Below are 72,089 nucleotides of genomic sequence, written 5' to 3' on the forward strand. Positions count from 1 at the left end.
TCTAGCCGCGTGGGTTCAAACACCGTGAGTGACAAGCCGTTGATTCCTTTAAAAAGGAACCACACTCAATGTGTTTTGATTCCAATAACGAATTTGAGAGTGTTTCAATCAGCTTATAACTTCCGACACAATCAAACTAAAATAAATTCTGTATTTAAACTATAATTTAATTCGTCCAAGTCACATTGAACACTTTGACTTTAACAATTTTTGAAAAAAAATTACAAGGACTGTTCTGTCTCCAACTGTTTTTTTAGGTTTTTAAGCAAGAAAATATTAAAATCCACATATCTTAAATGATATTGAGTTGTTCTCCCGACACCACGTTTAGTAGTTTTTAAATTTTCAAAACCCGACAACAAATAAAAAAGTTATGCAATACTAAATCTTTACATGTTTTTTTTATCAAAAAAAAAAAACAAAACAAAACAAAACAACAACAACAAAACAACAAAATGACACATAGAACAAAACGTTTTTCAAGCATCGTAATGTATTTTTATGTGTGACATCCAATAATTGAATACTTCACGACCAATTAGATATGAAGGCAAATTAAGTCTATCTATTAGTGCCCGTCTACACCTATCCAAGTCTTGAATGCAAGTATCATATTCTCTTGTATTGGATAGTGTAGACACCCTACTTGAATGAGTTTTAAAGAGAAATTATATGACATCCAAGAAGATAATTCCTTGCAAGAAAGTTAGAACACGTTCTATTTTTCTACAAGTTTTTGGCTGTCAAGACACTGATAACACCGGTTTGACACAAAACATGTGCCCCGAAGGTGTGATAGTGTTGTTTTTTTTTTTATTATTTTCTGACTTTTTGTTGTGATTCAGTGTACATGTCCTTTGAATTTCAGTTAATGATTACAATGTCTTGGTCAAAGGAACAAATCAATACGCTGATACACAGAAGAGCAAAAAAAAAAAAAAAATAAATAAATAAAAATAAATACATTGTAAAAAAATAAACAGGAACTCTTTTTCAAGTAGAGTCAAAATGGATTTAAAATGATCTTGTTCATTTAGTGAATAAGTTTCATCATACAAAATATTTTTTGTCACATTTTTTCAATTTTAAAAAAAGAATGATCGCATTTACTCCATTCTGTTTTAGCTAATTGCATCATTTTCCCGCTTCTTTTCACATATTTTACAGAAACATGATAGTCTTGCAAAGACAAAGGTATAAATCCTGGGCTATCTTAATGAGACATTTCAGTAAAAATTGTGCCTGAAAAAATGTTGAAAGGGCCGTTTATTTAGCTTATCTAAATGTGACATGTAAGAAACTTGAATAGGTGTAGACACGGCCTAAAGTCCTGTTTACATTCCATCTATTTTAATCGTAAGATTAATTGATTTACCGTTTACATAAGCGCAATTAATTATTTCGGAATTGCACCCCAAAAGATGAGAATTTAATGATGTGTGTGGCATAGCATTCTTCGATATTTTTGAAGAAACAATCACGTTCTTTTAAATCGGATCATTTTAGAAACTTTGTTTACCTTTTTCAGATGGCTTTACAGCGGAAGTGCCGAGGGCTTTCATTAAATGTGGAAGAGCCGCTGTTTTGTAGGGGTGTATATTCAGTTATGTTAATGCATAATGGGTAATAACTTTATTATATCTTACTATATTATACTATATTATTATATCTTACTATATTATACTATATACTCATGTACAGCTTCCTCTCTAATGTTCAAAAGTGAATTTTATGTGTTTAAAATCATGCTCGGACTTTTAAGAGTCTTTTGTTGACAATTAAGGACATAACAAGTCAAGACGAGGTTTCCCGTATTGAACTCACGCCGAATCTCAGCCATAATTAGAAGACAATTTTACTTATACTTAAGACTTCCTGATAAAAGCAAAGCGATGCATCTGTTTTTAAATTATCTTTACACGTATATATGTGTACAAACTATTACACATATAATATTTTAAAGGAGATTTGTACCTTAACACCGCATTAATAACCCGCGGTGATAGAAAATACATATTTACAGAAGATGCTGTAACCAATGGTTTTAAACCTCCACGTGAGTCACATATATATCGTTTTATCAATCGAACAGTTGCATGATTATTTCATTTCTAGACGTGTCAAATAGAGGATTTAAAATATGTGAGTAGTTTTCTTATATAATGTTTCTATCTTCAAATTTGTAATAAAACCGCATTTGAAATGAATATCTATTGAATGTAGATAATAAAGATGTATATATGTTTCCTGTAACGAGACGTACCTGCATAAAACAAATATGCGTACATGCATGAAATTGTTCAAGGTTAGATAAATTTAGATATTAAGATAAACGCCTTGCTGATTAAGTTAAAACTGGTTTTTAAATCGGATACTTGTGTAGATTCTTCTATACATATTCTTGATTTCCAGACAAATTTGTAAATTTCTGTTTCATGTTTCAGTTTATTATATTAAATTGAAGTCTCAAACAATTGTCAGATCCCGTGAGATGAAAATTGAACTGAATTCTGTTTGTGATTTTTCAGATATCGACATTTTCTTTAATATCATGCAGTTTTTCCAAACATTCGAAATTACAGCAGCTTTTCAACTCCTCAAATTAGCAATAGTAGCGATACTTTTTCTCTATCAAATTAAATTACCTATAGATGCGGTATATTCTTGACCTAGTATATTGTATAAAACACCATGTTAGAGAAAGTTTTACTTTTTACTTTGTATAAAAATTTTTTTACCATTCAAAGAATTTGCCTCATGTCTTTCCAGTTTGAAAATGGAAGGTAAAAAGGCCGTAATCAAGAATGCTGACATGTCGGAGGACATGCAACAGGACGCCGTAGATTGTGCTACACAGGCTCTTGAAAAATACAACATTGAAAAGGACATTGCTGCCTTCATCAAGAAGGAATTTGACAAAAAGTACAACCCAACCTGGCATTGCATCGTTGGCCGAAACTTCGGTAGCTACGTCACCCATGAGACGAAGCATTTTATTTACTTCTACCTTGGACAAGTTGCTATTCTTTTATTCAAGTCTGGATGATTTTCAAATGGTTATATATTTGATGAATGAAGTTGTAAATGTTGAGGATATATGGAACAGCCGCTCTGTAATTCTTCACGCCTTAAATCTACGACAAAGATTCGTGGTGTCTCAAGCTTGTTTAAATGTCGGACGTTCATTTTTTTATGTAAAACAAATAATGGACAACAGTGTTCTGCAGTAAATATTTGAAAGTGTCACATATTTTGAGGTAAAACATTCGTATTTCACACAATTAAATCATTGTATTATAATAAACATAACATATTCGTTGTAATCATTAGGAATGACACGGACGTTTGGATAAAATGATTAATTAATCACATTAAGAAAATGCAAATTATGAACAGATAAAAACGAAGTTCTGATAACATGAATATTAACAAACAAAAATCATACAATTATGTACTTGTCAAAACGCCCGTTAATATCATCAACTAATAGTTTGTTCATAACAAGTTTATCTTGATAAGTGTACAATATTTTGTGAATGATATTGTTTGCCCAATTCTATTTGTATGAATGATAACTTCATTTGATGACTGAGTTTTATTTGTTTTGCAATTTTATATCAAAGATCTCAAGAACATGTTAATGGATTTAGATATTTTAAGTCCTTATCAAATACTTCAAGTTAAAATACTGTATCTAGGAGAAGCCAGTGTCTGACACAGGTTTTTGTTATTTTTATTGCTATTGAAATGTATGTTTGTTACTTCTTATTAAAATGATAAAATAAAAAAAAAACATTTGAAATGATAATGTACAAACTTAGTATTGATTTATTTTCCTACCCATATGTACTCTTGCTCTCTTTTTCATAAAAAATACGACGTTATCCTTTTTTTACCATGGGTACAGATTAGTATACAGAAGTTATTTCAAGTCAATTACGTAGGAAGCTATACCCTTGGATCTGTTCCTAGAACCAACTTTGAACCAACCAGTACTGACGGGGTTTGGACCCATGCGACTAGCGATAAGTAGATTACTAGTCCGATGTATTTACCACTCAGCCATGTTCCCTCACAATAATTATTAAGGATTTGACGAGTTTTAACATTGGAATGAATTATTGTTGTTTGTTTTATGCAAGAATAATATGATTCAACAGTTTATTTAAAAGACATATGTGACTTAAGGTGTCAATCAATATTGATCTGGTTTTATACTGATTTTAGAATCCCGCTATTTTTAGCAACAAAAACCCCAACAATTTATGTAGTTAACAGATACGTAAAATTTCTAAGTAAAGATTATTATTTACAAAATGTACAACCGTTGCCAAAAACCGGCTAAATAGAAGAAAAAAAAAACAGACTGTTTGAATTTGTTCATGGAAAACATTAATAGGAGCCGACTATCGCTCACCCCACCCACTATAGCACCGGCTTAGTAGAGATTTCAACAGGTTGAAACAACATCTGCAGATGTTCAAAAGCCAATGATCGTTGATACAGTAAAACTATGTATCTAACAATGATTTATTCTATTTTATCGATATGTATTTGTCTCCGCCGTATGTTTTTTTTTTCAAATTCGTTGATATTCATTGAGAAATGCACGTAAGTGATGTGTAAGCGAACTTTCAAATTATTTTATGGAAAATTGTGTACATCAGTTTGAAAACCAACTGAAAATACCTTTGCAATTTAATATTATGATAATATCTTCACTATTTAGTGTACGCATATTATTACGGATATTATTGATTGGGCCTTTGATATATTAACACCGATCAAATAATCCACGTTTTTAGAAAATACGAACAAAGGGTTGAAGGGGCTGCTAATCGTATTGGGAAAAGAGTAAGTTTATGAAATATGACAATTTATGTGTCTATTACAAGTTTTTAATACTTAACAGAAATTTATGTAGAAATCTTCTCCCGTAAAGAAGACAATTCTAATTGAAAAGCGACCGTGCTAAGCTGTTAATTAAATGTAACAATGTAACGCAAAGATCATCAAAACACCAACATATTGGCGATAAAAATGACAATTCTTCAATATCAAACCGAAGTGCCTTACAAACACACAGCTTGCGTATTATGTAGATTCTATTTTTGCTGTTAAAGGTGTTGACCTGTCAATTGCAATTCCATTAATATTATAGTGACATGTTGTACATGTGTAATCAGTACTTTTCGCCACTATAAATCATAACAGAAATATTTCATGTGCATGATCTCATTTAGTTTTAGTTAATATTTATCTATTAACCTTAAATGCAGTTTTTTATTTGCATGTTTGTTTAATCCTGAAACAATTTCGAGTAATAACATAGGTCCTGATTCATCTATAAAATAAATAAAACAAGTTGCCAGATTGCTTTTCAAGAGTTATTAGTTTTTAGCAAGTTATTTTGATATGATATCTTTAAAAAATATTGAGATTAACTTGAACATAAAATTATGTTACTGTCTTGTAACATCGTTGCCCCTTGCGGCTTAGGGATTGCTTCCAATATTATAGTTGAGGCATCAGAATTGCAGAAACGTTTGTCTCTGCGTGATCGTAAGAGGCGAGCAATTGGTCCGAATAACTTGAGTCTTTGCATCTCTTATTTTCAGCATAGGCGACGATTTTGTCCTCTGGTGTTGCTTTTATAGTTCTAACACCCGAGGTAAGCCAAAAGCATCTTTCTTGTTTCGGCGCCGTATGACCAAACACATTGTATTCATCACAAATGTTTTATGTGATAGCTTGCTCAGTGACCATACATGTAGATTAAAATATAAATTCAAAATTTATTTTATTTATGATAATTATTATCCATTATGGATAGATACATTTTTAATGCATGATGCATTTAGAAAACTATGCCAATAGAGGATGTGGTTCTGTACATAAGAAGTTAAAAATGGCCATACAAAGAACGTATAAGTATACAATTTTTGAACTATAAATTAAAGTTACAAGAATTACAAGAATACATGCCATTGTATACACCATTTTATGATACAATCAGTAGATAAAATAGACAATGTATTTATATACCATACATGATTTATGAAAACAGGGAAATTAAAAAAATACTATGGTGGCTAAATTGCGCTATGTCGTATTTTTGCCTTTTTTTGCCACAAACTACGGAGTGGGTCAATATGCAATGCGAAATGAACTTAATGCAGTATATTTTGAAATTAAGCTCGTGATTCTCGTGTTTCTTATACTATGCATCAAAGCATCTGCTTTTAAAAGATACCAAAACTATGTGAGTAGTTAACCGATCAAATATTTTATTCACATTTCAAAATACCTTACACGAATATAACGTCATGAAGAATATGGCTGATAACGCTCAGTTAAAAGTGCTAAAGCACGGGCTTACATAAAAACTCGAGTAAAACTAGGAAAGTCTGCTATAAATATTTATGATTTTATAATTTGTTCAATTCATTGATCATATTGCATTACAAATGAACACTCTCTCTTATACGATACAATTAACCTTGTCGTAAACTTTGTGTTTTCTTTAGCATTTTCGAAGTGAAAGAACGACACATGTGGCGTAAATCAGCAACCATGGTTATAATTAAAGCCACGTTATTAAAAAAAACGGACTTTATACGATTATAAAACAATTGTGTTTCTAAAAATAATAAAGAAATCCGCTGTTGAGAATATATATGAGTCATTTTTTTTTTAAATATTATGACTTTATATATCTTGTCACGACTTGTGCCACAATGTATATTGGTTAAGATTTTTTTTCTTCCTCGCCATTTTCCGTTTTTATCAACGTTTCTAGGCGTTGACATGGCGTTGGCACATTGCACACTTACTGCAACCGTTACAAATTTTGCTTTCCTTGTGGGCTTGTTATTTCAACACTTTTGCATTATCGTGTATTTATTACAAAGTGATCCATACTTTATATATTTTTTAAGGTTTTAAATGTTTAATGGGTCTCCATTCTCAATTATAATTATAGTTATATACCATGATACAACTCATCTCAACTCAAATATTTTATAAACGTCTCATTACACATACACACATACATATACATTTGAAAAATAAATAAAAAGTTTTTACACAACACAAAACCAGTCCCACATAAGCATTTATAAGAGACTGCAATTCTATTAAAAATAATGTCTAAAATATCTACATTTTAATTGCAAATCAATACAATTATCGTATGGCTATTGTTTTACTGTTATAATTAATAGTACTGATGTTGTTAAAGTAAAAATTCTGCTGGAATTCCAGTGGATTTTTATCAAGATCGGAGGCAGGTGCGAAGTACAATTCGGCCTGTACAAGGTCAATGTCTATGTCGCCTCAGTCAAAGCAAACTGGACGATCACCATATGCCAACCTCAATGAATAGATAAATGAACAGTAACAATTCAGTTTTAATATACGTCTATTTTTATTTTAACACACTTTAATGCAATGTTGTTAAAGCAAGATTATCCGAATTTGACGGTATGCACAGGTCAATTTGCTCAATAAATAAATGTCTCTTACGCAATATAATCTCAACTACATGTACTAGTTATCTCATTTTAAGTATATCCTACCTGTCTCACCACTGTTGGTTCGAATCCTTGCAGGGACTTTGGACTCCATCATGTTATCATGTTTTAGTTAGCTTTCAGAAGGCCGGTGGATAATAATAAATGGAAGGACACATCAAGTTTTCGTCCATTAGGAAAGCTCAGAAGTCGCATTCTTACCATAGATTGACCCTCTTAAAAAAAGAAGAAAAAAGGAAGGAAAAAGAAGGAAAGAAAGAAAGAACAGATCGTCTTAATTGAATTGAATGTAGTGTCTGGTCTCCTTACAATTGAAATTTCTCATTTTCCACCACTGGAAAATAGTGTTGCTATGCCATTATTGGTAATCATTTTGCTGTTATTATATGTTATTTGGAACCTTGACTTTTTAGAATAAACAGTAGAATCTTTACATGCATAAAATAACTTTTATACATATATGTATTTACCGTTTTCTGGTTGTTATTCTTCAATTAACATCAAGTCACAGACAGGCCCCGATAAAAGAATAATTCCAGATAGATAATTAGTGAAAAGACTTAGATGCAACACAAGCTAATTACGATAATTAGGTAATTTAATTACAAAATCTACATTTCGAAATTACTAATCTAGCTCAGAAGATATCAGAAGTTAATCAATAAGACTTGCGACAAAACCAGGAAAATCTCAGCACCAGTAAAGGGAAAAATCACGGTACTTTGTTAAGAGGTTTAAACTTAACGTCAACAAAAGTGAGTAATAATTCATTTTTATCTAACTTAAATATTAATTAAGCGAAATATATTTTTATCTTATCTTGTTAATTTCTATATATTTTCATGATTTTAGTTAACTTTTTCAGTTTTGATACGTTTGTAATTTTGAACGTCTTTGTAATGTTACAATCAGAAAAATATTTCATAATGCTTTAGAAGATGACGCATTTCAAAGTTTCGAAAGAATTATAGCTTTTAATTACGGAAACGGTCTTGTTTAAATACAAACGTATCTCTTTTTTTCACTTATTAATATGTTCTTACAGAATTTACAAATAAAAAATAATTTAACAATCGAGCATATTTTTATCGGATTTTAATCAAAATTGTGTACTGGAATGTAATTGTGATCACTTTCAAGAAGAAAGATAATTTATAATTTTTTATAAGAAACGGCGGCGGTGTGCTTAAATTCTATATGGCACTCGCACAATAGGTATAATAACTAAATGAATATCCTTTTTTATATATAATTTATTAATGTTTCATTGCCAAATCAATACTTTGTCACAGTAAAATGATGATAAATATAGGATATTTAGTGAGTGTTTGTTCAATATTGAACTTCATTGAACGAGTCATTTGCCAGCCTCTGGCGAGCATACTGTTACTTTATTTAAGTCTTCCAATAAATTCATTTCAGTTATCATATACCTAAATGAGGAAAAGTTTACAGTCAAACATGTTTTATTGTCACTTAACATTTGGCGCATATGATTGTCACTTAACATTTGGCGCATATTTCTTAACATTTGGCACATATGATTGTCACTTAACATTTGGCGCATATGATTATCACTTAACATTTGGCGCATATGATTGTCACTTAGCATTTGGCGCATATCTCTTAACATTTGGCACATATGATTGTCACTTAACATTTGGCGCATATCTCTTAACATTTGGCGCATATAAATTAACATCTGCGGATGTTTCTAAATATAAAATTTTACTATTTCATGTTTAAATGTTGAATTCTGCTTAAGCCGGTGCTAGGGGGCGTGGACGGTAACTTGCACTTTTCAGTACCACCCATGAACAGGCTCAATCGCAGCGAGCCTGCGACATTTTCAAGTTGGCCGTTTTGGGCTTTATTTAGGGATTCTTTATTTGTCTATTTCATGTTTTCATTACGCGCATGACGTCATATAAAATGCGCAATTTACATTGACTTTATCAATACGCATATATGCTGGAAGTGCACTTTAGGGCGATTTAAAATTGGTAAATATATTAACAGAAAAAACCTGTTTTTTTTTTGTTTCTGAAACATGCAAGAAATTCAGAATATACTGAAACAAATTTTATTGAAATATTCATTGCACTAGTGTGACTGAGCTATTTTCTAAATATCATCAGAGAATCGATTTCTCTTCTTGGACGACACAAATTGTGACTAATTGCACTCGCTGATTAATGAATTTAATAGCAACTGAAAAACACGTTGCGTGTAAGTTCATATTTAATTAATTAACCCGCGGGAATTTGTGAAATGGATTTGCCAAGCTTCGAAAGGAAGTTTGATACCAGTGTGATACCAGTATACAAACATTGAGCTACCAACGGTATGTAACAAGTATCGTAAAATCTCGGAGGTCACATGACGAGACTTCCATACGCTATATTATAGCTCTATACTGGTGGCAAAGGCTATTCACTTCCGGTTTCTTTAGGTTATACGGTTATGTCTCGTAAAGTATGTGATAGAGGAAATTTATTTATTTGTTTTTTCTAGGGTTTGCAATGGAAGACAAAAGGGTGTTCATAAAAAGCGTTGAGATGCCAGAGGAAATGCAACAAATTGCCATAGAAATTTCTATACGAGCGATCGAGAAATTTAGAATAGAGAAAGATATTGCCGCCTACATCAAAAATGAGTTTGACCGGAAGTTTGAACCAACGTGGCACTGCATCGTAGGCAAAAAGTTCGGAAGTCTTGTGTCGCATGAACCCAACAAGTTCATCTACTTCAACGTTGGACCTACAGCTGTCCTTTTATTCAGAGTTGGATAAATAGATTTAAAGCCCAGTTTCTGTGTTTTTATTCATTTGAATTCTAGCATAAATGACACTCAAATTCATTAAACATTAACAACATCAACATTTGAATTATAATACACGTTGATATATAAAGTATGATAATTATATGAGTATTTTTAAGTATTCTATGAAGGATGTGAATATTCCAGACGAAAAAAGGGGAAATACAATGTGTATACGTCTTTTAAGTAAAAGCTCTACTTCACATTTTGCATAATATCTACTTTTTGGCATGAAAAAAAAAACGTTGTTCAGAACAAGATGACCTATAGATTTTTGCATGAAATTAATTTATATAGTAATTTATGTAAGATGTAAAAATATGCGTATTTCACACATATTTTTCAATCAAATAAAACATTTTTGTATGAATTAATTCACATACATGTATATTGCCTTTATACAAAAAAAACAACAACAAAAAAACAACAACAAAAAACATAACTTTATTATTGACCATTTAGAGCCATTCCCTTTTTCGTGATCATGTCCTTAATTTTGGAACCTTTTGAATTGTGATCAAATATGAAATAAACGAATAACGGCGGAAAGGTTGGCAATACTGGATTCGGTGTTCGGGAAGCAGTTTATTTATAGCTGTCAAGGAAACAATTCATTTGTCTTTATTGCTCCGGGTACAAATGCATAGAGGTCACATGCACTTATCTCGTTCCCACGCAATACGTACTCGAGCAAGTCGTGATAACGAAATAGTCGTGGCAACAATGCATTTCATTTGAAAAAGTAGAAAGTAGCGCGAACACCTTATATTATTCACTTCCGTGGTCGAGAGGTTAGAGTCGATGACTTTTGGCGTGGGTTCGATCCCCGGGAGATGCTTCGGTAGTTTAGCACGGAGGAAGGTAGTCTAGTACTGGTGTAACTCTCCAAGAACGATAGTCAGGAAACTACCCGCCAATATGACTGAAATACTGTTGGGAAAAGGCGTAAAATGAAACAAACAAACAAACACTTTATAAGAAAATACCGAATTTGAAATTGCGCGTGTGTGTGTGATGGGGGGGGGGGGAGTTTGGGGTAGCGTGCTTAATGGTTGAAGGTTGAAGTGTCCACCTCTCAACCAGTGGATCACAGGATTTGAGGTCTCCTCAGATCAGGGTCGTCTTCTGTCATGCATCGCCAGGGTAACGACTTACTTAACCCTGCAGTGATTGTATGATCAAACTGAAATCAATAATTATGTTTAAATTGAACTAAATGTAGAAATAAAACGATATATATAAAATTATTTAATAATTCATTTTAAACTTATTTATGCTCAAATTACATAACGTCTGTGAATCAATGAATTTTATACACTACATATACTGAAAACGTTTTTGCCCGTGACTTTTTAATGTTAACACCGTTGATATAGTCCGCGATGTTAGAAAATACATATCGGTATACAAAATGAAACACCAATGGATGCTGGGTACATTCTATAAATAAAAAGGTGTTTATTTTTTTAAAATAACTTTCTCTCTTTCCGTTGCCTTTTTGGGGATCACTTGTGTCGTTTGATAGAATAAATAAGGTAAGACTTTTTCTCAATTAAACCTCTTAACTTTCAAAGTTAGTACAACGATGTAAAATAAACATATAATGAAAATATTGTAATGAGCAAAAGTTCGGAATACATCATAAACATTTTTTATATTATAAACCAAGTTTAGATATTATTACAAAAATGAATACGGTTAAAGGCACAGTTTGCTTCAGAAATTCATATTTTTGTAATTCTTTAGAAATGAAACATGTGTTCAAAAATGTTTAATAATGGGTTTAATGAGCATTTTAGATGTTTAACAGCTAAAGAAAGTTCCGCTGAATGTGCATTAATGTGTCGTAAATGTAGTAAAATGTAAACAAACTGAAAATGCTATTTTGACTTCCATACAAAATACTAATTCACTAGAATTATACCCATTGCAAACAAAGCCAAAGAAGTAAAAGATAGTTCATCTATACGTGACAAATGAGTGTTTTTGGAGACTAACAAGATACCAAAAATAAAAAGTTTTTGAGAAATAAAATGATAGAATTTCTGAGGCATAATGGGCCTTTAAATTAACAATGTTTCCAATTTTTCTTACCAATTTTCTTACTGCATGTGTTTTCAAAATTGTAAGAATAATTTCATATTCAATGTTTTTTTTAAAATAATTATACTTTTACAATCATTTTTTTTTCCAATATAAATTATGTATTGTAACTTTTAAGTTTCTCAAGAAAATTGAATGATAGACGTTTTTAAAATAGCGGTTCAAAAACTATTTATGATTAAACAAAATGTACTAATAACTGTGTACTTCCCCTTGATACATTTGAAAATACCTCACATTTTATTAAGCATAATCCATTTAAAAAGAAAAACTATTTGATAATACCGTGTCCCTTTAATCCATTTACAAAATACTGTTAAAACAGAAAAAACAAAAACAAAAAAAAAAACCCATGTAAGTGTATAATTGAACATCCCTTTGGAAATATATATGGGACTTATATGTTTCTTCTTCTTATTTTTGTATTTTAATATACATTTTGTTTATCTTCTGGCTAATGAATATATAGAATATGTTAATTAAGATATAAACGTAATTACGAGTATTTGATATTTTCTCCTCATTCTGCATCTTATGACTAATATATTCATCATGATTGACAAGGTAATAAAACTCATCATACATACTCTTACATGTATATATTTACAATATTGGCGTTTAATTTCGTTTTACGAACGTAAAATTCAGTGATATTATATAAGGAAAGTTTGCATTTTTTTTTCTAAAATGTAATAATAAAGTTAGGATGACATTTTACGACAGCCAATAAATTTTCCGCATGAATGAAATGTGTTACAAGTATCATTTTTACGGTATATATCAGAATTTTGAAATAAATATATATACTTATATTCGCAATAAATTTTGAACGACCAAAGTAAAAGAAAAATACTAAAGTTTTATCGTGTTGTGTAAAAAAGTATTTGCAATAAATGTTGAAGAAAAACACACTTAATTCCTCTTCGGTTGCATTCGATATTACTACATGAAAAAATGTACATGTGTGTAACATATGTCTATATGTTATTGAAAACGTTTCAGCTTTAAAAGTTAGCAGAATGTCACACGACAGAAAAGCAGTGATCAAAAATGCCGACATGACCGAAGATATGCAACAAGACGCTGTAGAATGTACGATACAAGCCCTGGAAAAATACAACATAGAAAAGGACATTGCCGCCTATATCAAAAAGGAATTCGACAAAAAACATAACCCAACCTGGCATTGCATCGTTGGTCGAAACTTCGGTAGCTACGTTACCCATGAGACGAAGCATTTTATTTACTTCTACCTTGGACAAGTTGCTATTCTTCTCTTCAAATCTGGTTAATGAAAAGTATGAAAAGGAAAAAATATATATCAATTTTAAATTCTTATTATTATATATACATGTATATAACTCTTACGCCGTCCCGGAAATTATCTCCAAGAACGTTCCGGATGTTTCAATCATGTTTTGCAGTACTGTAAATAAGAACAATACAGAAAAATCATGATTTTATATGTCAGATTCGTATTTGTATAAATATACCACTTGAAAAACGAGTTTAAAACTGCGTGCATTTGTTGTTACATTAGAACGAAGACAATGCTATTTTTATATATTGTTTAATTTTTCAAATATTTATTGATAAAATATTGTTATATATCCGAGCGTTGTTGTTGATTTTGTATCAACACTTATATTGATTGTTATGGTTTATTAAACAAAAAGTTATAAATAACATATTTTCAGATCAAACAAATATTTAAATACATGTACATGATGACGATAACGTTTTATAATGTTTATCACATAAGTATCTAGCTATGTTTACTTTGTTCTTCCTTTAAAGAACAAATAAAAAAACAAAAACAAAGAAATGCCCTCGGGTAAGCCACGTGATCGAAATACATTTGTATACTCACAAACGCAACGCTCAATGTGAATCACGTGACCAAACACCCTTAAGTGAACCACGTGACCGAAATTTACGTGCGGACGTAACGCCCTGTGATTAATCACGTATTTAAAGTTTTACGTACATTTAAGACGCCCAAAGGTTAATCACTTCACCGAAATACACACATAATGTGTAAAGTTTTGTTCACTTTAGGCAAATAAAAAGTACGACAGTATAAGTGAGAAAAAAAATAATGAATTGTGATTGTTATTTATATGGCTTAAATTTGGTACAGAAAATTTGTTAAAGCCAGACCATTACAACGTAACTTATGAAATAAAACTACCACAATCCCCGTAATCTGTTGAATGTTGTGTTGAAGATTTGCCCTGCTTTGCATTTGAACCATCAAAGAGTCCCGGGATTGAATACCAAAAATTGAGCCGTCAACAGCATATATAGTCTTCTTATACTGCAAGGACTTGCAGACAGGCCTGGCTTTAAGTCGACCATAAAAAATTGAAAATATATAACTTTATATGAAATAAAAAACCAATATAGCTCTACATACCAAACCATGCATTGTTACACTAAATACACTATATTACACTATATACCAAAACAGCAATGTATAAGGCGATTCTGACATTACGTGTTGCCAATTCTTCAATATAATGGTCCAAGGTATCTATGTATTGAACCAGATGTCCTTGTATGAAACCAAATTATCAATATATTAGTTCATTTTTACATTATATGAAACCATGCCATTATTGTATTAAACCAAAACAAGCAGTATATAAGTACATGTTGACATAATATGATACCGATTCTTCTATTTATAGTACCGAAATAGTATCTAACGTTAATGAGGGCCCGTCCGCTCTTTCTAACGTTGAGAGTACCGACCCCGAACATGTCACTACCATTCATGCCCTTAAAAGTTATAGTAACAGAGCTCCAGATAATTTTTTTGGCCAAGGGGTTTTTACCCCTCAAAATTTAGAGTGAGGGGTAAAATGCAAATTCTGAAAAACTTAAGGGGTAAAAATATGTCAAAAAAGCATTTTGCATTTTTTATAAACAAATTAAACTTATTGTTGTGTTTGTTTGTTTGTTTATTTTCTTTTTTTAGAAAAAACCTTTACAATTACAAACATAAACAAGATTTTTTTTATCTTTCCTTAAAAAAAATTATTTGTCTGAGAGAAAATTGTCCGTAACTGTAGACTGGGTACGAAAATATTGAGTACAAAACTGCAGGTGAATAACATGTTATTTTGTTCCAACAACTAAAGTTAAAGAAATTAAAATATATTTTTGGTTATATTGAGTATGTCAATAGATGCCTAAACTAACTTAATAATGTGTTAACTCCTATGATGATTATCTGGCACAAATTCATCAATAATTTCACAGGTTGATAGATCTACGGGAGTTACCTCCCTTCTGTATTTCCTGCTACTTTCGTTTTTAACATGCGTTGTTGACAACAGAATTTTTAGTTTTCAATGCAATTAAATGGAAATATATTGTATTTTATGCTCAAAACATTTTCTTTCTACATATCAAATGTTTACACTTCTATTCTTTTACGCATTTTGACATACGAGCGTATTTTCATTTTGTTGTGCGTAACTGTGACGCACGAATTTTGAAAGTGATGCGTATTTTAGATTTTCTATGCGTATTTTACGCTTATACGCACGCTATCTGGAGCTCTGTAGTAAGAAAAAAGTGACATTGCAATTTTGATTTTCTTTTGAAGAGGCGTACAAAATGTCGTGTTATTAATGTCCCTGCAATCATTTGGCTCAGACAAGATGATATTTTTAGCCAATGGCAAGGGCGGAAGAAATTTACTGTCACGGTATGTTGTCGGCCTGGGATTTACTCAGTTAGTTTGCTTTCTTATATAGTGTAAAATCGACTAAATTGAACATTAAGCCTAAATATGAATATGAATACTTTTTGTATTCTTTAGAAAGGGCAAACAGGTGCTTAATATTGTTCTAACAATGGATTATAAAAGCATGTCAAATGATTGTTAAAAGTATTTAGTGCTCGCTAATTTTTTAAGCCAATCACCGACGAGGATTTTTCAAATTTTCAGGTTTCAAATCTTAATAGAACAGATTTGATATAAACTGGACGTTTTATATTATAAAGCGCAAGTGGGTGGAGCACTAAGCCGGTTAGAGTGCATATTGGATGTTCTTCGTAAATAAGAAAGCTACGGTCGCTTCGCAAGCTCCGCTCCTTTTTAGCTTTCTTATTTACGAAGAACACCCAATATGCACTCTAACCTATACTAAGAAGTCAGCGCTGATTGTGTCACCTTGAACTTGTATATTCTTTAATGCAGAAATGTGCAAAAACTGGATATGTACAATGCTGTAAAATATAATGTCTCAGCAACCGTATGCGCTAAGTCATTTCCTTCAATTTGATTAACAATAAAATATACTGGTTTATTTACTTTCCGTGGTGCTCGTTTAGGTCATATAAATACACAATTCCTGTGCTCGTTTGCATATTGCTGCGTTGCTAGATACACACGGTGTGTTGTACATGTATAAAAAATCTTCTCCGCCATTTTTGAGGTAGATTGGCACCAATAGCCCTTTTTAAGGGCTACCTCCTCTTTCATTATTGTCTCAGGTTACTGTACATTTAGGTTATCATTGGCCGCCGTACAGTGGTGACATATTCTGGCTCAAAATTCATATCTCTGGCTAATACTCCGTGGAAATTACATATAGGTAAATTATCATTAATTTGTGCTTCAAAATTCACCCTTTAAATGCATGATTGGTGACATGCCCGGGAGACGTACTCGACAGTGAAAGCTGCTTGTTGTGCCTTACCGGGCAGATGCCCCCTCATTAAACATAGACTACACACATACATATGAGGGATTGTCACCATATATGTGTGTGACTGACTACATGAGTGATAAATAAGTATATTAAAATATATCTAAAACACTGAAAAGTTCAAAACGCTTTTTATAACTAGTTGACTATATACAGCTAAGCTTATATTTCTTAATTCTAGCTAGAATTTCAAAGTTCTGTGGTTGTAAACGAAAGAAATAGAATGTTAGCAAAATATTTTTATATGCAATAATACAAATATACGAGCTTTATATATTTACTTACATGAACTGAACATAAATAATGATATATTTGTAGATAGCCTTATTTAAATATGATTTGAAAACATTTTGTTTTTAACGTCACTTACATATAAATTATATACACGAATGTTGTAGTTTTCATTTTTTAATTTAAGAAGAAAAAGAAAAGAAACAGGAAAAAAAACAACAGAAAGTTCGTTTGATTATGAATCTAATTTGAAGATTTTAACTGGTTATGTTTGTTTCATTTGGGTTTTACGTCACACCGACACAGTATCTATGTCATTTGGCGACGTTCCAGCTTTCCTGGTGGGAAAAGACCTCCGGTGTCCCTCCGTGCATTTTTTCAGACACGAACGGGCACCTGAGTTGAAGCACCGACGTTCCGTAAGCTAGCTGGATAGCAACTGATTATGTTGCCCTACTGCCATGTAAATCGACTACAGCCGTAAACAAACGTCATGATAATCCAATGAAAAAATGACGTTACCAACGTAAATTTAAGGGCCATATTACCTGTGAAAAATCTTCATAACTAATAAATATACACTTCTGCACCAAGATAATTTTCTATATGTGCACCGTGTAAATAATGCGCGTTGTTAGAAAGTACTGATTTACAAAGGATGCTGTATCCAATGGTTGTTACATAAAATGTTGCAACATGACTCAACATAATCATGTTCAGTAATCATAGATTCTTTAATAAATTAAGAATTCTTCAAGACAAAGCTTGTGTAAAAATAATAACGTAGGACTTATAAAATGTAAGTATTATATTCATTTTTCTATATTTACCAATATTTTTTTCTTCAATTTTCCCAATACATTAGATCTAATGTACACGTCTTAATTAAAAAAATCTGTTCCGTTTAATTGATTAAGACATTTCGGAAATAAATTTGGTACATCCAAGGGTGCGAGTGCAATATTAGGTGGTTATTCTAGTATTTTCCTGGATCTAATTCAAGGTAGATAATTTGTGTATTCAGTGTCTGTATAGTATAAAGCGAGCCTAGGCTCTGAACTCGCCTGAAATCCGAAGCAATTTTTTTAATGGTTCCAAATTTACACACTGCATGCAGGCCAAATGCACGCAAGTACACTGTATGTTGTTTGAAAAGGGGTAAAGGCAACGCAGCGCATCTTCACATTCACATGTTTAACATACAATTAGAAAAGTGTCTGCAGAATTGAATTTTATTTTTTAAATGTAGAAAATGCGGTCATAATTTCATAAAAATATAATAAGGAACCTCGGCTAATTGCAAGAGCATATGTCCTGACAGTCATTTTAATGGATATTTTGGCAAATCCGCTATTAAATAAATGATTGCGCTGGTCAGTCTATAGTACATGCACATGTAGGCCTATGTAAGTAATGATTTAACTGCAATTCAAATAGTGAACATAATGTACATTGAATATAAGATTAAGCCATGGTTTTACTTTACCAACACATGTCTTTAAAATAAGAAACATAAGCTTAGAAAGTACAAGAAGGCTGGGGAAAATAGCAAAACTTGTAAAATAATTGCATTTTTTCCAGGTGAATATTTTTATTGAAAAAATTGTATTTTATTTAACAAAAAAGTCATATCTACATAGAGAGCGGAAAATCACAACACTGCGATTTTTATAACTTCTATGATTTAAAAATCAATAAATAAGATTAAATAATAAACTGATAAATATATAAATGAATAAATATATAAACGAATAAATGAATAAATAAATATTTTATCAGTTTGTTTTGGTTCAGTGCTTATATCCAAGAGATTTCAAGTAGACACATAAAACAGTTTTCACCTGCTACAGCATTGATGCCTATCTGAAGACAGTATCGCCCACGCATGGCGTGAAGTAAATATTTCTGAAATTTTATCTTGATGAAGATTTGTCTTAGCGCAAATTTGATAAAAAAAATCCCAGACTTACTACTGATAATGATAATACATCAAAGTAATGTATTTGGCATATTTTTATTATTGGCTGCACCTGATTCTGCCCATGCAGGCAAACTTTACCATGGGCAGCACTGCTCGCTGTTCAGTCAGTTTTTAATATCAAAATTCTCCGATGTGATGAATGGCAGGTTTTTTTTTCAAGGATTTTGGGAACATGACCCATTCGATACCCATCGAATTTGGGAATTTCAGCGATGTTTTGTTAAAAATTGGGAAAAATGTATGACTGAAATTTTGCAGTGATTAAATGAATGCAAACAATGACTGTCTAGGATGACATCTTCAAACATTTAAACACTTATTACAGTAAAGAAGCCCTTATTTTCAAAGATTTTAGAACTCTTTATTCAATATTTTTATTTAAAGTTATATTCCTGGTCAAATTCATCAAAACAGATTGTCAAATTAACGCCTTATTGTTATCAAATGCATTATTTAACTAGTATTGACAAAGTTTTCCAACTTAGAAACGCTCTCCGTAACATTTCTGACCATTCTAAAAAATGCATTTTCTTATTTGACTGGGTTAGTCAAATAAGATTTATATTTTGGCGGGAAGCCCTTCGATTATTTCCGTAAATGTTCGGATCTGAGTCACGTGATATGATTTACCAAACCAAAATAATGGCGGACAATACGAAAGGTGTGTCACCTATACGAGAAATAAATTTTGAGATTGGAAAAGGAAAAAGCGAAAAGTGGGAAGAAACTGTGATTTAATTCAATCAAGGATATACTCCGGTAGTGATTCAAAGCGATGAAAAGTTCTAAAAAGGGTAATTAAAACCAAAAGCGACCGTGAAGTTGTTATCTGATTGACAGGTGAGGTGATCATCGTTTTTGTTTGCATTTAATTTTTTCTTTGTCTTAGATCTACTTATAGAAAAATTTCACCTACGAATATATAAACACAGATATTGTGTTATAGTTTTTACGATGGTTTTGACTTATGATAAAGAAATTAAGCTTGCCGATCCACGTCTGTGTATCAAGTTTTCGTTCACTGTAATTTTCGTACCAATAAATTGTTAACAATAACAGGTTAAATAAAAGATCGGCTGAGCCTAATTCTTTACAATTTTATGGCGTATGTTCATTGTAACCATTGTAATATCGTTTAAGATGACCAATCACTATCTTTTAAGAATCATTTAAGACACAACAAAATTATATTTAGAATAAATTTTATTTTCCAATCACATTATTGTTTTTTACTGTAAGCTGTAGTAACTACAATGCTGTGAAATAGATTAGCCACATGTGTCTCAAAAAGGGTTAGAACTATTGACTAGCAGAACAGGCATTTCTTCAAAGCATGTTCAACTATCAAGGGTAGTCCTATAAATGTGACGTCCTTTGATTTTGAGATATTTTTGCTTTTGGGCAACCTTGACCGACATTTAAGCAATAACAAGCCCGTAAGTCTGATATATTGATCTACTATCCAGGGTTGTTGAATCTTCAAAGAAATAAAGTAGAAAAAATAAAATGTTGTCTGGAAAATCGCACAAAAATCAATATTTTTGTCTCATTTGAATCATTTTTGCAGTAAAATTTCAGCATTTCACAATTTGAAAAATAATCATGGACAATAACCATAATTGTGCTGGAAACGTTAGATAATTCTTATTGACAACCCTTCTTCCTTATAAGCAGTGCAGCAATTCATGTATTGTAATTGGTTTGAATAGTCAAGATTTTAGGCCATGGTACTAGTATGCTATATTTTCAATTACAGAAATAAGTCAATTTCATCATCATCATGTGTTGCAATACCACTACCAGGGACATCAAAGATGACCTGGACTTCAGTGCATATGCAGAGGAGAGTAAGTACACCATTTTTGTCGAAAGTGACAGGTTATAATAATACCTTTCAAAACTGCTATATAACTATATACTTGCATAACTAATTTACTTATATAATTCATATAAAAACTGATTAATCTTATATTTTGTTTGTTTTGGGTTTTACGTCACATCGACACAGTATAGGTCATATCGCGACGTTCCAGCTTTACTGGTGGAGGAATACCTCAGATGCCCTTCCGTGCATTATTTCAGGCACGAACGGGCACCTGAGTAGAACCACCGACGTTCCGTAAGCTAGCTGGATAGCTTCCTCACATGAAAGAATCCAAAGTCCCTGTTGGGATTCGAACCCACAGCGGTGAGGGGCAAGTGGTTTGAAGTCAACGACCTTAACCACTCGGCCACGGAATCTTATATACTGCTGAATTCATGTTTTTTTATTAGTTTATTGAACCAATTAATGGATATATACATGTCAACATGTGATCCATATATATCATGATCAGATATTCATATGATTTAAATATTAAACAATTATGACATTTTTTAAGTGGCATATAATACTGTATTAGAAGAAGAAAAAAAACATGCATTACATGGTTAATTTTGGTCCAATTGAAAGATTTTGGTGTCATCTTAAATGATGAGTTTGATATTTGTATGACTCCATAATATTATTATAGGTAATTGTTCACTGAGGTGAAAAAATAATAGAGGGTCATTATACTGTAGGTCTTAAATCCACTTGTGAAAAAATATATATGAGCCGCGTCATGACAAAACCAACATAATGGTTTTGCGACCAGCATGGATCCAGACCAGCCTGCGCATCTGCGCAGTCTGATCAGGATCCATGTTGTTCGCTTACAAACCCTATAACAAGTAGAGAAACTGATAGCGAACAGCATGGATCCTGATCAGACTGCGCGGATGCGCAGGCTGGTCTGGATCCATGCTGGTCGCAAACGCACTATGTTGGTTTTGTCGTGACGCGGCTCATAAATGGTTTTTGGAAAGGATTCTGTTATATAGTCAATTCTCAGACCATACAACAAAATAGTTACAGATTCCTCAAAAGTGGAGTATACTTTCTTAGTTACAATCAAACATCATAAATTACTAATTTCTAGCTTTTTTTTTCAAAGCTATTACATTCTATGTCAGATTGCTATGATGGCATACAATTGCATTATTTAAATATTTTGAAATGTATCAACATGAAACTTGAAAGACTTGCTTATCAGGACAAAGTGTAATTGTTAAACAGGGGAGCATACATGTTCTTATGAAAGCAGTCATTGAATATAGCACTGGCCTGGTGGCCCATGGCCAGTGAAAATTAGTTTGGGCCAGTGTAAATTTTAAGAAAATGTAGTTAAATATATAGTAGAATAAATTCAAAACGGGAATTGGGGCCAGTGAACTCAAAATCTTAAATTCAATGACTGTGAAAGCAATATTTTTTTAAGTTATATCCCTTTTAAACTAAGAATTTTTAATAGACTGGTGTTATCACTGCATGCAATACTGCTGTATTTGTTGTTAATAACAAGGGCAGATTCATGTCCTATAGTAAATGTTGGTGAAGACTGAATATATACAATTCTTATGTAGAATATTTTTCGCTAAAATGAAAAGGAATTCCACAATTGATTTTTTTTCTTCTAAATCTTAAGCAAGTTATGGTTTAATCTTCAGGTAGCACTAAAGAAAGCCAATAAAATCCTTTTGGAGTTGAATTGAGACACAACCATTCATTTCTGGTTTAGTTATAAAACTGCTACAGACTATAAACTATTCATGGTAAGTAAACAATTATTATATATTTGATTTTGTTTGAATGTTTGATATTTTTATATGATTATTCTGTTGCTCAAGAAATATTTAGATAAAATTCTAGATAGCAATACATAATTGTCATTTGTTGCAAGAAAATTAATGCATGCAAGATGTTTTGATGCATAATGTGGAATACTTCATAAGTTTATGGTAAGCATTTTATATGTAAAATAAATGTGAAATGCTTAGTAATGTTTCATGAAACTTGTTGAAGGCTGACTTCTTTGCCATTTTTTAATGCATGCTTATTTTTCTTGATATTTTATTTCAGGGAATAATATATTTTAGTGTCTGCATCAATCTTATAGTTATTGAGCATGAATGGATTCTGTTTTCAGATGATGGAATACACCAATGCCTAGTACAATCATGGCCCATTAGAAACCAGAACAAACCATGGCTGCAAAGGAAATAAGATGCACATAGTCTGAAAGATCTGGCTGGTGTTCTGAATAAGATGACATAATATCTCAACTGCAGGTTTGTTCTCATCAGGTACAATAAAAGAAATTTATATTGACAGGGTTCCCCCTGGAGCAATTTTAGTTTGCACCACCAGATTGGCCAATCAAAAAAGTTGAAGCCAATGGCTCCAATGTTGGAACCATTAATTCTGCAAAGGAGATATGTCTATCTTTGTTAAGATATGCTAGCAGTTTGGAGTGAAATTTTTAAAAGGATTTATTTTCCTAACTGGAAAGGAGTATTATGTCCTGATTAATACAAAGCTCATATGTCTATTGATTATAGAATGTTCAATGTTTACAGCATCTTTATATGTTAACGCAAATGGACCTACAACCACTATGTATAAATTAATTGGCACCTTTATTGCACTTATCAATTGAAGGATAGAGCTGTGTAAAATCTTTTCAAAGATGATTATTTACATACATATATATCTAGCATATGAATATGTTAATGTTAAAGGAAATCATTTAAATGAAAATATCTTTCCATTATTTGTATTCATTTTTAGAAGTACAGCTGGCATGGAGGGGTTTCACCAGCACATCTTGATGTATTGTACCAAAAGATTTGCTTACACACCACCTGTTTATAGGATGCACAATCTTCTAGCAGCCATAGATTATAATATACATGCAAATAGACCATACATCACCAACAAGGGGGATCTGTTAGGTATGCTACTTACAAAACCCCAACATGTAATGTTTTACAATTTTACAGAATGAAAGAAAACAGTGTCCAGTTTGTGTTAATAAAGTGAATTGTTTGGAACTATAATAATGTTCAATATAGATGTACTCTGTACTGAGTCTAATATGGATGTACCATGTTTCTTTGTTTATTTCAATAGAAAGATTTCAGTTCTTCAAACATATAAAGAGGCAAAACCTAAATAAAATGTTGTGCTTTATCTTCTTTGGGCATATAGATTCTCAACATTTGTTTTTTCATTTTTGCATATGAATATAAATGCTGCATATCTTAGTATTAAATGTTCCTGCCTCTATGAATTATAAGATATTTTTATTGAAAGTGTGATCACTATGCATTTATATTGCCTATATAATATTAATTTCAATCAAAAGAGATTTTGCAGTCTCTGAATAACCTGACTAATAAATTTTGAGGACATAATTACATGTAATGCATTTTGAGAATTGTATACACTTATGATTTTTGTTATAACAGGCTTGTTAATTTCTCATTTCAGACTTCAGCGAGTCTGGATGAATTAAAGAAGAAGAAAAAGTATCATTATACCATTTTTCATGATGCTATAACTCTGAGAATTAGTGACATGGAGGGGATATATAAAATAGAAAGTTAGAGGAAGATGACCCCCACAGACTTTCAAAATATTTGGCCCAAGTTAGCCCGAAGCCTACCCGAGCCATTCATGAGGAACATAAATCAAGATATGATTGACTTTTTATGGAAAAGAATGACAAATAGTGTGTTACACTGATTGCCCAACTATTCAAACATATTTAAGCTGACATTGAACACCTGGTATTCATGATAGTTTTATGAAATATCTTTTTAGATATGGCACTGTATCTATCTTGTTTCGAAAAAAATTCTCTTGATTCATTTGTCATGACTCAAGGTCTGTTTTTAATATTTTGTCAGAAAAATGACTACTTTTTATACAAGTGCAAAATATTATCCAATCTATTAAACTATAAGTGCTGCTATGAGCTTTAATGTAGTAACAAAGTTTAAAGTATTATTCAATTTTATCTTTTGATATACATGTACTATGTCATTCACTTTAGCTCAGCTTTTCTTCTTTTTTTTTTTTTTTTTTGAAAAAAGAAATAGAGGTTGCTGCCCTTGCCTTCTGCAAACTTGAACCTTGTTCATAACTTTTAAAGTTCTTGGTGTATTGTCTAACCTTGGCCTTCATTCATAATTGACCTTGACCTTCAAGGTTAAATGTCTAAATTTTGGCTTTGCTTGTTATTTGCTATTAGTGGCTTTAACTTTATTGCCCTGTGTTAATTTTCATATTTTATTTTTGTCTTGGCCATTTCTCCTAAACTATAATGTTCACAAGGCAACACATCCGACTCGCGGAGATCAATTGTTATTAGTCCATGAATTGTTTGTAGTCCAATCTAGTTAATTAGACCAATGTCATAGGGGCATTTTATATAAAATCCTTGTTCAATTAAACAAGGCAAGCCTTAAAATTATCTTTGTATTTACTCCCTCATCCCATTCCAGTTTAGATAGGTTAGGTGGGCTGATAAAATATTTATTTTTGTGCCCCCACTTTATTGGCGGGCATTTAAATTTACCCTTGTCCGTCTGTCCGTATTTCACCTAGAGTCATGAAACTTTACTGTAATGTTGATCAGCAAGTGTAGTTGTTCACCTTGGTATTTTCATCTGGATATTTTTAGTATTTTCAGAGTTACTGCCATTGAATTTTTGCAATTTTCAACTTGTGTCGCATGCTTCTCAGGAAGTATTTGACCTAGAGCAATGAAACTTTACAGGAATGTTGAACATTATGTGTAGTTGTGCACCTGGGTATTTTCGTCTGGATTTAGTATTTTGAGAGCTATGGCCCTTGACTTAGTAAAATTTTGCAATTTTCAACTTGTGTCGCATGTAACTCAAAAAGTATTTGACTTAGAGTCATGAAACTTTACAGGAATGTTGATCAGCATGTGTAGTTTGCACCTGGGGTTTGGCTTGTGGATTTATCCAGTATTTGTAGAGTTATTTCCCTTGACTTAGTAAAAAACGTTTAATTATGTTGTTATTTGTTCCTTGAGTGCTTGAGTGAGAATCAACCAACTTTACAGGAATAATGATCAACATCACTTAATTACAGGAATAATGATTTACATCACTGTGAAGCTATGAACCTGGGACTTTTATGTGGATTTTTTTCAGTTTTGTTAGAGTTATTGCCCTTGACTTACAGTAGTATAAATTTACAATTTTTAACTTGTTCATGCATAGCTAAAAAAATATTTATGTTTTCTTTCATTTCATTCAGCCAAACATAAATAATTTATCATTTAACTCCATAATTAATATCCTACAGGGATAAAATATAAATAAGAAAGACAATATAGGAGTGGCTACTACAGGTTCACTTTAATTTATCGAATAATTTACAATTTTCAACTTGTTCATGCATAGCTCAAAAAGTATATCACTTGTAGGCCTGAATGTTTAAAAGAATGTTGGTCAGCATGTGTACTTATGCACCTTGGGGTTTACTTGTGAATTTATTCAGTATTTGTAAAGTTCTTGCCCTTTACTTAGTAAAAGATTTTTAGTTTTCAAAAAATATTTGACCTAGAGTCATAAGATTGACAGAACAGTGGCGCGTAGGGGGGGACCCGTGTCCTATGGACACATTCCTAGTTATTCAAAATGTTTGTCTTGTTTTATTTTTCATTAAAATTATATGTAGTTCAAACAAATTGTGAATGCATGAAAGCATCTGTTTTACTTGAAAATTTAGAACCATATTTTCAGTTTCAATCAACAAATATCCCAACATTTGTATATTTACAATTAAAAAATCACGAGACAGTTAAAGAGATGTCATTCTCATTGACACTCTGATTTCATTTTAGTAAACAAATCCTGGGCAATGAGATATTTTAGGTAGCTGTGCTATTTGTGGGTAGGTCGCGGGAGTGGGGAACAAACAATATTTTACATTCAGGGGTAAGCCTAAGTTTTTAGGCTTGGTAGGAACATTGCCCTTCCCCAGATAATGGCACCAACTGATTTTGAGGTAATTAGATTTAAAGCTCAAGATGGCATAAAGTTTAACTTCCTTTAAATATGTGTAACATTGTAAGGTATAGTTTATGTAACTCAGAAGGAAAAATTCTGATTGCCATTAGTTTTAAGATTTGTCCATTTGATTATACGTTCAAGGTCTCAGTGACATGTAAACTCATTGTCCCAAGGTTTTGAACATTTCCAGGGACATTGCTTAGATTAGTAATTAAGCATTAGTTTGGAGTTAATAAGGTCTAAGGTCACAATGGCTTAAGCATAATATCCTTCATCACCAGAAACCCATAAGGGGTTAGCTCAAGTTCATACAATTTGGTTGGAATTAAGATATTATTTATTTCCTTCTACAATATTGGCCATCTTCACACTTTCTCTTCCTGTTAAGACAGCATGGATTGAATAAAAAATAAAACTATAACTGTAAAGAAGTCACTGGTGTACAATTTTAAGAGTAAGAAAAAGAAGATATGCTGTTCATTTGAAAATATTTTATTGTTGTTTTACTGCCAATGTTCAAATACATGTTTCAATTTATCTGTGTTTTTGTTATTTTAACAACATTCCAAAATGTGTCCTGAAACGTGCTAAAAGAAGTGTAGTGTAAATTAACATTGAAAGGTATTTGTAAAACATTGTTACAATCTGTGATCTTATTTGAATTTTAAAAAAGTACATTTGACATCAGAAAATAGAGAAATAAAGAAAGCCCAAAATGACAAAATTGAAACTGTTGCAGGCTCTATTTGGTGAGCCTGTTGGAAAGTGCAAGTTACCTTCCATGCCCCCCTAGCACCAGCTTTAGCAGAATTCAACATTTGAACATAAAGTGGTGAAATTTATGGTTTTATGCCATACCGGTGTACATAATCCAGAGATTAGGATTTAATTCTTGGCAATCTTATTTTCAGTGGAATGCAACTGTTCATTGTTAACAGAATAATATTTACACAGGTTGCACTGTGTTTGTATTGGAATAAAATTCTCATTAGTACATTATTTTCCATAATGTGCACTTTTACAAAAGGCTAACATAAAAATCAGGTCTTGAGTGATCATTTTCAAAATTATAGGCATCAGAACTTTAACTTGGTCCTTTTTCCATTCTTGTTTGCTTATAAATTGAAGTATAATTATACATTATCATATATCAAACGGTTGAGTCTGTAGATGTTAAATATGTATTGGCTTTTGCATGCAGTTGACTGGTTATTTAATCTGGTAACACCCTATACAGGTTATTACACCAGATTGCCAAATTATATTTCTTTTCATTATAATTTCCTAACACAGACACTTTGGTTTGGAGCTCAAAACGCCTTTAAAATCCACAAAAAAAAACAACTTAATATAAGCCGTTTTGAAAAAAAATCATATTTCAACATCTATAATATAATACAGATTGAGCACCAAAGCCCAAGTGTCTGTGTTTCATAATATTTACATAACGCACACTACTGTATGCCATATTACTACGATGGAAGCTTGGCAATAGGTACGTATTATTTCTGGTACGAACAGATCATAAAGAACGGCTAATTTACCGATTTCAAATAACCACAGCAACCGTACGACATAGACATGACCAACGCTCCATCTTCTTGTTTACTGTAGATCTAGTGAGAGTCTCAGACTTTGTTCTTTTTCCGATTGTTTTGTAACGCGTTACGAGGATATAAGCTACATTCCTTAGCTAATAAATAGCTTTTCATATCGTTTATTAATTACAAAACATAAAATAAAATTGCATCCGTCATTTATATTATATCTCCTAATATCGGGGTCGCAAGTTTGTTGACGTTTCTAATTATAGCGTTTCCGAACTTGTTTCTAATTATAGCATTTCCGAACTTTTCCGTATGCAAATGAGTTAATTCCGAATGAAACCGATCGGGCCCGAGAGCTTTTACAAATGGCGGGGATTTCAAAAACTGGCGATATTATATCCAGTTGCATCCGAGTGTTTCGGCGAAATAAGATTAAAATTGTATAGCAGTTCATCATTAATGAGGATATACTTATGATTTAGGTGATAATTTCTGAAAACTAAGTTGTAGGGTAAAATATCATCGTTGAACGGTATTATAACTTTAACTATTCGGCACCCAAATTCAGTCCTACGGATCTACTGCAGATCTCCAGTTTTTACCAAATTTCCTATCTGTTGCAGGTGATGGGCATTTAATTAAAACAATGATTAAAATATGACTATTGTAATGTCTATTTTTACAAAATTTACTTTAACCTTGACGTAATAAAAGAATATTGTATTGTACTGCATTCTAATAATAATAATAATTATTATTATTTTTATAAATACTATTATTATTACAAAACAATAATGATTATGACTTAATGATGATGCAATAGTGATAATAATATAAATACTAATTCTGTAGCCACTATTCATCAACTTATTTTAGACATTTTGCATTTCATCAAAAACAAAGATATTCCTGGTTTGTGTCATAAAAAAGCTGAATTTTTGCTTACATCACGAAAAAATTCCAAACATCTTAATACCAAACTTGATATTATTTCTGAAAATTTTGGAATTGTGCCAACCATTATATGCGGATAGAAATTTCTAAAAGAAAAAAAAAAACAACTTTCAAATACCTTATACCTAACAATAATGCACCCATTTTTATGTCGTCTGCCACAATGTATAGGGATCACTTCGTCGTCTATTTGTTCGTCTGTTCATCTGTCCGTCCGTCATAAAAGTTGTCCGGACTACTCATAAAAAAAACTACTGGTGCAAGTTCATTCAAACTTTACAGGAATGAACAGTACCAAGTCTACTTGTGCAAATGATGAAATCGTCGGCATTTTCCAGTTCCATGATGATTTTTTGTCAGTTTTGGCTCTTTTTGTGATTTTTTTTAAAGTTACCAACCTGAAGCACTTTCGTATGATAAACGAATTTTCAGTTGAATGGTTTTTAGTTGAGTTATGACTCCGGAATAAATCAGCGTTTTGATCTGTTCATATTTTTTGTGTCTCCTGCTACACAGTAGCTGCAACATGTTACAAAGTAGCCGCGACATACAGGGAACTAACTGGTCAATGGCTGCTTAACTGGCTATCATGGTCACTGATCGCTTTAGTGAACATATTATGTTTCCTTTTTCAGATTGACAAAATGACTGACAGGAAAGCCGTTATAAAAAATGCTGATATGTCAGAAGACATGCAAAATGATGCAGTCGAATGTGCCACCCAGGCTCTTGAAAAATACAACATTGAAAAGGACATTGCTGCCTACATCAAGAAAGAATTCGACAAAAAGTACAACCCAACCTGGCATTGCATCGTTGGCCGAAACTTTGGAAGCTATGTCACTCACGAGACCAAACATTTCATTTATTTCTACCTTGGACAAGTTGCCATTCTTTTATTCAAGTCTGGATAAAATGTGACCAAACTGTTTTGCAAAATACATTTTTACAATTCCAAGTGCAATATATAACATGTTTAAACATTTTACGGAAACAAAAATGTGACAATCATTTTTAGATTTACAAGAATATAAATGTTTGTTTATAAAATGAAAAGAAACTGGTACAAATTATCAATTATATATACTTCGAATATGCGCTTATTATGTTATATCAGCTCCGCAGTAAATATGCATGTATATTTCCAAGAACACCGGAAGTGTTGCAAATCTTGCCAATCTTTGTAGATTTGACTTGATACGTCACCAAACCGTGCCATGATCTCATTACAGATATTTTATATTTCTTATTTTATTTGTCTGCACAAAACCTGTTGCTGGTATACGTTTTAGAAGATAGATAGACATTTTTACCTATACTCGCTCTCAGATCTTTCAATAACGGTGCTATGTAAGTTATTAGCTGTGATTTTCACAATGCAAATTTTATTGGCGATTCTCCAGTTTCTTTTATGTTTCTGTTAACTTATTCGTTCACTTTTTTTAAAGATCATTGAATTTCCTATTATGTATTCTATTCATTTTTCTTTTATATGAAATAGATAAAAAATATTTTAGAAAACATTACACCGAGTTGCTTTTATTTGTTTGTTTGTTTTATCATTTTTGCTCTATATTGTGCACGCGCTTGCTGTGTGCGCGTTTGACAAGCACCGATTACTAGAGAAATGCGTCAAGACTTTTACCTGCGTAGTTCTTGAATTATTTAAATCATGTTAACAGTGAAAGGAAGTGCAGTATTCAATGATCGTCGTTCATCTTGCTTAATTTTTTAATTATGTGTGGTCTTGTAAATTTGGTTGCTGTAAGTGAACACTTAGGTGCTACAAATAGATGTTTTCTATACTTTTGTTTATATACTGTATTCAATGGCCGGTGTCTTTCATAACTTGATGATGTGATATTGGATTTCGCTGGCATGCGATTTTGGGCAAACAACATTATAAGTAAGTTCGCGCAGTCTTGATTTCGCGCATTTCCGACTTCAAAATAAAAACTTGCTTCATTAAGTATTGTACAGTCTCGCGTGTACATGTATATGTCAATCAGCAAGGTCCACATTGAGTAAACAAGCCGACATTGTTAATCTGTAAGGTGCAGGCTTGTGATTTTTGAAAAAGCGTTCTTGGATATTTGAGCATCATTCCGGCTGAATCCATAAGACCTTAAGTCAGGCTTATGAAATCTTCAACACTTGCGTTATTCTGTAGACGAAGTGGCCCAACAGATACTGGTTGTTATTTCACTAGACAATAATTACAATTTTGCAATCCTTCCACTATTTACAAAGCTTTAATTATTATCAAATTTCTGTAAAAAGTATACAATATAAGTGAAGTCAATACATTTCTGCAAAGTTAGATATTAAAATATGCCAATATATGGACGAGTAATTTTCTATATAAACATATATATAAGCTTATCAGAGCAATATATGTACGAACAAGTTTGTTAAGTATTTAATAAATTACATTGTGCATATCAAAACTGTACAAGGTAGATAAAAGAAAATCTGTCTTGTGTTGGATAAACCCAATTCCAGCACAATATTTCAGCTTAATTCAGGCCCGAAATTCCTAGATTCTGTATCAGTAATTTTCTAAAAATAGCATATTTTCTACACATATCTTTTTAAAGTATAATCAGTGTGGAGGATTCACAGATGTATTGACGAGGCATTGGAAAATGATCCAGCAAAATCTGCATGGCAGACTAAAATACACTTTCAAATGTACAAAAGGGACATAAATTGATAAGAGTTTAACGAAACTCTAAACTCTTGCAAATCGGATCAAAGTTCAATTTAGAAAGGGCCAATAACTCAAAATCATGATCACTGTTCAATCACACTTTAAACATGAGAAAGACAAGAATTCTTACAAATATGTTCAATCATTTTAAATGTTGAAAAGGGAAATAACTCTTACAATCATGATTGTGGTTAAATTACACTTGAAACGGAACAAAGAGCAATAACTCTTACCGAACAGTTCAGTTTTTTAAATTGTACAAAGGGCAATAATCTTACAATCAAGATCATGAAAAAGTACATTGAGCAATAACTCTTACCCAACAGATCAATTATATTAAACTTTGAAAACAACAATAACTCAATCATGATTGAATAAGGCTTTCAACAGTACTAAGGACAATAACTCTTACCAAACAGTCAATTATTTAAAATTATTCAAAAGGGAAGCAACTCTTACAAAGATGACAAAAGATCAATAAAGCTTTAAAAAAAATTTAATAGTTTAAAATGCAAGCAACAATTTCCAGTACACATTTGTTTCAATTATAAAAAAACATGTACATCAATCACACATTCAAATACTTATGTTTCAAAATGGGTAACAAATCTAATCTGATTAGAGTATGGAAAAAAAACCCAACAAGATATCAGCATATTCTATATCAATATTCAAGCAAATGAAAAATTTAAAATGTGACATTGTTCAACATTACTAGTACTTAATACTTAAGTAACACAAACATATCCATGAAAGCCAGTTACATGGACTGTCTGCGGAGAAATGACAAAGTATGTGTTAAGTCAACATAAAAACAAATGCCTTTTTTTTTACATTAACATTCATTATTTCAGTGACCCAAGTGGAACTGTTAATCGTCTATTGATTTTTTTTTTGGTTGGGTTTTGAATTGCATAAACACAGTACAGGTTAAATGGCCACTTTCCAATTTAACTGGTGGAGAAAGACCTCAGGTGCCCTTCCATGCACTATTTCACAAACAAATAGGCACCTGAATAGGACCACTGCAATTCTGTAAGCTAACTCGATAGCTTCCTCACATGAAAATCCAAATCCCTATCTTAATCACTCAACCATGGATGATAATTAACTTTCTGTGTCATAGCTGTAAATCACCCTTAAATGAAGAATTAGATTAGTTCCTAACAACTGCAGCTAGGGAAAACTAATTGGAAGTCACTAACTACTCAACCATTGTGGTCCTTTATTTTTGTCTAATTCCAGTTTAACAATATAACAGTCATATATCTGCAAATATTTTGCAATATGGCAATTCCATTCATACATCTTTACAAATGAACTAGAACTATCACTAAATGTGATTAATACCCCCACAAGACTGCTTCGGAAATGAGGATGTTACTAGTAACAGAATATCTTGTAAAAGAATTGAAATATAGAGTTATGGTTGTGGGCAATTAAAGATAGTTGTGGTTCTTGTATATTGCATTTCCTTTCAATGTGGTTGGCCATTGATGAAGTTTTATTGAATTACTCTGTAATAAGTCCAGAAAGACAAAGAAAAGGAACAAAGGGCAATAACTCTATAAATACTGAAGATGGAGTTATAGTTCTTGTGCACTGCATTTCCTCTTTTTGTGCTTGACCATTGTATGAAGTTGTTTTGAATTTCAACCAGTACGTTTTAAGTTATGCTCCAGACAAGGAAAAGTATCAAAGGGCAGTAACTCTGTATTTTGTGAAAATGGAGTTATGGCTCTTATGCACTGCACTTCCTTTAATGTCCTTGACAACTGTATGAAGTTGTATTGAATTCCAAACAGAAGTTTTCAAGTTATGCTCTGGACAAGGAAAAGTAACAAAGGGCAATAACTCTGTAATTTGTCAAGATGGAGTTATGGTTCTTGTGCACTGCACTTCCTCTCAATGTGCTTGACCATTGTATGAAGTTATATTGAATTCCAACCATTAGTCTTCAAGTTATGCTCCGGACAAAAAAAAGCAATGGAAAAGAAACAAAGGGCAGTAACTCTGTAATTAGTCAAGATGTAGTTATGGTTCTTGTGCACTGCACTTCCTCTCAATGTGCTTGACCATTGCATGAAGTTATAATGAATTCCAACAATTAGTCTTCAAGTTATACTCCGGACAAAAGAAAGCAATGGAAAAGTAACAAAGGGCAATAACTCTGTAATTACTTTAGATAGAGTTATGGTTCTTATGCACTGCACTTCCCCTTACTGTGTTTGACAATTGTATGAAGTTGTTTTGAATTCCAACCAGTAATTTTCAAGTTATGCCCCGGACAAGGAAAAGTAACAAAGGGCAATAACTCTGTAATTAGTCTAGATAGAGTTATGGTTCTTGTGCACTGCACTTCCTCTCAATGTGCTTGACCATTGTATGTAGTTATATTGAATTCCAACCATTAGTCTTCAAGTTATTGTCCGGACAAAAGAAAGCAATGGAAAAGTAACAAAGGGCAATAACTCTGTAATTACTTTAGATAGAGTTATGGTTCTTGTGCACTGCACTTCCCCTCATTGTGTTTGACAATTGTATGAAGTTGTTTTGAATTCCAACCAGTAGTGTTCAAGTTATGCCCCGGACAAGGAAAATTAACAAAGGGCAGTAACTCTGTAATTAGTCAAGATAGAGTTATGGTTCTTGTGCACTGCACTTCCTCTCAATGTGCTTGACCATTGTATGTAGTTATATTGAATTCCAACCATTAGTCTTCAAGTTATGGTCCGGACAAAAGAAAGCAATGGAAAAGTAACAAAGGGCAATAACTCTGTAATTACTTTAGATAGAGTTATGGTTCTTGTGCACTGCACTTCCCCTCATTGTGTTTGACAATTGTATGAAGTTGTTTTGAATTCCAACCAGTAGTTTTCAAGTTATGCCCCGGACAAGGAAAAGTAACAAAGGGCAATAACTCTGTAATTAGTCAAGATATAGTTATGGTTCTTGTGCACTGCACTTCCTCTCAATGTGCTTGACCATTGTATGTAGTTATATTGAATTCCAACCATTAGTCTTCAAGTTATGGTCCGGACAAGGAAAATGCAACGGACGTCTGGACCGACCGACCGACCGACCGACCGACCGACCGACCAACCGACCACCGGGTGACTCCTATATACCCCCCCAAACTTCGTTTTTGGGGGTATAAAAATTCATATTCCTTCATATATATATTCAGCACTGTTAGAAAGCAATTCTAAGTTCACACTGACTGTGTCAACTTTACTTTAATTAGTTAATTCCTAAAATAAGAATATAATCTATAATGCAGTAATGTTACAGCTTAAATCCAGAATGTATTGCAACGACACCGAATGTCAAGTTTTCATATGTCACTGCCTTAAAACCACACAACTCTATCAGTGATTTGAAGTCTTTCTGTAAAGAAAAACAAAAATGTTAAAGTTGTTCAACGTCGGAAATACAGTTTGAATTATTTGGTAAGTATATAGTAATAAAACTTTTATTATGTTAAATACTTGCAAAGATTTTTTAAATTTTTACTGACGTTATAACAAAACAGTATTTTTAATGCAGTTTTAATACATGTTCAGATATGTACTATAAGAATCTTACACTGGCTTCCGGTACAGACCGAAATATCAAGCTCGAGGATAACTGTTTACGGCGGTAATGAGGCTCTGCCGAGTTTCTGCTAAACAGTTACCCGTATTATCCAACAGCCAGTGTTTGATTCTTTTTCTTGCATATTACATATCAATTATTACCAGAACAGAAATTATGAAAACACGCACTTTTTTCTTATAGTAGCGTATGAAATTACAACTTCATTCATAACGGTAAAATGACGTCATCCTAAGAACGCAATTCATTCATAAAAGGAGCGCGGCAATGACGTCATTTTAAGCACGTGACTTGTCTTACATGGAGGGTGTAAGATAGAGTTTTCTAGCACGGGTGTAAACAGTAGATAATCCTGTCTGATAATGCAAGAATATCATATATATATATTTGTGGGAAAATACTTTGTTTCAACACAGTAATAAATATATATTCTGGTAAGAATATTTAAATACTGTATTTAATTTGCAGAAACCAAAAGATATCCTAACACCGAAACAAAGGTTTACTTATATTGTATTAACTAAGTTAAGGAAAGGGACTTCAGGTAGTTAACTTATGAAAAAATGAAACATAAATTAACAAGTAAATTCTCTTATACTTTGCTTATTAACATACATGTATGTGGCAATACTTGTCTTACAGGTAATATATAAAGTTTTTGTGACATAATCCCTAAGTGAAAATATTTTGTTGTTATTTTTTATTCAGTCTGACCAGGCTCTATACTGTTGGCTCACCAATCTTGATATCCCAAAACTTGATAATGGACAGTTCCAAAAATGGAAGCTGGGCAAGCCCATTTAGAAAATTTAGAAGGTTACAGGTAAATATTTACCTGATTTGGAAATTGCCTTATACTTTCAACCAGATACTGATAGGATTTCCAATCTGCTGCTAAAACTTGTCCTAGTACTGGAATTACTTGAAATGAATATTCATCGTACACACTGAAATATAGACATGTGTATAAATATTTAAAAATAAAAACTCATATTGAAAAACTTTAGCTGAATCACTTGTAATGAAAATTAAATATAATAAATCCGGTAGGAATGGAACAAAAAAGAAATTACCATATTAGTGACTTGTGAACTGCAATATATCCACACACAGTGTTTTAACTTTGTTTGTTGTGTCTTGTTTTTTGGGGGGCTTTTTTGTTGTGTGTGTGTGTGTGTGTTTTCTCTAGTTTCCTGCCCTGCATTATTACCTAAGTAATTTCCCCTGAATTATTACTCTTGGTGGCTCCTTGAATAACAACTCTATTTTGCTGCCCTATATAATTACTGTAATAACATCTGATGGTAATTGAGTTTGAAAATTCTGTCGCTCTAATTTTAGAATTTCACGAAACAACTTGTTGCAGTGGAATAAAAGTTATAGCAGATTAAGGAGCAAAAACTTCTTAGAGCAGAAAATATAAAATCTGTGAAGTATCATGTAAAGGAAATAATTCAGGGAGGTTACTAGAGACAAATTCAGGGGAGGTTACTAGGGAAAAATTCAGGCAAGGTAACTAAGGAAAAATTCAGGCGAGGTAACTAGGGAAAAATTCAGGGGAGGTAACTAGGGAAAAATTCAGGCAAGGTAACTAGGGAAAAATTCAGGCGAGGTAACTTGAGCAATAATTTTGGGGTAATTCACGCTAATCGCACCCTATTAGTAAACAAAGCCTACCTCCTGATCACAGGGTTTGGAACTTGACTAAATTCTAGACACATAAATCTCCCTCCAGGTTTCAAAACTCTATATGCTTCTTCAACAACCTGAAAACAAATATCTGTAAAGTTAGTATTAAGTTCATATTGATTTTTAATATTCAAATATGATAACAGTTTTAAAGCAGCATTTTTCCAGATTCATGTTTATCTTAACCAAAAAATTGAAAAAGTATTAAAAAGTAATATATTGTGAACTGAACAAAAAGTAATTCATAGTTCACACATTGCAATGGCATTTACATTTCCATGTAAATTACCTAAATGAGGTGAAAATATGCAAAATTAGCCCCTACCGCATTAGTAACGCAGTAGAAATATGGTGATAAATACTGCAAAATCAATCAGACATCACAATAACATGTTTACTATTGCTTGAATCTTAATTCTTTTAACCCTTAGGTACTTTTTTTTCCAAGTTTAATTATTTTAAATTTTAAATAGTAGTTTTAAGAAAGAAGATACTGTTTCAAGGTAATTCTATATTGTTAGCTTCCGGGGGTTTTATCGTGTTCGGGGGCAAGGGTGCCAGTTCAGGCAAGTTTTACATCCTGAAAAACACCAAAAAAAAGGGGTTTTTTTAATCACTTTTCGTTTGGGTTTTGGTTTTCATCACTCCGGGCCCAATGGTTAAGGAAATGTTTTTCTAGTCTTTATATTACGGGCAGACCGGGGGTAACCCAAAATATCTCAATAATTTTAATATAATGCGGGTGAAAAAAAACTTCCCCTTACCTTGTCTTTTGCGAAACAATTTTAAATCCCAAAAAAGCTATTGTGTATCTTTAAAGGGAATTATCCCCCAAAGGGAAAGGGCCCATCCGCATTTTTTGTAGCCATGAACCCTAAAACTTTTAAAGAGTAAACTTCATTTTAAACATTTTACGCAGTGATTTTTTCAGACAGATGAAACATGATCATTTTCATAACAAAAATTATAACTGGCAAAGTTTTTAACAAATTTTAAATTTTCTATACATTGGGGGAAAAACTGACCATCTTTTGCTTTAGCAAAAAACTCCCATGTTATAAAAAATGAAACTTTTTAAATTTAAAAAATAAATTTTTTTTAAATTCTTAGAAGATTTTTAAATTTGGTCCTATAACATCATATGTAGGGAAAACAAATCACACTTCTTTGCAGCCATGTTTTTAATCTAATCAATATTGTTTTAACAATATTGGTAGATGGTCACCAAAATATTTTTTTCTGAAAATAATAAACTTTTGATAGAAATATATATTGCCCAAGCGACCACATCTTTTAACAAATTTTTGTTTTTATAAAACCCAAAAAAAAATTTCCCCCCAATTTCATTTTCTCCTTAGTTTTCTTTAAATGGTATTAAGCAAACCTTTTGGTAAAACACAACCAGGGGCCCGCAAATTAGTCATTTTAAACTGAAAATAAATTTTTTCTTTAAAACAACCACTTTTAACCTGCCAAGTTGTTTTTTAAGAAAAAGGCCCCCTCGTAATGACTAAAAATGTCAAAATTCAAAAACAATATATAAATTTTAAAAAACTCTTTTTCCCAAACATTTTTAAGCATATGCAAATGAAGTTAAAAATTTCCCGTGTGACATTTTTATCCAATAAAAACCCCTAAAAAAACCCTTTTAGATTATTAAAAACGTTCTAATTTTTAAAACTTTAAAAAAATAAAAAAACATTTTTACTGCAAAAAGAAAGATGTCATGTTAAATTTTTGATTTTTTATATCATGCTTTGTTTTAAAAGAGCCCGTTTCATTAAGCAAACCTTTTTTGTGATTTTCCTTTTGGCCCGCTTAAAACATGTTAACTGAAAATAAGGAGAAGTTTTTAAAAAGTTTTCCCGGTATTACCGGTACAAAAACAATGTAAAAAAAAAAGCCCCATGTCCCTTAGAGGCCATGTTACAACAAGGGGAGTTAAATACCCAATTTTTTTCCCTGAATTTTTCCCCGCACCCAAACCCCTTCCTTTCCCCAACGTAAAACATTTTTTGGTTTAAAATATCACAAAACAGTCACAATGAATAAAACGGGTTTCCTCTTTTCCCAAAAGAAAACTCAGAATCCTCTGAACTAGAAGCAGAAATTTCAGAAGGGTCCATGTAAACATTTGGTATAGATGTTTTAAAACAACCTCCGCCTTGGCTCTTCTGTTGAGTTGACATAATTTAGAAATCTGAAAAGCAAATGTCACCTGCAAATACATACAAAACTCAACACTTAAAACAAATTAATCTCCAAGTGGAAAACGAAAAAACAAAAGCGATGGTGTATTCAGGAAAAAATAAAAGGTTTCTATAATATATAATATATATAAATATAATATAATAAATATTTATATAATATAAATATATAATTATTTAAATAAAAATTAAATATTTCTTTTCCAAAATTAAAATGCCATGTAAAGTTAATGTGGTTTTTTTGAGTATACGTGGATATTTTAACATTTTTTAAATTCAAAAAGGGTTTTTTCTTTCTTGGAGCCAAATTGGGTTAATGGTTGCTTGCTTCAAAATCACTTGCCCCTCAAACCATCGTGTGGGTTTCCAAAACCAGTCCAGACTATTTGCTCTTCTCCATTCATCTTAATGTACCAAAATAACAGGGAGCTTATGGAAATGGGTAGTTTCCTTAAAAAAGATGTTTACTTGTTCCCAAAAATAATACATTAAAAGGGGGACCTTTAAGTCTTTCCCTTTAAACCAAAAATGATAGAAAGTTACCATTAAAGACCCATTTAAAAGCTTTGTGTTTAAATAAAAAACCAAACCAATAAAATTTTAAAAAAAAAACTTTAAAATTTTTACAACAACCTCACCAAAAAATTTTTTCCCCGGAAAAGATTAGACACTAAATTAAAAGGGTGCAAGTTGTAAATTTGGAAAAAAAACCTGAAAACCTTTAAATTTTATAATTTTAAATTTTCCCACAAAAAATAATTTTAAAACAAGATAAATTTTGGGCACAAAAAACCTGAAAATTCCCGGCATAGCCCTTTAAAATTGCCACCCCAAAGTAATTATTGAGCCATTTAAAAATTTTTTGAACATTGGCCCCGGAACCCCCTTTTTTTAAGAAAATTTGCCAAAAATTTTTGGGAGTCCCAATTCCCAAATTTCATATAAAACAATTAACTTAAAAAATCCAGGGAAAGAATTTAAGACCCCTGGGGTTAAATTAAACTGATGCTCTTTCCCTTTTTTTAGTGAAACAAAGGGTCAAAAGTGAAAACTGCTTGTATTATCAACCCTGCAGTAAAATCCCACCTTGCAAAGGGGGGGAAGGGGGTAAAGGTTAAATTTCCAAAGCTTTAAAAGACTGGGACTTATTTTTCCCCTTTTTTTGGGTGTTTAAAAAAAAAGCTTTAAAAAGGGAAAAATACATTCCAGTTTTGGAGGGAAAAATTTTTTTCACCGCTCAAAATTTACCCCTAAGCTCCCCTAAAAATTTTCCCACCCCCCTGCCTAGGGTTTGCAAAAAAGGGGCCAAATTTAAACCCTTTTTCCTCCAGAACCTTTATTTAAAATTTTGGTTTTCCTTGGTTTTTTGGTGCAAATCTGCGATAAATGGATCCTTTCCAAAAATCGAAAGTAACTCCAACCCTCATTGGGATAAAATTTATGAATCATTTTTTTTTCTGCTACATTTTTTAAAAACAGGGAAAAAATGAAAAAAAAAAAAAGTACCCAAACTACTGGTGAAAACCCCAAGAAAATAATCCATCAAAGCAACAGATATAAATAAAGAAAAAAAGTCCAAAATTTTTTTGCTGATACCCAAATTTAAATTTTTCAAATTTTTAGAAAAAATTTATTAAAAAACATTTTCTTCAAAACATTAATTTTAAAAATGAAAAAGAATTAACTAGAATTGCCCAATTTTCATGGCGGTTTAATACCCCCAATACCACTTTTTCAGAATAAACAGTGGTCATTTATAAGCTCAGGAACAACCTCCCTGCCAAATCTACGTAGTATAAAAGCCAGTGCAAATTGCAAATTTAATGTTTCAACAAATGTTTTTATGGAAAGAATCAAAGTTATTTTAAACCTTGACATACTAACCTAAAACTGAAACGGCCACTGCATGACTTGAATAACCCCACCCCCACAATAATGTGCTTCTAACGGTGAAATTGTTAAAATCAATATAATAATGGACAAGGCATTTTTAAGCATTTAATCAGACAAGCTTATTGTAGTAAATGCCCCTGTGACCCTCTTGACCTTTTGACACAGTCACCATATAAAAATCATTGGGGTCATCTAACTAGGTCATAAGCAACCAACCTAAATACCAAAAAATGAAGACTGTGAAACAAAGCATTCTTACAATTGAGGCAGACCATGCTTTTGAACTCAGCACCCTTGACCGTTGAAATCGACCAATGAACTGAAAAATAAATAGGGGTCACCAAATGGTCATGAATAAAACTCATGCCAAATATGTTGACTGTCGGTCAAAGCCATTCTTATTGTTATTTGGCAGACAAGCTTTTTTTCAGTCAAGCGCCCTGTGAACCCTTGACATTTGACCTATAAAAATCATTAGGGTTCATCTAATGGTCATGAGTAAACCTCCATGCCAAATTGAAGACTGTGGGTCAAAGGATTCTTAAGTTATTGGGCATAAGACAAGCTTCTTTTTTAGTCAAGGCCCTTCTGACCTTGACCTTTGAGCTGGTCCACGCTAGAAATCAATAGGGGCCATCTTCTTGTCATAAAACCAACCTAAATAACAAATTGAAGGACTGTTTGACCTATGCATTTCAAAGCCATGTTGAGTTTTTTTGGAGTCAAGGCCCCTGTGACATTTGACCTTTGACCCAGTGACCTCAAAAATCAATAGGGGTCCCTAAATGGTCTGGAAAATATGTAAAAACTTTGGGTGAAAATGAATTTGGTGGATAAGCTTTTTTTAGTCAAGGTCCCTGTGGCCTTGACCTTTTGATCCCAGTAACCTCAAAATCTATAAGCATAATCAATCATGATCATGACTAACCTCATACCAAATATTAAGACTGTTGTCAAAGACTCTTAAAGTTATTGGGCGGACAAGATTTATTTAAGTCAAGGCCCCTTTGACATCAAAAATCAATTGGGGCATCTACTATTTCATGGCCAATCTCAAATAACCAAATATGAAGACTGTGGTCAAAGGAATCTTTTAAGTTATCTGCCGGGCCATTTAAATGATGGGAAAGTAATAGGAGGGGATTCCATAAAAGGGAAAAAATCTCAACTTTTTCGGGTTTGTAAAAAATCATCGGTGTTCCCAGTAAAAAAGGAAGCGGTTATGTAATATCCCAAGACACCTTTAAAAACGGGAAAAAATGAACCGGGTTTTTTAAAAGACTTCCCCCTTCCAAAGGGTTTGCCAATTTCATATTTGGTAAAATAGTATATTAATCCAGATTCTTTGTCCGAAACTTATCGATATGTGGCTATTTATAGAATAGGTCTCTTATCAGTGACGTATACAATGCTTATCTCAGATCGTTGGCTTTTATTATATATCGATATTGCGATTTATTCAATGACAGCCATAGAAAATAGTTTATAATATAACCATAGGTGTACGGCGAGTTGATTGGTCACTACTGGTCACTACCCCCGGGCCAACTCCCCCCCCCCCCTCACCCACTCTTCAACCCTCTTACCTCTCAAAACCATGTAAACTGCAGAATTTTTCATTTTAAACATGTTTTAATAATTGGTATATGCTTTTAATTCATTTACCTTCATTTCCCACAAAAAATTAAAACAAGAGCACCGCTAGGCGGAGCATTATATGTCCGAAAGTGTTTTTTTTTATATTAAGGATGAAGCATTAATTTTGTAAGACATTACATACTGTAAAATCATTATTATTCGTGGGGCACGAATTTTCGTGGTTTTTGTGGGTAGGTAAATCCACGAATTTAAGATCCGACGAAATTTTATCCCAACAAATACTTCTTACCCTGTCTCTGTTCCATATATTACATGCATGCATCGGCTCTTTTCTGGCCGATTTTCGTGAAATGGATTTATATACAGTACAGATAATCAGGTTAGTGACAGATTAAATCCGTCTGCAATATTTAAGAAACTTGAAAGAAAACACGATAATTATATGTCCTCAATTTACGGTCACAAATGTCGGTCGCATATACACACTTGATCGTTGTAAGAATACTTGACATAATTGAGTAAATATTGGAACCCAGGCAATCCAATAATTAGCGCTTATAAAAAATGTCAGTTTGCTCTTATTAATTAAAAAAAAGTTTTGATATAAATGTCGTTAGTACACAAACTATAAAATATACAATCGCTAAAACAGATGAATGTAAATTCTTTTGTCGTTTTTAAATGATCCAGTTTAAAAGATGTTTAATCTGAATTTGTGCGAATGCTATTACCTAAACATCAAAGACGCCACCGTCCGACTTTTTCTAGATCCACAATTACTTGTGTTATTTACTCAGATTAATTTATTTGCATGTAAATTTACACAGTCGCTGTGACGTTGCGTGTAGTTACTGTACCAATTCAGGGTGTAAACTTTTTAAACTCGCTGGTTAAAACATGTCAGGTGTCGTATAAATTATGCGATGTTTACATCGGCAAATTGCAGGGGCAGTGTGTCTAATGGAGCTGCATATCATGTCACATAAATGAGTTAATTGCAGCCAGTTATCGACAGTATCTGTGCCATATTAGAGTTATGCCCAGAGGCAAGAGTTAAATTTATTGACAAGCGCTGTGTGACACGTAAAGATGTGTACATGCTGTAAGTAAAAATGTTCGGTGATTAAGTAAAAGATTACTTTGCATTAGGTTAATAAATTTTTCTACAAAAAAATGAAAATCCACGAATTTAAGAACCCACGAAAATGCCCGCTTTGATAAAACCACGAAATTTTATGCCCATGAATATAAGTGAATTCGCAGTAAATTAAATAAAGTATTACCTCCTTCCAATAGCAATCCTCCTATAAAGTTTGAATATTGTGGGCCAAATGGAAATTAAGTTATGCTCCGGAAACTGTTTTCAGTTTTAAAGTAATAGTGACCTTGACCTTTACCCTTGTGACCCCAAAATCAATAGGGGTATTCTACCCAATATGGACAATCATCCTATGAAGTTTCAATGTTGTGGGCCAAATGAAACTTTAGTTATGCTTCGGAAACTGATTTCAGTTTTAAGGTGATAGTGACCTTGACCTTTGACCTTGTGACCCCAAAATCAATAGGGGTCTTCTACCCAGTATGGGCAATCATCCTATGAAGTTTGAATGTTGTGGGCCAAATGGAACTTTAGTTATGCTCAGGAAACCAAATTGCTAACGGACGGACAGATAGACAGACAGACAGACGGACGGACGCCAGGGGGTATAACATAATATGTCGAAATTCTTTCGGGCATATAAAAATGATATGTATATATTTAGTAAAGGTATGCAACTCGCCGCTCATTTTTCAGCACTCATCTTAATATGAACTCCATAACTCCAACCTTTTTTTCACCAATTTTCAATATTTTGGTACCAAATGGTAGGGAATTGATTACTCTTAAAGGAATTTAAGCTGTCATTACAATCATTTCAAGTTTTAAGAAGATATGTAATCTCGAAGTCACCGAAAGTGTAGCTCGAGAGAGACCTGACCGCTGGGTTTTTGTCAAAATTACCCGACTAAATGGCAGTTTATTCGAAATGAATGAATATTTTTTTGTATTGCGTATAAATATGATCAAATTATATTATTATTTGTAATAACTGTTCAATCAAAACGTCATATAAAACTATAACAAACTGTTTTCCGATATGTCAAATTCCAAATCTAAATGCAAGTAATTGTTCTGCAGAGTGCTCCCCTCTTTATTTTTTTGTACGGAGTATTTTCATTGGTCTAAGGTTTTCACACAACCAATGAAAATACTCCATACGAATACACCCGTTTATACATGTGTACTTTCATTTTGGACGGAGAATTTAACAAATCATTAAAACGGTTCGTTATAGTTTTATATGATGTTTTCAATGAACAGTTATTACAAAAAATAATATAATTTGATCATATTTATATGCTCAATACAATAAAATAATCATATATTTCGAATAAACTGCCGTTTATTTGGGTAATTTTGACAAAAACCCAGCGGTCAGGTCTCTGTTCTCAGTTACACTTGCGGTGACTTCGAGATTACATATTTTCTTAAAACTTGAAATGATTGTAATGACAGCTTAAATTCCTTTAAGAGTAATCAATTCCCTACCATTTGGTACCAAAATATTGAAAATTGGTGAAAAATGTTGGAGTTATGGAGTTCATTTATTAAGATGAGTGCTGAAAAATGAGCGGCGAGTTGCATAACTTTACTAAATATTTATATATCATTTTTTTATTTTTTGTGGGAGATGGAAGGTAATTGAATTAAAAGCATATACCAAATATTAAAACATATTTGAAATGAAAAATTCTGCAATTTACATGGTTTTGAGAGGTAGGAGGGTTGTAGAGTGGGTGAGGGGGGGGGGGGAGTTGGCCCGGGGGTAGTGACCAATCAACACGCCGAACACCTGTGAATATAACTTCCTCGTCTTAGATAGAAAAACAGGGGCTTCAGTGATTTTTCAACTTGTAAATTAGATGCATACATAAAAGCCTAAAGATGCCCATTCAAAATAGAAATTTTCTTTGAAATGAAATCATGCAGTTTTGCAAAAAAAAAAATCTGAACTGTACTTCCCAATACACCCATAAACACTTGCTATATGATCTACGTAAATAACCAAGGTATATCGAGTGAAAAAATACGAGTTACGTCCCTTAACTTCGCGTAAAATCGATCTTTCTATTGGTAAAACAATACAAATAACGCCGTGTTTAAACTGTCGTTTTATTGTGAATTATTATCCGATTTTCAAAATTCTTACACCAATGAAAAGATCAGGATCTTAGCTTTGTATCAGTAGCCTGGAACCCCGTTGTATCGATCTATTAACCTATAAATCACAACTGCAGTTAAAAAACATTAAATTTCCCTGAATCTTTATTTTGTATCATTTATTTTGATTCTTTTGTCAAAATTATTACATGGCAAACACCACTGATATATAGTTTTAGCTTTGAAATAAACGGTTATTTACAGACATAACAAACAGGTTGAAGAATTAGGTCACGCCATTATATCGATGCATTGTGAGAATGCGCTCAGTTAATCTAAGTTTTGGAAGGCTAACGCATCTTTATGTGCTATATTTTCAGTCAATTAGAATCAAAGATGTCTGTTTTAAAATGTCAGCGATTTTAAATTTAGGAACTTTCAAAAGTCAGTAAATGTGTTTTTTAATAAGAACGCACATTATTTATAAGTCCATTTATTATCTGACAAAGTCTGACGGTACTGGAAACCTGTTTTTGACCGTTTTTATGGCACAAAACAAATGCGAAAGATTTTCATGACACTTTTGTAAATGTTAGCAATCAGTAGCTTCTGCATTTTGCAAAAAAATCGAAAGATTTGTAAATAGATCGATACAATGAATAGCACGATACAATGGGGTTCCACTATATATAATTCAACATATCTTTTGACACCAAAGGTACTAAAATTTACTGTTAAACCTACCGCCTGACAGACCATTTTACATACGATTTATACCGTGAGATACGCAACCAGATAACGTTACTCGAAACTCAACTGATAAGAATAGTCTGTCGTCTGCTAATTAGGAAACTGTTTATAGGTGTATTGAATATAGCAATTTTAGCGCTACTTTTTCAAAACACCAAGAGGCTAAGGTTATTTGAGAAAAAAACATTGGGCTAGACGTAGACTATCACGGTGCATAAGAAAGCCGAAAACCAAGGACACAGGTGTTTCACTTTCAAAGTTTCAGCGAATCTGACCTTTATCTTCCCTTTTTCAGCTTCTGTGAACAGTTTCAAATCCAAAAAGTGGTGTTTTTCTTTCAGTCCGGATCATTATTTGAGATATTATGTCTCTTGGTGTTTTGATGTTGACAATAATCGCAAAAGATGTTTATCACATAACTTCCTTGCTAAAAAAAAAAAAGAAAAAAATAAAAAAAAAAAAAAAAAAAAAGCACGAAAATTTACATTTCGTCATGGACGCCGCCATCTTTGTTGTTGTTGTTGCTGCTGCTGCCAGGACTATATGCCGTTAACCCGATACAATATTTACAGAAAAGGCTCTAAAGTACTAAATACAGTTAGCTTTATGTTACACTTTCAGTCATTATGTTGTCATTCTGGTATTAAATTAAACTGGAAAAAAGGAAAAAAGATAATAATATTAACTTTATTTTGAGAAGGTGACACATTAAGAGTACAAAATAAACATATTTATGTAACTTACTACCATCTACTGTATATTATACATTTATAAACAAGATAACAGTAACAACATGCTGTTCATTTGTACAAAAACACTCTTACAACAATACAAAGCATTTTAACTGGATGTATTTAATTTATATATTAAAAAATAGTACATTTACTCAACAATATGTTGTTGTTGTTTGTTTGTTGAACATTGTTGCTTTTTTTGTATTACGGCTGTTTAATGTTACTGGACATCAAACCCATATGGTCGTAGGACAAAGCGGACAGTGAGACAGGGCGGACCCTTCCAGGGCGAACCCTACCAGGACGGACCTTATGTTTGGACAGGGTGGACCATATTTTGGGACAGGGCGGACCGTGACTCGAGACAAGGCGGACTGTGGTTAAAATTTCAAATTATATAATTGCCTAATTTCATTCACATTTTTTTCATCATTTTTTTATCTTTGTGATATCAATGTCATCAAATAAACATGTCATATATTTAAGCCTTATCATATTGAACAGATTATTGTTAACATTTAGCCATGCAATTATAAGTATAAAATTGGTAGCGTAAGATAGTGGGAATGGATTGAAAAAAAATCTTATTTGTAAAACATATTTCCTTTTGCGCTGATATTATAAAACTTGACATAATTACCTTTTATGTATGTATATAATTATGCTTAGGAATATGTAAAATTGTACTGCAAATAATTGTGCACATTATATGTAATCATTAAAATATATTCATTCATTTCTTATTGAAAAAAAATGACATAGACTTTATAGAAAATAAATTTCTAATTACCTCCCTTTATTTACATGAAATGTTAAATTCGGAAATTTCTTTATAAATAATGCATTTTGGAACTAACAATATTGATAAATCTTAATTTGAGCATCATATTTATGATATAAAGCCATAAAAATTGTGTTACAGGATCTTAAAGCTGTATAGAGGAATAATGATTATTTATATTAGTTAAGTCGTTACTATAGGACAACCAAGAAATGTAAACATGAATATTAATTCGCTAAACAGACAGCATCTTAATTAAGACAAAGAACAAAAAACATTTCTGGTATAAATAAACTTGTCAAAATAATCAAAATTGAGGAGAAGTAAACTAGGAGCATGCAGTCAAAATTGATGACATTATTGATAGAATATTCCAACAAGACACTTTTCACCAAAAAAATTCTTGATAGTTGCGCAAGCCTTAATGGCTGTGTATAATTATGCATAATATCAATGCAAAATGGCGTCAAAAGATCAGGTAGCTGTAAGGTCAGACGTTACTTCAGAGCCTTCTTTGGCAGACGTCATGGAATGTTTGAAGGGTATAGACGATAGGTTATGTAATATGGACAAAAATTAGATGCCCTTGAAGATGTAAAAAGGAAAGTTGACACTTTGACACTGAAATTAAAAAGTTATGGGTAGCGTTAGAAGAAAAAAAGTAGCATCAAGAGTGACTATAGTAGAAGAGAAAGTAGAATGCTCTGATTTTGCAGTTGGAATGTTGAATGACAAGGTACTATCGTTAGAGAAGGAGAGAGATGTGTTAAGAGAGGAGGTGACTTATTTGCAGTCACAGTCAATGAGAAGCATTTTACTTTTCTCCAATATACCGGAGAAGAATTTAGGTGTAAGCGAAGATGCAGAGGTGACAGTAAAAGAATGGTTTCAGAGAGGGTGCATAGATTTGCCCAAAAACAACACGAAACGATTAGGAAAATAGTGGCAACATTTCTTGAGTTAAAGATAAGGAGTATCTTCGAAAACAGTGGAAATCTCTTGAAAGTACTCCGTTCTATGTAAGTGAACAACTTCCGAGGGATGTTGTTGAAAAGAGAGAGAGATTTGTTCCAAGGATGAAAGCAGTAAAGCAGGAAGGCAAAAGGGCGTGGATAAGTTATGATGGAAAACCTGTTAACGACTAGGGAATTGAGGAGGGGGAAGTTAAGATATTATCTTGGAATGTTAATGGTCTTTCTAAAGCTAAAATGGAATGCAACGAATTTGTGGATAGTATTGATGAAAATGACATTATATTTTTATATGAGTCGTGAGTCTCTTTCAATAGCAACATTGAACTTGTTTGTCACACATTTTATAGAACTTTTCAACATAAGACAGGCTAAGAGATGTAGCGGTGGATTGGTTTTATACTAAAGACTCTAGTTGATGTTGTGAAAACACATCATTATCATTTGGTTTGGATCAGACTGGATCATAATTACTTCAAGACTGCTAGTAACATTTACATATGTGTAATTTATTTATGGACCGAGGGCTCTCCTGCATACAATATCGTTAATGTAGATTTTTTTTATTAACTTGAGACCGACATTTTTTATTGGCAATGTATATGTATGCGACGAGTTTGAAAGGTTAGGCGGACTTAAACTGGATTTTATTACTCATGATAATGTAAACACATTTTTGACGATCAAAATTATAAACCAGATAATAACAGTAGCAGGGCCTCTTTTGACTAAAAATGTAACAGGCTTGGACAAAGATTATTAGATGTTTGCAAATCCTCGTGCATGAGAATTGCAGATTAGGCGACGATCAAGGTTTATTCACTTACATTTCCCGTAATGGTACGGTGCGTCTGTGGTAGATTATTTACTATGTAAAGAAATATTTCATGTTTTACCGTTAATTCGTTGAATGAATGGAGTGATCACGCTCCAATCAGTTTTTCACTCTTTTGTAAAAATATGAGTGACCATGAAGTTGATAAGTACACTTCGAAATATAAATGGACACCGTTGAATAGATACTCGTTTAGAGCTAGTATTATCACTCAATTACCGTCATTTAATCAGTTATTATCTAATACTGAACCAACAAAAACATGTTTCAGGTTTTAGTAATATCATAATAGAGGTTGCTGCTGATAATAACTTTTTAAAAACATTCAATGCATCACATAATACATGTTTTAATGATTTGCTTGTAATCAATATTGCAGACTGGTTTGATAGGGAATGTACTATTGCTAGAAAAAGGTATCTTGAAGCTTTATGAGTTTTTAATAATTGTCGAACAGATGTCACTCGAATGCATTTTTATGAGTGCAAATTGTTATACAAAAGAATTATCCAAAGAAAAAGAAACGCTTATAAAAATCGAAAGTTACAAGAGATTGAAAGGCTTTAGACACTGTCAGCTTAAAGCTTTCTGGAAGTATTTCAAAAATAACGCATCAACGAAAAATTCGAAATCCATATATTTTGTTCTTATGAACACCATGTCAACTAAAAACCCCCTTTCATCGTCTATGTCTTTTCTCATTCGCATTCTTTGAAATGAAAATTTAAACGAGTGATTTTGTTAATTTGTAATCGAAATACAATGATTTTTAAACATATTTGTTTGTCACAATATTTTTGGCATGTCATATTTATACGTATTTCACCTACCATAAATACGTTTAGAAGCTGTAAGCCATTCGGTCATTAGATTTTTTGTCAAAAGTAAGATCTTTTCTTCGGTCATTCGCACTGTACCTCTGCTCTGGTATATACAGGATTTATCGGTTCCTTGTGAAGGTAAATGCAACTAGTACTTGTAAACTGCGTAACAACCTGCACAGGAACGATATAGAGCAACCAGGTGCATTAATTATTAATTACGCTTTAAAATATCGCATACCCTTGCCGCTTTTGCGACTCCGTAATAACGGTATTGCATTGTCGTGAATATATTTTTGACGTGACTTTATTTGCATTTTAACAAAAATAGCGTAAAAATATGGAGGACGTTTGTTACCTAAATTCCAGATATGTAAACATGTCCAAACAGAAATTCGTAAAAACTCGGTGAGGGGCGAGGCTTCATGCATGACTTAAAATCGTTTAACTTTGTGAATCTACTTTTGTCATATTAAACATGTTACTGTGTAAACGTACTCTTGTAGTTCTACAACTGGAAACACGTTTTCTTAAACCCTATTTTCTGTATTCGAGTTTTACATTTCATTTGTATATATCAGGTTCAGATAGATATCTTTAAGTGTGCAAACTTGCATACGTATTGTATGCAATGGAAGATACGAACTTGTCAATTTGTTGTTTTTTTCAGGTTAGGTAAGTTATATAAACTTGTTATATAAAGATAAAAAGATTGGATTAAGAGGCATATAATGTGCTATGCACGGATACAATAAAACATGGTAGGCATACATGTTCGCATTCAAAAGTAATTTTTAAAAGGAACACTTTACATGTCTGGAATTTTGGCAACAAACGCCCTCCATATAAAAAGGCGCTAAATGTTAACGTTACACTGTATGTGTGTCATTAACAAAATGGATTATTTTTACTGTATACAATTCTTGTGTTGGTAATGTGATAAATAGAAAATTATATTCGTGTAGATTCATAGTACATATAATCTGGGAGAGTAACATAACTATGGCTTCTATTTTTTCCAAGTTATTGCCTCTTTTAAGCACTTTGAAAATGGATATAGCTAACCTAAACCGACAAGTTCCACAAATCTTAAGTTCTATCTGTACTAATGGCTTCATGATTTCAACACTTACTATGTGATATTGTTAGGTTATTTAACCGTGCCATCCATTTTTCGCAGTTATTTCCATTTTACCACTTTGAAAATAGGGCCTTATAAGCTTGTCACAGAATTTGGGATCATCTTAAATATATGTGAGGTTTTATCAAACATTTTGTATAACCTTGGAAATTGTTTGTATAGGAGCGGACTTCAGTTGCAAGCTATATCGTTTCCTTGCATCATCTGATCTTCCCCATGATTAAAAAGTCAGATTTACATCAACCGGGAGTACGTAAGACAAAATCCTACCTAAACATGTTAATATTGTTCTTATTAATGGCGTAAATCTTAATTTCTTTCTTCACTTGTCAATTCTGTCACCAGTTACAGGTAGAAATATTCGAACTACAGTTTAAATTGGTTGTAAATGCAAAGCAACATGCCTTCTGTTATCTTTCTATAAGTATGTTAACCATGAAAAACATTTTTATTCCCTATACGATGTACATGTATGTTCAAAAACGCATGCACAAATAATTTTTACTTCTGCGCTTTAAGTGGTTTTGAAACTAGTATTGCTGTCTGAATTTGTAAAGAAATTTATTTGCTCTTTCATTACTTTTTTCATAGAAATGATTTTGAAAAATCAATTAGTGTCACGAAGCAATTACGATCGTGGACTTCAAAATAGAGAGAAAAACAGAATTCCCTAAATAACGCCCAAAACGGCAAAATTGAAAATGCTGCAGGGTCGGTTTGACTGAGCCTGTTCATGGACGGTAATGGAAAGTGCAAGCTACCGCTTGCATTTTAATATTAAAAAGAGGAACAAAAATTAAAATTCAAGACATGATAAACAGTCAAGTATCTGGCACGTAAATAACGAAAGGCTTGGCAGACTGTCATTTAACAGTTGTATAATAGAAATTGAACATAATCTTAAAATGTAACCGAAATTTTACATTATCAATTATTCAAGCAAATGTGGAAAATATGGACCGCAATCCTAGTTCTTGCGGGTGTTGCTATTCACGATTTCAATGTAAATAATCATTCTAAATAATTTTCGATAATCATTTTTGTTTCCATCTTTTGGAAGTTTTTGTTTCAAGGAATTTGACTATGATTAATGGCTATTTTGTTTACTTTTTTCTACTTTGTTTACTCCATATGGCGTCCGTTGTCATTCCTTATTGGCGACTCATGGCTATTTTTGGCCTCTCTTTATTTAAATGTTAAATAAACAAAGAGCCATAGGTAATGCAACTAAGTTACATAACTTTCAGATTTACAAGACAAAAGTTCCAAGTTATATGTAATGATATTAAAAAAATAACATCTGATTGGTGATGAAAGTGCTTATAATATAATAAACATGTAAACAATGTTACTGTCAAGTTAAGCGCGTAACAGTTAGCTTCATGATTATACTGATAAATGAACATAGCACATGCACTTCTGTGATTTTGGTTTATCAAACACTATCAATAATGTTATATTGCAATTTCATACAAAATATATACCTTTTTAAAGTCTCTTTTGAGCACAGATGAACCTATTCGTCAAGATAACTGGCATGAACGTAGCTTTACTTGAATATGAAAAAACACATTAAAACAAATTTCATCATCGAGTGTCAGCTTTTGTCACGAACTGTTTTTTAAAAAAATACACTAAAAGTATTACCTTTAACTTTGCAGCTCTCGCCTTTCCGCGCCATACAAACGTTCTCAAATTTCTATTAAATCTTAGCTCTTTCTCTCACTGAGAGCACTGATATTTCTTATCAATTTCAGTCATTCTGTTATAGAATAAAACACATTTTACTAAACAGGATAAGAAGGCACTTAACACAACTTAAAACGTAACCCAAAATATTATTGTTTGTACAGGAATAAATCTACGTGTTTTGACATTGCTTCATGAAACTTATAGATTTTTCACAAGATGACTGGGAATGATAAATAATTTAAAAAATTAGTCATAGAAAGAGAGAACGGAGGGCATGTTGCTTTGCAATTGCAACCAATTCTAAAATCTGCTTTAAACTGTAGTCCGAATTTAGTCCGACTTGGAACTGGTGCCAGAATTGACAAGTTAAAAAAAGGTAAGATTTACGCCAGTAATAAGAACAATATATACATATTAAGGTAGGATTTTGCCTTCCGTACTCCCTGTTGATGTAAACTTTAATCATGGCGAAGATCAGATAATGCAAGAAAACGAAATATCTTGCAACTGAAGTCCGCTCCTATACATACAATTTGTTTGAAAAAACGGACATAAACTGAAAGAGATCCAATATTCTGTGGCAAGCTTACATTTACCCCCGTAGACTCGTGCATGTGCCAAAGAAATTTGTACAGAAATAAAATACTTCCGGTTATTTCCTTTTTCGAATCGAGCAAAATCTGTTTTAGAAATGATGCCGAAAATGACGTAAAGGTCACCTGATATTGCTACACTGTATTTTTAAGGGGATTCATATTTCACAATTTGCTCATATTTCACATTTCTTTCCTTGGGGGGGGGGGGGCACAGGATTATTTATCATTCTGTTCATGTTTTTTCTTCCCAATTCCGATACTCGTGCCTGTGGATCAAACATTTGGCATTTGTGTATGTGAAATGTTTTTAAGCATCATATGAAAAGAAAACATAGTAAAACTTTGTAAACTAACTTATCGGAGGAGAAACAATAACAGCCGCATATATACCAGTGTTTATTGGTTTTTGTATTTTCTGATCGCAAGATCAGATAAATACATAACTAACATCCACGGTCTATCACAAAATTTCCTAACAGTCCTAACAACGCAAAGTAGTTCTCACTCATAACTGCTTAAAAACCAGCAATTTAAAAGAAAGAACATTTTTTTGTTACAAGTGTCCAACAAATTACTACACATTCAAACTTTAAAAGTAGCGTTGGCTTATAGAATTGTCAATAAATGCACACTCACAAATTACGCGGATGAATATGTTTTATATCAATGAAAATGCTATTTTTAGCGATGTCGATTACCGAATACTACACAAATAAATCTGACTGCCGAGAAGTTGAATAAATAGTTTCTACATGTTGGACTGTTTGGGCGAGAAGATTTTTGCTAAATTATTTACTTCAATTTTAAACAACAGGTTTACCCTGAACAAAATACCCTGAAATTACCCTAACCCGAAATGCAATGGAAATTCTAAATTTTTATTCAGCCTCTGTGTTTGTAACTTCTCCGTGGTGCAGAGGTAACGCGCTCGTTTAATGTGTGAGAGGTCTTGAGTTCAAATCCCAGTCGAGTGAACATTTTTTTAAATTCTTTTTTTAGTGTCTTTGTTAAGGAAATAGCCACGATATGCAAGGATAAAGTGTGGCTATCATAAAAATGAACATAAATGAATTTTTAGCAACGGATATACATGTATACAATCATTTATAATCCACATGTGTAATGCATGATCAACACCACACTTGTGTAATTGTCCCTTATTATGTAATCGCTATTAGCGAAGACCCCCTCTAAAGGTATCTGTTCACACGTACTAACAATATGACACTGGTTACATTACCATGTTGATCATGTTGAGCATAATTGTTTATTATACAATAATTGTAATAAAAAAATACAGATTTTATGAATATTGTTTTCCTTTCTTTTTTGTGTTTTATGTGCTATTTTAATACTGAGTTTTTACGTTTACTACTATTTTAAGAATTCAATCGTCATATTGACCGACGATTATATGTAAAAATTTAACTGGAAAAAGTCAGTAAATCATGGTAAAACTTTTAATATATAATATTGTTTATTCTTAAAACATGTACATTTGTATTTTTCTTTATCATTTTTTAAATTATCAATCAATTGAATAATTCATAAAATCTAATTTGTAACTTTGAATAATTCCTCGGCATCTTTACTAAACACGAATAACAAATTAAATAAAATGTTTCAAAGTTGATAGTGTCATATTAATACCATAAAAATGTACCTTTTTTCCCAATTATTGTACATATTTATTGTTTTTATCTCATATAGATAAAATAAAACATGTTATTGTTGTTGTTGTTTTTTTCGAATTAAATGTTTATGTATTATAATAATCAATAAATTTGTGAGTTGATCTGTGTTTATTAATCATTGTAACCAAACTAAGTGACAAACATTCATTTTGAAAAAAAAAACAAAAAAACTTATATAACTGTAAATATTTGTTCTGTTCTGTAACGAAATCAAATATCTACTCCAAAACCGGGAGAGACCGGACAATAAACGTGTTGTACTATTCGCCGGTCACTAGTAAATTCCGGTCAAAATAGACCAGGAGAGACCGGGAATTACCGATAGGAATACATCCCTCTATAAATAGATTTTCGGAATATATAGGTCACCAACTCACCATTCTATTCAGCTTTCGGATACATGAACCATAATAACCCACTGTGTACTACAAAATGATAAATAAAAATACCCCGAAGAGCGCGATTTATTGACGGAAAAGGTTATTTCATTTGAAAATGTTTGCATTGCGAAATTCTCCAGTTCGCTATTCATTGTATATATCGCGACATTTCATTTTTGATTAATAACAAGTAAAATGGTTTCCTGCGGGGAACGTTTTTAATGATATAAATATATTTCTTTTAACTATTTTCAATGGGGGGGGGGCGAGGATAAATAAACGTTTGTATCAGGAATATGTTGACAGTAATCGATTAATTATATAGAAGAAGGTCTTTGGAAACTGGTGACCGTTGATGACCGGAGAAGGTCGAACATAAAACAATTATTACTTTTTTAAGAAAATAATTAAATAGGCCTACCATTTTATGAATAATTCGGAGCAAAAAAAAAAAAGTAAACACACAAGTATTTATGGTGGCAGATGCCTCTACGAATATTTTAATTTTGTAGATTTTCAGTATAAACAATTTATTGTTTGTAACATTTTGAGATACATATTAAAGAAACATTGATGATTTTCAAACACGTACATCATTCAAGTTTTTCCACCTTAAACGGTAACATAATTATAGAAAATTAAAAATATCACGTAATAGTTTTTGTTCTTAATTAGGTGTCTTATTCCCTAGAGGATTATCCGTAACGTTCCGGCAAACGGTATTTATCCAGGTTTCCGAAAAGGTCAATTAACCAATTATGTACGGTTTACAGATCACATGCTCCTCCATGTACCGAAAACAGGTCACGCGTTCCTCCATGCCTCAAAAGTTAAACGCGTACCAATACCCTGCGGTCTCCAGACCGCAGGGAATTTAGCACCCTCATACTGATCGGAATGATCGGCTTTTATTATGTCCGACTAAAAGGCTCGAGAAGTTGCTGTCGCCCTTTCTCATTCCAAAAGAGGCGCCGCGCCGAGGACGCCAAAAAAACTTATACATGAAAACAAATACAGATATACAGTACGATTTAGATTGCAAAGATCAGAAAATACCACAAAGCTTGCAGCCCTTTGATTGTATTTTCTGATCGCAGATCAGGAAATACAATGCTGACATTCAATATCTTCCCGACAATCCTAACAACGAAATGTTGTTCTCAAAACAGCTTAAATCTAAGGATGTAAAAGAAAGAAATCTTTTTATTTTGTTACAAGAATCCAACGAATTATAACGTATTTAAAGTTTAAAAGTAGCTTTGGCTTATCGAATTGTCAATAGATTTTCTAAATGCACAATCACAAATTACGGGATGAATATGATTTTAATCAATGTAAATTACTCGGCTATTTCTGTAAAGCTTAAGATTATTGTGATAGGAATTAAATGCTGACTAAATGATCATTTGTTATTTAGACTTTCTGAAAAATGAAGTTAGGATGTTGACTCTAGGACAGAGAAGAATTTAGGGCAGTCGACGATCGATAAATAATTAAAGCGCTATTTTTAGCTATGCCGATTTACGAACACTAAAAATAAATCTGGGTGTAGAGTAGTGATATACAATATGCATGTCGGACTGTTTTGGCGAGAAGACTTTCGCTAAATTATTTACATCAGTGTTAAACAACAGGTTTACCGTGAACAAAATATCGCGAAATTAATAATGAACATGTTGAATTTAGAATCATTTGATTTGCTTCAGACTTTTTTTTTTATAACATGGGTAACACGCTCGTTTAAGAAGCGAGAGGTCTGGGTTCAATTCCCACTCAATGCGACTTTTTTTTTATTATATTTTTAAGTGTCTTTTTAGCGATTTTAACATTCTGTCTTAATTGATTAACGATATGCAAGAATAAATTGTGGCTGTCTTTAAAAATGTACATAATGCAAGTCAGAAACTCTGGTCATGCAAAATTCCATATGTATCACAAACAAACTGTTATAGCAAAAAAATTAAACGCATTCGCTGCAACTCTTTGCCGTGCAAGATAAATTATTGTATAACAAAATAAACTTATAAAGAAAAATACATATAAATATACAGTACGATTTAGATTGCAAAGATCAGAAAACACCACAGAGCTTGCATCCCTTTGATTTTATTTTTCTTTGTGTATAGTGACAAAATCATGAGACGTGTAATAATTGATGTTATAAAATCATTAATGTTTCATAATTAACATTCAATGTGCATTCCATAAATTATCATCATATTTACTAGTCATTGATATGTTCATTTATATAAATATATATTAACACACATTTTAGCTCTATATTTTATCAATCACTTTAAATTTTGCTTTCTTGAACATTCAGTACTTACAGAGCTTAAGCGTATTTCGTACACAGTTTTTTTAACTATTGAATTTAAAGAAATAATATGACAAATTCATTCCGAAAAATACGAAAATACGAAAATAAAACTTGCTTCTAGATTATAGTGTACTTTGTACACACAAAAAGTAAACAACTCTTTAGAATATACTGTACAAGACAATAGAAAAACAGACAGAAATTTCAACGAAAGAAATATCAACGTATTGTTTTTAGAAAAATGCTACTATTAGATCTACCAAGTGTATTAAAGACATTAATACACGTCATAGATGTACGTCATAGCTGTGCCAGAAGGTGATAATCGGCCCTGAAATGAATAATGTTTCGGGCTGAAGCCCTCGGGGCCATTATTCATGTTGCGGGCCGTATATCACCTTCCGGCTCTACTCTGCCGTGTATTAAACTCTTAATTAATAGCTCTGTGTGACTTACCAGTAATGGTTATATTAAAATACATGGTCTACCTGAGTGAAGATACTTTAAGATTTTTGCCCAGGAAGTCGATGAAAGGAAATACACTTGACGTTTCTTTTGATGTTATCACCTTTTATAGAAACGTTTTCAAAATCACAATTTACGACTCTACCGCCTACTGTCTCTTTTTCTATTTCTAGCAAGTTCTTAAGTAAATGTTTTAAATAATAAATCACCAGTTTCCTGTTTTAACATATATATTCAATATTAGATAGATCTACCGTCATTTTCGAAAACCACTTCGATCCTAACACTAACAACATGGAAATATTACAAACATTAGTGTTTCAACTCTTAATTTTTCTAACTGATGCGCCAAGATGCCTCATGTTGGTACGCGAAACGATGGACAAATTCCAAGTCTTCAACCAACATCCAAAATTACGGGATTGTGCTTTGAAAGTAGTTGGCAAGGTAAAACATTATTTTTCTTTTTTTACCATTCTTATCATAATACAACAAAGAAAAAAAAGTAAAGGAATAAAACTTCAATACATGTATTGTCAATTATCATTTAGTATTATACTCTTTCATTTTATAGAATTGTTTTAAATACTTGTGATCGGTTTAATTGAAAATTCAATGACCTAAAATATTGTTAAATAACAATCCGACGAAAGTTCAGAAATTGTATGTTCACAATTACATTTTTTAAACAAATTAAATAATTTTATATTGAAATCCATTAAGCGTTTACTGAACTAAGGCTCAAACGTAAATGTTAGATTTTTGTTACACCAACAAAACGTTCTTATTTATAAACTTCCTTTTCAAATTTCATTTCAAATAAACTTAAATAGTTAAAGTAATTCTTTTTATATCTAGAATGAAATTCAGTAACTAAAAAAAATGAACTGTCACGAAATTATTGAGTACAAAATTAATTGTTCTATTTGTATGTAGAGTTTATATTTGGCTTAAGACCCTCCCACCCACTCCCCCCCAAACTTTCACACAATTAATGTTGTGGGTGAGGCTATGAACCACTTTCAGCTATATAATTGTTTTAGTTTGTGAAGCAAAGTTTTTACAGTGTTTCATATTTTCCTTTTTTCATCATATCTGTTTTGAATTCAATTAAAGGTAAAACGTTAATAAATAGTTTGTGGATTTTATACTATCCCATATCCTTTATTTCTATTTGCAATATTTCATAACAATACTGCCACTTATAAAGTCAAACGTAAAAACAACATACAGGGAAACATAAATAGAAGTTGTCTTGCTTTGAAGGGACCTCAGTATCAATATGCTTAATTATCTATGCTTTCTTTTTTTTCTTAGCTAAAAGTCATAGTTACCCAAGCATTGCTTACATTTTTATATGTATCGAAAACTTAGAAATAACAAATGCAAGTTAACCAGTTTTACTTCGGCCGAGTGTCTTTTTAAAAGATACTTCTTGTTATTCTTATTCAATTCTGATCGCGTTTTCTCGGCCCTTTCCGTGAAACTTCGGATATCACTGTACAAAATTACACGTGACCTGTACGTAAACGCAACAAAATGAAATACAAGTAGACGATTTTTTTATTTATATACGCCAATGTATTTGAATATATTATTTAGCAGAAGGTTAAAAAAGAAAGATAAGAAAACCTTTGTGTTTACTAGGATAAAGTTACCTATAAATATTAAGCTGTATGAACGCTGATTATAAACTCATAAAGATTTGAAAAGGTTCAATATGTTTTTACACAAAGTCCGTCTGTTATCAGTTTGACTTCCTGGAAAATTAACAGGGAAGGACTGAACATGAGAAGAACTTTCATGGGTCTTTTAAAATTACACACTGAAGTCGGTGAATCTCAATGATCATTCAAAAATACAAATCTAACCATTCTAAAATTAAATGTAAAGGATAGTTATTACCATTCCAAAAGGAAATTTAAAGGATAGCTCTGAGACTGGTTGGAAAATTATCTAAAGAACAGAAGTCAAAAAGTTTTTGTTAATACTTCGTTTTCTTTACCTAGGTATTTATACGGTGGAGTCCCCCAAGGCTCGGTCCTTGGGCCTCTTTTATTTTTGATTTACGTAAACGATATAGCAGATTCCCTTTTAAGTGTAACAAGACTCTTTGCAGACGACAGTTCTCTTGCAGTAACATCAAACAATGTAAACACAATCGAAGAAACTATTAATCACGACCTTGACAACATTCTTACTTGGTCAAAACAATGGTTGGTTAACTTTAATCCAGCAAAAACAGAAGCGATGTTCTTTACATATGTCAATCGAAATCGACCTAATTTATACTTTAATAATGTTCAACTTAATTTTGTAAACCACCATAAACATCTAGGTGTTACATTTAGCCAAGGCGGTAAATGGCATGAGCACATCGCAAATATAGTATCATCTGCATCAAAAATACTAGGTTCAATGAAATTGATAAAATTCAAAGTTAAAAGAAATACTCTTAATCATCTATATGTTTCCTATCTTCGTCCAAGGTTTGAATATGCATCAATTGTATGGGATAACTGTACACAATATGAAAAAGAAACTTTAGAAAAACTACAATATGAAGCAGCAAGGGTTGTAACAGGTCTAACTAGATCTGTTTCAATTCAAAATCTTATAAACGAAATAGGATGGCTTTCATTAGACGACAGGAGAAAAATGCAAAAACTTATTTTAATTTATAAAGAAAAACATAACCTTTTGCCGTTATATTTATCACAGCTATTCCCACCAACAGTCGAACATGTTTCCTCACATCTATACTCGCTACGAAATAATGCTAATTATGCTTCAATAGCAAGAAGAACAGAAATTTATGCTAAGTCTGTCATTCCTTCCTCTATACAACTATGGAACGAATTACCAGCCCATATTAGAGAATCAGAAACATTATCAATATTCAAAAATAAGCTTATAACATTACATAAAGCCCCCATTGTGCCACCATTTTATATCGAAGGCGATCGTGTATCTGCTGTCTACCATCCTCGCATTAGAAATAAATGTAGCAATCTGAATTCTGACCTTCTTACAAATCATCTTACTTCTAGTGCAGCATGCGATTGTGGTACTCTAATTGAAGATGCCGAACATTTCCTATTCCAATGTCGAAAGTATACAATACAAAGAAGAAAACTATTAACAGACACTAGAGAATTCCACCCGCTTAGTACTAAAAAGCTACTCTTTGGCATTGAAAATTTAACCGACTTTCAAAACAAAATCTTATTTCAGCATGTTCAAAATTATATCAAAGAAACAAAGAGGTTTACATAGAACGTTACTACATTGTTTTTTTTATTGTAATTAACTATAACAAGTACTTAAGGTTATTTTTGCTCATTACAAACAAATGGGTATCTGCTTAACAATTAATGATGGGGATTGGTTGGTGGTAGTGTCGACACACAACTGATACAGCAACATTTCTTTTCTTGTTTTCTGTTCTTCCCTCTTCTATCTTTTCATCTTAAAATGAAAATGTATTGTTACTTAATGCATATTTACTTTAATGTATAACTTTCTTTACTTTATGAAACTGATGTTAATCATTTACAGGGAAGGGCCCACGATAATGTTGTAAAAACTTTTGGCCCAACCCTTTTGTATATTGTGTAATTTTGTTAATGTAAATGAATTGATGTATATTTATATATGCAATAAAATATTATTAAACTAAGACTGAGACAAAATGTAAGGTTTAGCTTTGTCACTTTAATATAAAATGTAAAGGATAATTCCAAAATAAAATAAACAGGAATGATTATAGTTCTTAAACTTTTAGGTTAATTTGTAAATGATTACAAAATATATAAAGTCAAAAGTAAAAAAGTAAAAGGGACACCTTAAACAGAAGTGGTCCTACTTTGAAAAATCATCAATATTAATATGCTATAATTTAATTTCAATGTTTACAAAATGGGTATTTTCTAAGCTACCAGAAATGATTACTGTATCATTATTATGCAAACCTTGTTAACATTTCTTTTTATATTGAAAACTTAAAAATAACATATTTTCGTAAGTTAAATAGTTATTCTTCTGCCGAGTATCTTTTTTTAAAAGTTATATATACATGTTAATGTTTTTATATACATTATTTAGCTGTAGATTAAAAAAAACTAAACCTATATCTTGAACTAAGAGGCAGTCTAATGACAAATGTTCATGTCCATGTTTTGTAATATGTATAATGGCAATTATTCATGTCCGTGTTTTGTTAAATTTCTAATGGCGAATATTCATGTCTGTTATTTGTAATATGTCTAATGGCAAATATTCATGTCCGTGTTTTGTTCAATGTCTAATGGGAAATATCCATGTACGTGATTTGTTAAGTGTGTAATGGCAAAGAATAATGTCATTGTTTTGTTAAATGTCGAATAGCAAATATCCATGTCCGTGTTTTGTCCAATATCTAATGGTAATTAATACACTTGCTACTATATATAGTAACAAAATTGCCTATGATTTCAACTGATTATGAGTGTCACGTGACCTATTATGAGTTTGCAGCCCGGGGCCGAGAACTAGTTATCAGCCCGCAGAACATGTGCACGTACACAAACTGAAACAATGACGTCATATTTTACGTCATGAAACAGTCAACTGTAAAAGTGAAAGTAGGTTGACAGCACATCGTATTTAGTACAAACACATTTTTGTTACTGTTGAAATTTGAAGAAATAATAGGACAAATTTAATCCGAAAAAAAATGAAAATAAAACTTGCTTCTTTGAACACACAAACAGTAAACATCTCCGTACAGAACACAAGAATTTCAACCAAAGAATTTCAAAATAGATTTCTATTTGTTGTTGTTGTTTTTTTTTTAAAATGCTACTATTAGATCTACCAAGTGTATTAAAGAAATAAACCTATATCTTGAACTAAGAGGCAGTCTAATGACAAATGTTCATGTCCATGTTTTGTAATATGTATAATGGCAATTATTCATGTCCGTGTTTTGTTAAATTTCTAATGGCGAATATTCATGTCTGTTATTTGTAATATGACTAATGGCAAATATTCATGTCCGTGTTTTGTTCAATGTCTAATGGGAAATATCCATGTACGTGATTTGTTAAGTGTGTAATGGCAAAGAATAATGTCATTGTTTTGTTAAATGTCGAATAGCAAATATCCATGTCCGTGTTTTGTCCAATATCTAATGGTAATTAATACACTTGCTACTATATATAGTAACAAAATTGCCTATGATTTCAACTGATTATGAGTGTCACGTGACCTATTATGAGTTTGCAGCCCGGGGCCGAGAACTAGTTATCAGCCCGCAGAACATGTGCACGTACACAAACTGAAACAATGACGTCATATTTTACGTCATGAAACAGTCAACTGTAAAAGTGAAAGTAGGTTGACAGCACATCGTATTTAGTACAAACACATTTTTGTTACTGTTGAAATTTGAAGAAATAATAGGACAAATTTAATCCGAAAAAAAAATGAAAATAAAACTTGCTTCTTTGAACACACAAACAGTAAACATCTCCGTACAGAACACAAGAATTTCAACCAAAGAATTTCAAAATAGATTTCTATTTGTTGTTGTTGTTTTTTTTTTTTTTTAAATGCTACTATTAGATCTACCAAGTGTATTAAAGACATTAATACACGTCAGAGTAGAACCGGAAGGTGATAATCGGCCCTGAATGAATAATGGCCCTCGGGCTAAAGCCCTCGGGTCCATTATTCACTTTGCGGGCCGATTATCACCTTCCGGCCCTCTCCTGCCGTGTATTAACCTCTTAATATCCATGTCCATGTTTGGTTAAATGTGAAATGGCAAATACTTATGTCCATGTTTTGTTAAATGTCTTATAGAAAATATTTAGGTCCATGTTTTGTTATATGTCTAATGGCAAATATTCATGTCCATGTTTTGTTAAATGTCCAATGACAAAAATCAAAGTTCGTGTTTTGTTATATGTCTAATGGCAAAGACTTATCCATGTTTTCTTCAATGTCTGATGGCAAATATCCATATTGTGCTTTGTTAAATGTCTTATGTCAAATATTTATGTCTGTGTTTTGTTAAATGTCCAATGGCAATTATTCTTGTTCATTTTTTGTTAAGTGTATTATGGCATATCCCTGTTTCGTTAAATGTCTTATGGTAAAATATCATGTTCATGTTTTGTTAAATGTCTAATGGCAAGTATTCATGTCTATGTTTTATGAAATGTCAAATGGCATATATTCTTGTCAATGTTTTGTTAAATATCTTATGGCAAATATCAATGTCAGTGTTTTGTTATATCTCTTATGGCAAATACTCATGTCCATGTTTCGCTAAATGTCTAATGGCAAATATTCATGTCCATCTTTTGTTAAAAGTCCAATGGAAAGTATTCATGTCCATCTTTTGTTATATGTCTAATGGCAAATATTCATGTCCGTGTTTTGTTTTAATGTCCAATGGCAATGGTTCATATCCGTGTTTTGTTTTTTGTCTAATGGCAATGACCAATGCCATGTTTTGTTAAATCTTTTATGGCAAATATTCATGTCCGTGTTTTATAAAATGTCTAATGGCAAATATTCATTCAATGTTTTGTTAAATCTAATGGCAAATATTCTTGTCCGTGTTTTTATAAATGTTTAATTTCAAAAAGTCATGCCCATGTTTTGTCATATGTGTAATGGCCAATATTCAAGTCCGTGTTTTGTTAAATGTCTAATGCCAAATATTCATGTCCATGCTTTGTTATATGTCTAATGAAAAGTTTTCATGCTCATGTTTTGTTATAGATCTAATAGCAAATATTCATGTCTGTGTTTTGTTAAATGTCAAATGGCATTTATTCTTGTTCATGTTTTGTTATATGGCTAATGACAAAAATCAAAGTCTGTGTTTTGTTGTATTTCTAATAGCAAATACTAATGCCATGTTTTCTTCAATGTCTGATGGCAAATATCCATGTTGTGCTTTGTTTAATGTCTAATGTCAAATATTCATGTCCATGTTTTGTTAAATATCTAATGGCAACTATTCATTTCAATGTTTTGTTAAGTGTATAATGGCAATTATTCATACCCCTGTTTTGTTAAATGTCTAATGGTAAAATATCATGTTCACGTTTTGTTAAATGTCTAATGGCAGAAATTCATGTCCGTGTTTTGTTATATGTCTAATTGAAAGTATTCATGCCAGACTTATGTCATGTTTTCTTCAAAGTCTGATGGCAAATATCCATGTTTTGTTTTGTTAAATGTCTAATGTCAAATATTCGTGTCCATGTTTTGTTAATGTCTAATGGCAAATATTCATTTCAATGTTTTGTTAAGTGTATTATGGCAATTATTCATATCCTTGTTTTGTTAAATATCAGTAAAAAATCATGTTTACGTTTTTTTAAATGTCTAATTGCAAACAATCATGTCCATGTTTCGCTACAGGTCTAATGGCAAACATTAATGTCCATGTTTTATTAAATGTCTAATAGCAAATATTCTTGTCAATGTTTTGTTAAACATCTAATGGCAAATATCCATGTCCGTGTTTTGTTATATGTGTAATGCCAAATAATCATGTCCATGTTTATTTTTTGAATTGTTAATGGCAAATATTCATGTCCACGTTTTGTTATACGTCTAATGGCAAATACGCATGTCTATGTGTTGTTACATATCAAATGGCAAATATTCTTGTCCGTGTTTTGTTATATGTCTAATGGAAAATATTTATTTTTATGTTTCGCTAAATGTCTAATGGCAAATATTCTTGTCCATGTTTTGATAAATGTCTAATTGCAAATATCATGTGCATGTTTTGTTAAATATGTTATGGCAAATATTTATGTCCGTGTTTTGTTATATGTTTAATAGCAAATACTGATGTCCATGTTTTGATATACGTCTAATGGAAAATAGTCATGTCAATGTTTTGTTAAAGGTCTAATTGCAAATATTCTTGTCCGTGTTTTGTTAAATGTTTAATGGAAAATATTTATGTCCATTTTGCGCTAAATGTCTTATGGCAAGTATTCGTGTTATTAGCTGCATTACTGGTACTGCAGTACGTACTGCAGTGAGTTTGCAAGTACTGATACTGTATTACTCTTACAAAAATGTTGATACTACTTGTACTGGTGCTGTATTACTGTCTTAAAAATTTGTACTGCTACTGCATTACCAGGCAGTACTTTCCATTTGATAAAAGTTTCGTCAGTTTTTCTCCTTGTGTTTACTAGTAATGAAAGAGCAAGATGAATTCTTATTAATTGTTTCTTTTCTAAATAATCCTATTTCAAGTAATGTTGTTAGCACAATTAAAAGTTGTTCAAAAAATCATGTCAATGTTTTGTTAAATGTTTATCCATGTTTTATTTTATATGTCAATTATCCATGTCAATGTTTTGTTAAATATCACATGTCAGCTATACAAAAAACATGTTTTGTTATTGCTCCTCGTCCACAGGCGCGGAGCTCTTTGTGTTTGCTATATATTTTTGTCCATGGGCCCGACTTTTATCAATTAATCCCTTCGATTTACAGCTAAAATTAATTCGGAATCAAGAACTCCTTCCGATTTCTATTATGTAGTAATATATTGGTTTCCCCTTTGGCATGATTTGCAGCATGTCATATTAATGAATGAGAACGGGAAAAAATTTAACGCAAGTAGTATAAAAGATACATGAATTCGAAAGCTATAAATAGCTAGATGACCGAAAATCTATTTAAAGAAGTAGTTTTAGTCTAAACAAAACGGTCATTCGTGAGGCGCTATTGTAATAAATAACAAACAGGTGATTTTTTTTCAGGAAATTAAATGCAAACATATTCAACAATAAATAGGCCATTTTTTTTAACATTTAAATCGACCCTGATTACTCTGAATACTTATTTTGCACTGTAAGAAATTGATTCTATTTTGTTTGAAGGCAATCGTTTATAGGAATGTAAACACAAAGAGTTTAGTAGATGATCTCCCAATTGATCAATTAACAATAGCTCTTTATATATCACCAATGTCAAGTAGCTTTTATATCACTTACTCGCACGAACATGATGTTAGTTATGTTTCTCTCTATTTTAGTGAACTCCTCATTCCTGTCTAAAATTCAGGTAACAGACTTCCATTATATTTATAAAAAATGAATCACTATAAAACGTGTAAAATAAACAAAAAATCCTCAACTCGGTCTTTTGAAATTCATCCCATTGTCTTAATATTCCAGTGTGTGTTCTTCTTTCAGTATTTATCTGGGGATTTGAAATCTTAACTTCCCAGGTATAAATATAAACCATTATTGTTAATATGACATGAAAAAATGCATGTAATATCACTATTTTTATCACTTTTGTTACTATTTGATATTTGTTACAATTATGATAATAAAAGAAACAGACTTTATTGATATTAACTACTGTTTTGTATGTTCCAAAGGAAATACATTTAATATTCTAATCTCTAGCAAACCCACCAAAGTTCATGATAAACAATGTCATTTGTTCTCCCATTTTTCTATGATATTCAATTCTGGTTAATTCTAATTAACCATTTAAAACGTTATCAGAATATCTAGTCATCGGGTGTCTACTATTTCATCGTCATATGCTGCATTTCTTGCTCCGATGCCCTTTGAGGCTTTGCATCAATGCTTTTCTGGTTATATCATGATATACTTATGAAAATGTAAATGACATTTTGAAAAGTAATGTCCATGAAAGTTTTTGTTTTGGCTTATTTACATATTGATTTTTACATCTCTCACAATGATTAGTTGTTGATATTTATAGGAAATGAGTAGCATTATAGGTGAAAAAGAAAATGCACATGCTTTGATATTTTTTTATCATCATATATTGCTGACTACAGTAGTCACTACTATCATGTCACATTACATTTACAAGTCTTGTAGGTCTTGTTTGTATTCAAGTTTGTATTCAATTTACCTAACCAGGTAGGCATCAGTGAAAGCATTTTTTTAAAATTTGATATCTGACCCCTCTCTTATGGACAGTGCATACCATAAGTATGATTATGCAAAAATTATTTACAAAACATTCGGAATTATGTACAACAGTACTTAATCTGAATAGAACATGACCTGTGCGTAAAAATGATTTGGTAAGGTATCTGTAATGAGCGCTTTTTTGCGCGGAGCTTCTCAACATTTGTTCTTGTATATCATATTATTACAAAATGTGTCTCTTCAGTATTGGAGGAAATAAAGATAGATTTTTCTTATTTATTCATTTTTTTATTTTTTTAAAGGCTGAATTTATTGGTTGTCGGTTGAATGTAGAAACAGAAACTTGCAAGCAGTTGAAACGTTCTTGGGGATATAATCCAACGATTGTTGACGGATATTCATATGCCATTAAACGTGATGTTAAAATTAACAACAAGTCCTTAGAGGTTATGGTATGATATATTTTTTCTAACTTTTTTTTAAATTGAAATGAATAGATAAATATTCTGTATGCGTTATATCCCGAAGCTCACTGTTAAACGACATTGTACGCCTTTTATTTGCAAAAGACACATTTGAAATTATAATGGGTTTCGATACAAATGCTTGTAATCCTAAAACATGGTACATATTGAAATCTGTAGACTTGCAAGACACGATTCGCATAGGTATTTATAAACTTTCAAGACATGGTAGATATTGAATTCTGTAGACTTGCAAGACACGATTCGCATAGATATTTATAAACTTTCAAGACATGGTACGTATTGAACTGTTTAGGTTTGCACGAAATGATTCGCTTAGAATTGTTTAGGCTTGCAAGATATTGTACACGGATAACTGTATAGGTTTACAGTAAATGATAAACATGTTCTTGTATAGGCTTGCAAGACATGGGACATCACATGATACACATTGAATTGTACAGGCCTTACACATTGAATCGTTCAGGCTGGCAATACATGGTACACATTGAATTGTATATCCTTGCAAGGCATGGTACACATGAAATTGTATAGATTTGAAAGGCAGGGTACACAAGGAATTGTTAAGGTTTGCAAAAAATGGTTAACATTGAATTGTCTTTCCTTGCAAAACATAGTACACAAGAATCTATATTGGCTTGCGTGATATGGTACACATAGCATTGTTTATCATTGCAAGAAACGGTACACAAGGAATTGTAAAGGCTTGCGAAAAATGGAGCAAACATAATTGTATGAGCTTGCGAAACATGGCATACAGTACAGTCATTTTACTCGCATTAACTTCTTTTTTAGAATTCCAAGTCTAACTTTTACATACAATGGATTATACCTATTATATTTCGTGAAGGATCCAGAATGACGGTGGACTTTAAAATCTGTAAGGACATAGACACATTTATTCATATGTAAGTAACATAACATATCAAACTCTACATGTAATATTACTTATCTTTATCAAATATTGTTTTTGATGGCTTTTAAGTAGGACCAACAATGTAAAGGTCATATGGTTATTCCGGCTTAACTGGTGGCGAAAAACTTCAGGTTCCTCTCCGTGCATTACTTCATACTGAAGCCCTTTGGTCAATTATTCATTTTTCGGGCCGATTATCATCTTTCGGTCTTTCTCTGTCGTGTATAAATCTCTTATTAGTAACCATGACAGGGTACAAGAACGCTCCGGTTGAATGATAGTCAAGGTACATGACCCTTTTAATTTGTTTAAGTGTGAGACCAACGCTATTTACTAGCTGCCGACATAGCCCGAAACTATGTCACTGATAGTATATAAAACACACACTGGTTATAGCTTTCGCAGAAGCGGTGAGTTCATCGCTGCCGCGATAAAGTATTCGTCGCAGAAGCGGTGGAATAATGTATGTCGAGTATTTGTGTTGTTGTTGGTTTAAACAGTATTTATTTCAAATAGTTCAAACATAAACATTATAAAATTATGATACTACAACATGATTTAATACAGGATCGAACGGTGTATTAATGTGTCGTTTTGAACACATTTGTACATAGTTTAACCTAAAGTTAATAAGATAAAAGTTGCGCCCCCGCATTAAACTGTACAGAAGTGAGAAAAGTGTTCGAATAGATGGAAATTATTTGCACCATGTGATTTTAGCAAGTTGGAATAGTATATATGTGGGCTCCTTCTAACAAGGTGCTTCCATAAAATCATTTAAATATAAAGTAAAAATTCAGTGCGAGTCATAAAATTACCGACATCAGCAAAAGATTACTTGGCGGTCATTTCCCCCACTGCTTCTGCGATGACTA

At 32.0% G+C, this 72,089-nt stretch overlaps 2 protein-coding genes and 1 long non-coding RNA gene across 5 annotated transcripts; 2 read left to right on the forward strand and 1 right to left on the reverse strand.

Moving 5' to 3' along the window:
• Positions 1-1,503: 1,503 nt before the first annotated feature.
• On the forward strand, positions 1,504-3,809 carry LOC132713933 (dynein light chain 2, cytoplasmic-like). The gene is made up of 2 exons (XM_060696637.1): positions 1,504-1,623; positions 2,770-3,809. The coding sequence occupies exons 1-2, from the start codon at positions 1,529-1,531 to the stop codon at positions 3,044-3,046; spliced, it is 372 nt and encodes a 123-aa protein (XP_060552620.1). The 5' UTR covers positions 1,504-1,528; the 3' UTR covers positions 3,047-3,809.
• Positions 3,810-19,766: 15,957 nt separating this feature from the next.
• On the forward strand, positions 19,767-27,834 carry LOC132713934 (uncharacterized). Of its 3 annotated transcripts, none has more exons than XR_009623506.1 (6): positions 19,767-20,229; positions 21,146-21,236; positions 22,918-23,022; positions 23,397-23,553; positions 24,038-24,201; positions 24,740-27,834. It is a non-coding gene; the product is annotated as an uncharacterized LOC132713934 (long non-coding RNA). The 3 variants fall into 3 exon arrangements; XR_009623504.1 differs by having other exon boundaries at positions 23,397-23,538; XR_009623505.1 differs by having other exon boundaries at positions 19,767-20,183; positions 23,397-23,538.
• Positions 27,835-35,672: 7,838 nt separating this feature from the next.
• LOC132713935 (2-methoxy-6-polyprenyl-1,4-benzoquinol methylase, mitochondrial-like) lies at positions 35,673-43,812 on the reverse strand. Its single transcript, XM_060696639.1, has 4 exons — positions 43,780-43,812; positions 37,780-37,868; positions 36,938-37,049; positions 35,673-35,895 (listed from the first exon to the last, which is right to left on the reverse strand). Exons 1-4 carry the CDS (start codon positions 43,810-43,812, stop codon positions 35,794-35,796), a joined length of 336 nt encoding a protein of 111 aa, XP_060552622.1. The 3' UTR covers positions 35,673-35,793.
• Positions 43,813-72,089: the final 28,277 nt, after the last annotated feature.

This window comes from Ruditapes philippinarum, unplaced genomic scaffold (assembly GCF_026571515.1).
Source record: "Ruditapes philippinarum isolate M1 unplaced genomic scaffold, ASM2657151v2 ctg4695_1_1_1_1, whole genome shotgun sequence".
In the NCBI taxonomy this organism is placed as follows: domain Eukaryota; kingdom Metazoa; phylum Mollusca; class Bivalvia; order Venerida; family Veneridae; genus Ruditapes; species Ruditapes philippinarum.

Bases quoted from the DNA above. Each gene is read 5' to 3' on its own strand.
- LOC132713933 (XM_060696637.1), top strand. From the start codon at position 1,529: ATGGCTTTACAGCGGAAGTGCCGAGGGCTTTCATTAAATGTGGAAGAG. The intron at 1,624-2,769 runs GTAATAACTTTA...ATGTCTTTCCAG, and splicing joins GTTATGTTAATGCATAATGG to TTTGAAAATGGAAGGTAAAA.
- LOC132713935 (XM_060696639.1), bottom strand. From the start codon at position 43,812: ATGCATGCATGTAATATATGGAACAGAGACAGG. The intron at 37,050-37,779 runs GTAGGCTTTGTT...TCTATATTTCAG, and splicing joins CCAAACCCTGTGATCAGGAG to TGTGTACGATGAATATTCAT. The intron at 35,896-36,937 runs GTAAATATTTAC...TTTTCTTTACAG, and splicing joins TAAGGCAATTTCCAAATCAG to AAAGACTTCAAATCACTGAT.